The sequence below is a fragment of the Juglans microcarpa x Juglans regia genome, chromosome 4D (genome assembly GCF_004785595.1).
Source record: "Juglans microcarpa x Juglans regia isolate MS1-56 chromosome 4D, Jm3101_v1.0, whole genome shotgun sequence".
In the NCBI taxonomy this organism is placed as follows: Eukaryota; Viridiplantae; Streptophyta; class Magnoliopsida; order Fagales; family Juglandaceae; genus Juglans; species Juglans microcarpa x Juglans regia.
In genome coordinates, this window is record NC_054600.1 from 6215130 (window position 1) to 6287218 (window position 72089).

At 39.1% G+C, this 72089-nt stretch overlaps 3 protein-coding genes across 10 annotated transcripts; 2 read left to right on the forward strand and 1 right to left on the reverse strand.

The window, feature by feature from the left end:
• Positions 1 to 586: 586 nt before the first annotated feature.
• Positions 587 to 25523, forward strand: LOC121259112 (kinesin-like protein KIN-14B). Its single transcript, XM_041160603.1, is given in 24 exon segments — positions 587 to 915; positions 1878 to 2001; positions 2121 to 2207; positions 2372 to 2542; positions 2681 to 2787; positions 3414 to 3545; positions 3650 to 3662; positions 3665 to 3827; positions 4863 to 5024; positions 5399 to 5490; positions 6157 to 6308; positions 7430 to 7603; positions 8915 to 9061; positions 9966 to 10154; positions 10735 to 10806; positions 11632 to 11687; positions 11781 to 12006; positions 13181 to 13372; positions 13473 to 13664; positions 13846 to 14196; positions 15295 to 15393; positions 23776 to 23916; positions 24010 to 24168; positions 24891 to 25523. Coding segments are annotated over 24 exon segments (3873 nt in total). The 5' UTR covers positions 587 to 699; the 3' UTR covers positions 25347 to 25523.
• Positions 25524 to 38698: 13175 nt separating this feature from the next.
• LOC121259685 (GPI ethanolamine phosphate transferase 2) lies at positions 38699 to 57648 on the forward strand. Of its 8 annotated transcripts, XM_041161374.1 has the most exons (17): positions 38699 to 38932; positions 39092 to 39185; positions 39925 to 39966; positions 40093 to 40260; positions 40343 to 40427; positions 40511 to 40617; positions 48549 to 48629; positions 49594 to 49646; positions 49728 to 49830; positions 51731 to 51874; positions 52006 to 52102; positions 52977 to 53202; positions 53299 to 53392; positions 53576 to 54580; positions 56414 to 56506; positions 56646 to 56929; positions 57306 to 57648. In XM_041161374.1, the coding sequence occupies exons 1-17, from the start codon at positions 38808 to 38810 to the stop codon at positions 57439 to 57441; spliced, it is 2937 nt and encodes a 978-aa protein (XP_041017308.1). In that variant the 5' UTR covers positions 38699 to 38807; the 3' UTR covers positions 57442 to 57648. The 8 variants fall into 8 exon arrangements, with proteins under 8 accessions (XP_041017308.1, XP_041017312.1, XP_041017313.1 ...); XM_041161378.1 differs by lacking the exon at positions 57306 to 57648 and having other exon boundaries at positions 56414 to 56552; positions 56646 to 56785; XM_041161379.1 differs by lacking the exon at positions 38699 to 38932 and having other exon boundaries at positions 39087 to 39185; positions 40088 to 40264.
• A 601-nt stretch (positions 57649 to 58249) lies between these two features.
• On the reverse strand, positions 58250 to 59848 carry LOC121259687 (probable methyltransferase TCM_000336). Its single transcript, XM_041161382.1, has 4 exons — positions 59688 to 59848; positions 59187 to 59591; positions 58783 to 59055; positions 58250 to 58680 (listed from the first exon to the last, which is right to left on the reverse strand). The coding sequence occupies exons 1-4, from the start codon at positions 59760 to 59762 to the stop codon at positions 58345 to 58347; spliced, it is 1089 nt and encodes a 362-aa protein (XP_041017316.1). The 5' UTR covers positions 59763 to 59848; the 3' UTR covers positions 58250 to 58344.
• Between the last annotated feature and the right edge of the window lie 12241 nt (positions 59849 to 72089).

A 72089-nucleotide genomic window follows, 5' to 3' on the forward strand; every position in this document is an offset into this window, starting at 1 on the left:
AGTCTAGCATCATTATATATTGGACTTTCCGTTGCAACTCCACAATTTCTTAGGGAAATTGCATCTAGAAACTGCTGTTATGACACTTTTTTTTCTCTTTGCCGAGGAATACGGGCTCGAACCATATTATTTATATCATAGTCCATTTTTATTATTATGCACTGTATTTATTGTAAGAAGATTTTTATTTGAACGTTCTACACCTTCTTTTATATTTATCTCTTTTAATTTAATGAAATATTTGCCAATAATTAAAAAAAACTCAAAAAGCATTCCCCGGTACAGATTTGCAGAAAAGCCAGCCTATCGGGACAGTACACGTTGGAGGCTCAAATATCACGAGCGCGGTCACGTGCTAGCCCTTATCTAAACGACATGGACAAATACCGACAAATACTGAGAGCGAGGCGTGAACGAATACGAAGCGCAAGAATACATGTGTCCCTAAAGGCCGAAGAGTGTTCATTCTTATGAAACGATGCCGTATTACCCAATCCTCCCATTCCCCAAAAACCCAAGCCCCCCCTTCCCCCTCCCTCCATTTAATTTAATTTATATAAATATAAATTAAAACAACAAAAAATAAAAGCAAAAAACACTTTACAAATTTACAACCAGTGATGAAAAGCTGGCTCTGCCTCTGGGATTGAGAGAGAGAGAGAGAGAGACAGAGAGATAGAGAGAGAGAGGGGGTCTCAAATGGGGGAGCAGAGGAACCGGTGGAACTGGGAGGTGAGCGGCTTCGAGCCGAGGAAGACGACCCCTACGTCGCCGTTCGAGCACGACGATCACAACAGGCTCGCGGCACCACTGGTCCGGAGGTACTCCATCTCCACTTCATCGGTCTTGCCCCATTCGGATTTTCCCAAGCCCTCGCTCGCCTCCAAGGTCCAGCGCTTGAAGGACAAAGTTCAGGTTAGCATCTATCTACCTTCTACTTTATTTTGTAGCTATTTTTTCCCTTTCCCTTTTTATTTATTTATTTGTTGAAATTTCACTGTTTGAATTTTGGTTCTAAATTAGTGGTAAGTCACTGCTTTAATGGGGTTTTAAGGTTCGCGTATTCGGCAACGTTTGTCTCTACTGCCATTACAGGCAAGCTGGAATCAAGTTCTCTCTTCGTATGAAGGAGTGTGGGGGTGTTCCGTAAATAAAGCGTCTGTAATTGGGTTGCATCGTTGGGATTTGAAACAGTGTAGTGGACTGGTGAATCTTAATTTATACTGGAAGTTCACATATTGTTAGTTGGGACAATGAGTCGTGGAGTCCAGGCCTTAAAAATGTAACTCTATTACATAGTTAAAAAAAAGTCATAAAAAAGATTTATTGTATCGTATATACTACTGGCAAGGTTAAATACTATCGGGGTTTTTGTTACATTGGTGGGCTTAATTTGCTTGGAGATTTGCGTGTCAATGCACTTCCTTTCTACGGGTTAATCACAATTTAAGCAACAAGCCTGGTTTTATGAAAACAAAAATTGGTTGGAAGAATAGCCTTTTCTCATGGATTTATATGTAGGGTCACAACAAAATGATGGTATTAATAATTTTAAATGATGACACATACAGATAAGAGGTGCATGAACTCTGCTTTACCATTTGAGCTTCTTTCAACAATCTGGGTTAGTGGCTAGAGAAGTTAAGAGCTTATAAATCTAAAAGTAACAGGAAATTTATCAGGGTTTCTCTTCATTTGTTGTCAAGATAATCAACATCGCTAGATCTCTTCTAGAATTTGAAATCATGACATTGCTCCAGCTGCCAATTATTGAGTTTAGGTGGTGGTTTTCACACAGTAATTTAGCAGGTGTGTATGTGGAGCATGTGATAGTGTTAGATATTTTTGTTGACAAGTGTATCCCATATTTTGGGCAGCTTGCAAGAGAAGATTACTTGGAGTTGAGGCAAGAAGCAAATGAGCTGCAGGAATACTCTAATGCAAAACTAGATCGAGTTACACGTTATTTAGGTGTTCTTGCTGAGAAAACCCGTAAACTAGGTATGGGTTTATATTCTGCCATTTGGTTGTATGTGAAGCATGTGAAGTTTTGATGTCTCACGCAATCTTGTGCTTCGCAAGGTTTTCAGTGTTGACTTTTTTAATGGTATAAATGTCAGATCAAGTTGCTCTTGAAACTGAGGCCAGAATTTCCCCTCTGATCAGTGAGAAGAGAAGGTTGTTTAATGACTTGTTGACAGCCAAAGGTACTCTTCTGTGAGTTCCCATTTTGAAAGTCTCTCTCCCCCTGCCCCCATCCCAACACATAGATTCACACCCACACACTGACACACTCACGTGCATGCATGCACATATGTCAAAAGGTTTTTTCATTGTCCTTTTAATTTAAAACTTGAAATGATTTTTCCAGGAAATATAAAAGTATTTTGTCGTACAAGACCATTATTTGAAGATGAAGGACCCTCTGTTGTTGAATTTCCTGATGAGTGCACTATCCGTATTAATACTGGTGATGATACCAATTTAATTCCCAAGAAAGACTTTGAATTTGACAGAGTTTATGGACCCCATGTTGGACAAGGTGATCATAGCATTCATTCTCTAATTTTCTGTCTCAATCATCACATCCTGGTTTTATTGTGTGGAGTTATTATATAATTATTCATACTATGGTTGTGTTTGCCTACGTTGATTAGTGTCTTTGATATTTTTTGTCCAGCTGAACTGTTCAGGGATGTTCAGCCACTGGTGCAGTCGGCTTTGGATGGATATAATGTTTCTATCTTTGCTTATGGACAAACCCACTCTGGAAAAACACACACAATGGTTGCTCTCTCTCTCTCTCTCTCTCTCTCTCTCTCTCTCTCTCTCTACCTAATACTTATAAATGTACTTGTTTGTACTTATAAAAAAAATATATGTACTTGTTTGTGTGATCCCACATTTTCCATTGTGTTTTGACACTTCTAAGGTGCGGTTATTTGGGTCTTCGTGTTGATATTTCTTGGTCCAATATAAGGGGTTAATTGGGTGGAGGTTAATGGGGACATGGCCCTAGACAAGACCAAGTGGAACAAAAGTGTAATACTTCAGATTTGATTGAGCATAGGAAGGTGGTGAATGAGATCCCATGTTGTTGAGCGGGAGAAGTTCTTGCCCTTCATAATAATTTCAAGCTCTAAGTGTAATCTTGGCTTGTCCTTTTGGAGTATAGGCCTAGATTTGACTTTTAGAAAAATGGTCCATGTAGCTTACTCCAACTAGTCAGGATTTAGTTAAGGTGTTAATTATGAAAAGTATAATTGATCAGTACTTTTGCATTTGACCTTGAATCCTCTCCTTTTGTAGTTTATTCTTTGCTCTCTTCCTATTCCCCCTTCCTTCCCTTTAAAATTGATATGGAGATATTCTTATACGAAATGAACTGGATCTCTGCTTTTGCATTTTTTTAGGAAGGATCTAGTCATGATCGCGGTTTATATGCCCGCTGTTTTGAGGAGTTGTTTGATCTAGCCAACTCAGATTCAACTTCCACATCTCAATTCAAATTCTCTGTCACAGTTTTTGAGCTCTACAATGAACAGGTTCTTTACATTCATCTCTTATTTGCCAGAAAAACTTTGTAAGATGACAGTTTTAACATAGCTTCATCCATGTTCTAATCTAGATCCATTCCATGCTCTTTTAGGCTCGAGATTTGCTTTTGAAACCAGGGGCAGTTTACAAAAGGTTCTTATGGGACCACCAGAATCTTCTATAGAACTCATACGGGAAAGAGTTGATAACCCATTGGAATTCTCTAGAATCTTGAAGGCTGCTTTTCAGAGCCGGGGAGATGACATGTCGAAGTTCAATGTTTCTCACCTGTATGATCTTATCTCTGTGCGCTGAAAAAGCACAACTTTAGTTTAATTTGTTCTTGTTGCAACTCACTTGTAAAAAAAAAAAATTGTTCTTGATGCAACTCTTTTAAATTATATAATGGTTTCTTATTAAATTGCGGTTATGCTTTGAGCTAACATAATTTTGGCTAAGATTATAAGCCATCTGTCCTTTAAAGTGGAATCAGTCACATCTCTGTTGTAAGAGTATCAAGTTTTCAAGTGAGATGCTTATCCAGTTAGTTCAGAGTTATTGTTGTCATTCCTGAACTGCCTCTCCTGTAGGGTGTGCCCTCGATTGCAATGAATTCCTATTGTCTAGTAAACTCTAGAAGCCTTTTGCATCTTTGCCGAATCAGTTTAAAAAAAATCCACAACCTACTCTTTACTATCTCATTAAATGCTTAGGACATGATTCTTTTTTTTGATAAGTAAGAAGAAACTTTATTAGAAATGAATGTATAGGCGAAGCCCAAAACTTGGGACATGATTCTTGAAAGTCTTTATGTTGTAGAGTTGCACTTTGCATTTTTTTGATATCAAAAGAAGAAAAAGAAGAAAGTATGTAAGTGTTTTAAATATGCGAGTTATTTTCCATATTTGATTAGAGTGAAATGGAGAGAGCGATCAAATCAGAATGATTGTATACACTATTGATGTTTATATAATTGTCAGATGGTAGATCCTTTTTTTCTTGTTGGTTGGGTAATGCAAAGGTGAGGATTGAAGTTGTAGGAGGTAGCCCACTGGTTTAATGTTGGTCCTGTTCTTGAAAGAGGAGATATTTTCATCTTTCAGTTTAAAAAGAATTTAATCTGCATTTGTACTTCCTTAGAAGTTCAACTAGATGTTTGCTTTAAGTAATGACATAACTTGTCAATTGCATACAGGGAGAAATGTGATATAGCCCAAGGTTCCAGTTATTCGTGTTTTTAGATGCATGTCAATTGGGCATGTCTATAGCGCCGCATAATTCTCCTCTTACTCATCTGTGCTTATTTCTTGCCTCATTGTTGTCAGGATCATCACAATACATATATATTATACCAATTTGATTACTGGGGAGAACTCGTGCAGCAAGCTATCTCTTATAGATTTGGCTGGAAGTGAAGGTTCAATTGGTGAAGAAGATAGTGGGGAGCATGTGACGGACCTGCTACATGTTATGAAATCACTTTCAGCGTATGCAACAAATCTCATTTTTTACTATGTAGCAATCTTTGAACTTGGACTGGCTGCTTGCTTATTGGCATAATATGAATGTCTTTCCATTGGACTACCGGCAATTGCACTTCCCATTGGTTTTGGTCACAATTTTTCCTCTCCCAAGCACAACGATTGGTAGTCCCATGTAGTATATACTTGGGCGGTTAACCAACATACCATGTTCATCTAATGATCATCAATTGTTCTAGGTGTCGTGGGTGAGGCTGCAGACGGCAATTTTTTGTTCAATTCTTTTGTATAAGTTGTAGCAGCCATAATATCGGCATGCAGGATTGTCATTATTTGCTGTGGTCATTCTCTTCTTACTGTGTTTTCTGTTGCATATGCAGGTTGGGGGATGTTTTGTCATCTTTGACCTCAAAGAAGGACGTTGTTCCTTATGAAAATTCAACATTAACACAAATACTTGGAGATTCACTAGGTATTCAGTTCCCCATCTTGTATGCGAAGTTATGGTGGTGTTTATTATGATAATAGAGTTGTAAGAGTAACACAAGTGAATCTTGTGGGTAATGATAGCAACGGTAATTTTTACTGGGCCTGCTTGTGGTGCTTTATACCTGTTTGCTTAGTAAACTAGTAAATTTATTATCTGATCATAGATTTTTTAAAGGAATGCCTAGTTGCCATTGTTGCCTGTTTGATTTTAAAATGATCTATGGCCCATTTTTGATTTGGATATTTATGTGAGTTCTGCTCCAAGCTAATTTTCTGCTTCTGTAACCCTTGTGGCTATATAAAATCTTTGGTCTGTCCCCTTTGTTTGAGTTTTAAAATCAAGGCTTATAGTTATCTTGAAAGTAACTTTTAACTACAGTTTTGACTTAAAGTTCACGTTCCTCTTTAATTCTGCTCATATTAATAAAATATTCCATTACTTATTAAAAAGAATATATTTTCCATTCCTTTTTATTAGCATGATTGAATCTTGCTAAAGCTAGGTGTACGGAAGAATTTCATTGGCACATATAATTATATTTATTCCTTTTTGTTGTGCATAATTCAATGCTTTTAATTTCTTTCTATAAATGATAATTAGTTGGTAAAGCATCTCTTGTTGCTTCTTATAATATTATTCTTTCTGTAGGTGGGAGTTCGAAAACTTTGATGATTGTTAACCTGTGTCCCAATGTAAAGAATTTGTCTGAGACATTATCATCTCTGAATTTCTCTGCCAGAGCCCGAAATGCTGTGCTAAGCCTTGGAAATCGAGATACAATAAAAAAATGGAGAGATGTTGTAAGTTCCTTTTGTGACAAGCTTATAGTTTGCTCTTGACAACTTTGTGCCCTGTATGGAGCAACTTCATTGCAGTACTTTTGATTAATGAATATAATCTGCCTTTTGGCGATAACAACTGGTGTGTTGACAGTTGGGGTGGCATAACTCCAATATGTTAAGAGTTCTGCTGAGCTACAAGGACTTTATTCCTTAGAGAAAAATATCCCATAGAGAAAAAAAAAAATTGGAAAAAGAATGGAGAAGCTTCTCATTTACAATTGTAAGGGAGGTCCAAATAAACATGCTGGGAGTCCAACAAAATTAATTTTTTGGGATACAGAACTCTATATCTAAGAGAAAAAAAGGTGCCATCAAAAGATTTAGGTAAAGATCATGTTGAAAACGAAGCTCTTCTTCAGTTTAAGACAGCAGCTGATATGAGATTTTTTTTTCTCCCCAAAATAATGTTGCTGACTTGACAAAACATAGTCCTGTATTTTGGCACACTGTACTTGGGCAAGTACCGTCTGAGTAGAATTCATGTAAGAAAACCCAAAATTCCTTTTTTATCATTAATTAGATCTGCCCATTAACTATTCCATTTAATTGCCACACAGAAAATTCAATTCTTAAAAAAATGAATTTAAAAAAAAGTAAAGAATATAATTTCTTACAAGAAGATAATAGTTTTAAAAACAGATTTAAACAAAGGAAGGCGTGGGAAAGGGAGGCTGTTGGACTCTTGTGGCGCTGAGATCTTGGCTGCCCCACCATCTAGTAGTTTGCCCCTGCACCCTCCTTGTTTTTTGTAATCTATATTCTAAAGTTATTTTTTAATGTAAAAAAATTTGTATGTTTTATATTTTTATATCAATGATATTTTTTAAAAGAGTTGAGTTTTTGTGTGGTAGTTAGTAAGACTACCATGTATTTGTCATTAATTAGGGTGGATGGAATTTGTAATGGCGGGACCTGATTGGCAATTATCCTTGGCACAGGGGCTATTTCTTGAAAAAAGTACAGGAAGTGAATCTTGATTTGGACACAACACAGAGGGCGTTAGACCAAAAATTCCAATAGAGAAAACCATGATTGTGACACATTTTATTCTCTGAAATAGTTTGTGATGGTTATTGTAGGCAAACGATGCCCGTAAAGAGTTGTATGAAAAGGAAAAGGAGATCCAAGATTTGGAACAAGAGGTTTTGGGACTAAAACAAGCTATAAAAGATGCAAATGATCAGTCTGTCCTGCTCTTCAATGAAGTTCAGAAGGCGTGGAAAGTTTCTTTTACACTGCAGTCGGATTTAAAGGTTTTGTAACTTCCATGGGTTTGCCATAGTTCTTAAATTCTATAATGATTTATTTGTTTGTATGGGTTTTTGACATTTTTCACCCATGTTAACTTATTGTATCTTGTAAATATTAGCTTTATCATATCTTCCCTCTCATTCTATTTCGATGAAAGTAATAGTTATTTGGATGGAAGGCCTGTGTGCTAATTGGTTCAGTTTTTTTGGGAATTGATGGTATGTAGAGCAACAAGAAGTGGGAATGCTCTATTTTCATTTGAGTTGTATATTTGCTTAAATAGATCCAAAGTAGATAGTGTTCCATTTCGTTACACAAATACATTATTTTAAAGCAGGTATACAGATATGTAAAAGACTAAAGCTAATGCAACTTATGTATATGGGGGGAGCATACAAACACCTAAACTGTAACACTAGAAAGATGACTTAATAGGATGTGTTGGCCCTGCTCTACTCTCAGAAGCTTTGATTATTTTGTTCCAGCCCAGTACTCCAAGTAAAACCCTTTTCAGGATGACCTTCTTTCAGCAAACTTTGCATGCTAACTGTCAGCAGCTCTGAAGACCCAAAGCAATGCTGCAAGGGATGATCTACATACTCATTCCTTCTGCACATGCATCAATCAATCCCAAATTGTGCTCATTTAATCAAATTATCTTCATCGGGATTGTCTGGAGAGCTGCTGGAGAAACAAACAAAGCCACGTTGGTAGAACCATGAGGTCACCAAATCTTGTAATATTAACATTTTGCCTGTCTTGGGGCACTCAAGTGAAAAATTCTGACACTAACATGTTAGAAATGAACCCTGTTGCTATTCCCCTCCAGAATCACAAAAACCTATGAGACACCCATTCACCAATCAGCATCAAGACTCTTGCTAGGAAATACATATATATATATATATATCAATCTTTATGCAAATAGAAGATGGTTAAGATACTATATACTCTTGATTTTATATTTTAATGCGTGTCTTGTAAATACGAGTGATTTTGTTTTTTTGCTTGAGTTGTACTTGCATGGTATTTAAATTTTTGGTAACTTACACCTTTAAGTAGCTCTTAAGTGAAGTTTCTATACTATGTATTTGTCTCATAGTTTGCAGTTCAGTTTTATTTCTCCACGGTTTCACATTATTTGGCAAATATTTAATTTATTTACTTATTTATCATGCTTTTTCATTGAAGGTTACATAAGCGATAGATTTGGTTAGCTAAGCAACATATTTTGTGTTTTGAATTGGTAGTTTACTGTCAAGGTAGATCATTTTGCCTGTTTTAGGTGAGCATGTTTTATTATCTTGATGCAGTCAGAAAATATTATGCTGTTGGATAAGCATAAGATTGAGAAGGAGCAAAATGCTCAGCTTAGAAATCAAGTTGCTCAGCTATTACAGTTGGAGCAAGATAAAAAAATGCAGATACAACAACAAGAGTTGACAATTCAGACTTTGCAGGTTGGTCCTTTATCTTTTTTTTTTTCAAAAAATGTAAATACACAACTCACGTACATGCACGGGATTTAGTCCGTGACTTCACCCTCAATCCCTTATTTATGTGGGTAGGAGATGCCAATTGGTCGGAGGGCCATTGGGAAATTGTCAATGTTATGTTGATAATTGCATATCGATATTTTGGTTCCTCTCATGTATGGTAGACATAATAGTTTCTCCTTCTCGATAGATGTCTCTTTTGACATCATGAGTACTTGGGCTGCACTTTTGTGCTTCTAAATGAAGATTTATATACGTATATAACAAAAGTTTCTATTGCAAGTTTCCATGCCCTGCATTGGAATATCTTTTCAAAATGTTATTCTTATATTGATAAATGCTCAGCTGTTTGTTCTTTATCAAGTGTATGAGTTATGGCACTTGAAAATTCCTTGCACACCATACCTTCAGTTCATACCTTTGGGCTGTTCATGTTGATAGAGATTCATTAGTGCTGAAAATCATTCTATCAATTAGATTGGGTAACTTGGGAACATGTAAATTACAGTTGTAGTAATTACTCAATAGTAGTTATTTACAACACAGATTTATTCATATATCTATTTATTTGTATTTTTGCCTTTCTCTGCTGGAATCTGGGTGACATATGCAACTGTAAGAAAAATGGAAAACATGTAATAAATTATCCTTCGAGACTGCAATATCTTCCTTGTGAAGGAACTTGGATTAAGGACCCGAGTTATCAATGTATGATCAATTAGCAAGTTCCTTGTGAAGGAACTTGGCTGTATGCTATTTTGACTCAAATTTCATTTACTATAGAAAGGTACACTTTTCTAATCAAGAAATTTCTTCTTGACATGTTGCATCTCTTCAGTATTTTCTTGTTATCACCTTTCTGATGTAGGCCAAAATTAGAAGCATTGAATCACAACTCAATGAAGCTCTTCATCCTACTGAAGCCAGATCAAAATCTGGCTCAGAAGGGCCTGGAGTGTTATCTTCCAATGCAACTGTGGATGGCATAGATTCTTCAGCAGTGACTGTGACCAAGAAGCTTGAAGAGGAACTCAAAAAACGTGATGCACTGATCGAGGTCTGTTATACTCAACAATCTGACGAGTGCGATCTTTCTAATGACGGCTAACTAGCTAGCTTCTTATCTTTGTGGGTCTGAGTCATAAGTGTGAGGTGTCTCAAAATTTCATTGATGAGTTGTCCCTTCGCTCTTCCAACTCTCCCACCATAATCATGACAACAAAATTGCCTGCTCCCACCTCTCTGCCCATCCCCCTGATGGAAATACGCATCTATATATATGTATAATTCTCAAGATTGTGGAAATGCTTGTTTCCATGTGTTGACTTTTGTTCGATACTTGGGATACTTATCATAGCCAAATGGTAAACCCACGGCTGCCCATGGCTCTCTAAAATTTTTTTGCGAAAAATATTGGATGCCATTTATGTGTTTCTAGGATCAGGTAGGATGGGAGTCTGTCTTTAGCCAGAGCCAGTATTGAAATATGCTCTCAATATTTGTCTTTTTGCTTTTGTATTTGTGGGAGGACGTATGTTTAGATCCACTTTTTAAGTCCCTGAAAATGAAAAACTTGAGCCATTGTGCACCCTTCAGCAGTATGTTGTATTAGAATGATTTGTATGCTGTTGTTGCAGAGGTTGCATGAAGAAAATGAGAAATTGTTTGATAGATTAACAGAGAAAGCAGCTTCACTCGGTTCGGCCCAGGTAGATTTTCTGTCATCTAAGATTGGAATAGTCCTTTCTTCTAATGGTGTGAATATCTATATTGCAAAATTATCATTTTTAACATTCCCGTATGCATATTTCAACAGTATCCAATCTTAACATTTAAAGTTGTGTATATGCTGCATACTTTCCATTGGAATTTGATCCAGACAACTTTAATGGTGACATACAGTGCACATTTGATGTAAAACATGAGGCAGACCTATTGAAAGTAGGCATAGAATGGTCAAGTGGTAGTTATTAGTAGAAACTGTTCATTTCAGCCAATATAAATTAACCACTGTGCCACCTCAGAATATTTTTAAACTCATTGGTGATTGATTCTTCAATGAAGCTTGAGTGACCCAATTGAAACTTGGGTTAAGCTGGTGAGTTACTAGATTTTTTTTTCAAGTAATAGAGCTCATTCCTATATTTCAAGGTCTTTAGACATGTAAGATAAGAATAGGATGATGCCTTCTCAATGACGTGGTTACCACAAATGGGACAACTGACCCACACCTTGCTTCTATATATTTCCAAATTAACAACATTCTGTTCCTTGTTTGCTACTCTTGAGATATCTTTATGTAGGAAAGAACAATTTTTGTACCTTGAAAACTGTTGATTATTGTATATGATCATAAATATATATGTATCTGATGCTTTGCCAAGTTTTTTAGCTATGGGACTTTTCGTAACTATATTTCTCTGTTTTGAAGGTTTGCATGCATTAAAGTGAGTATGGATTTATTTTGGTGGTTATGCCACATGAGTCCATCTAAATGGTGCTTCTGCCTTTTTATTTCTTTGATTTTCTTTTAGGCATCAAGTCCATTACCCAAAGGATCGGTGAACGTTCAGCCTCGGGACCAAGGGAGGTATACTTTCAATTCTACATTGGGATTGCTTTGTGAATTTTACATTTTACCATAATATCTGCTTATGGAATTTCTGTCATTTCTTAAAAGCAGGATTGATAATAATAACTATAATAAAGGCCGCTCTATGGATGCTGTTCCTTTGCCATTGGTAGCGGATAAGACAGATGGCACTCTTGCTTTAGTGAAATCTGGCTTTGAGAAAGTGAAAACAACGCCAGCAGGAGAGTATCTTACTTCTGCCTTGAATGACTTTGATCCTGAGCAACATGACAGCCTTGCTGCCATTTCGGATGGAGCAAACAAACTTTTGATGCTGGTATGCTTTGTAATTCTTACGCTATACAATCTGGAGTTTACTGTTACCTTATGATTAAATCTAAAAATGGATGAGAAGGTTTCCATCATTTTACCTTCTGTATCTGTCTTTGAAGGGAAAGTTGACAATTGTCTGTCATGACAAGCCTTGCACATATAATTTGTCATTCCTCTATTTTGAACCCTTAGGGTTTGGCACTAGTGGTAAGAGCCTTGGTCTTAGTAGTTTGCTCCTTCCAGGTCTAAGGGTAGAAACCTTTGGGTGCAAACAATTTCTTGGAGCCATTGGATTGGGAGTAATGCTAGATAGTCCTAGGGTGTGTAAGGCTTGCACAATTCTTTTGAAAAAAAGTGAGGCCCACCGTGAAAAAGTTGGTTTTTTCATGCGGGTCCAATGTGTGGCCAGCTTTTTTTCAAAGGGGCTGCATGGAGCTTGCACACTCTAGGACTGTACAAATAATTTTCCTTGGACTGGGGGAGTTTCCCCTTGAACTACATAAGGTACGCTTGTGGGAAACTCTTTGCCGAGAGCTTGTGCACCCTTGAGATTAGTTGGGATTTGGTTCCCGGACACTGGGTTGTGTCAACTCTGGTTTGAAAGAAAAGCTCTAATAGGTTGTCACATCGGCGATCTGCTTATTGTAATTTGGCAACACATCATCATTCTTTCTGGTTATCAAATATGCACACCATCAACAATAATATCTCTCTTTGGTCGTGATGTATTTCTGTTGTGAATATCCTTTTCTTTATTATGTTCTGTCAGTGAGTCCTTACACCCAGAGAAAAGAATGAAATGAATTAGGGCATGTTTTGGAAACTAATCTCATCTCATCTAAAAATTTATCATAATTTTCTTCCCAAACATCACTTTAACACAAACACTTTTTAGTTTAAAATCTTCAACTTTTTCATCTAATCATTACAACTTTCCCAAACTTCCAAACAAAACACAAAAATAATACAAAATTTTCAAATTTCAAACAAAAATAATATTAAAAAATAATATTCTAACAATATTTTAACTTTATAATATTTTTTATTCAACTTTTTCTCTCTCAATTCCCAAAACCCAATAAAACGTCTTAACTCAAACCATTTCACTACTATTCACAAAATTCTCATCTCATCTTATTCCCCAATCATCCCCTAACTGTCCAGTTTCCGCTTTGCAGGTTTTGGCTGCAGTAATTAAGGCAGGTGCCTCTAGAGAGCATGAAATACTTGCTGAAATTAGAGATTCGGTGTTCTCTTTTATACGTAAAATGGAACCAAAGAGGGTAATGGATACCATGCTTGTTTCCCGAGTTAGAATTTTGTATATTAGATCTCTGCTTGCTAGATCGCCAGAACTCCAGTCCATCAAGGTAATTAAATTTCAGTTTTTACCTCTCATTTGAAGTATGTTCTTCCAATACTTTTTTGGCTTTCATTGAATGCAGTGTGTACCATTATTTGGGTTTGCAGGTTTCTCCTGTTGAGTGCTTTCTAGAAAAGGGTAACAGCGGACGCAGTAGGAGCTCCAGCCGGAGTAACAGTCCAGGGAGATCTCCTGTGCGCTATGTTGATGAGCATATCCAAGGCTTTAAAGTTAATCTAAAACCAGAAAAGAAATCCAAGTTCTCATCAGTTGTTTTAAAAATACGAGGAATTGATCAGGTTGCTGCTATTCAAGTCTTGTACCTTTTTATCCATGTGTTTATTTACTCTGACTTTGAAGCCAATCTTGCCCTCTCCCCTCTCAACTCACACACATATGCATGCACGTACTTGTTCTATTATTTACTAAAAGCTTTCATACTGAGATACTTCTGCATGTTGCAAATGGTCCATTGTACAGGATAGTTGGAGGCAGCAGGTAACTGGTGGAAAGCTTAGGGAAATACAAGATGAAGCCAAAAGTTTTGCAATTGGAAACAAAGCACTTGCTGCTCTTTTTGTCCATACTCCAGCAGGCGAGCTGCAACGCCAAATTAGATCCTGGCTGGCAGAGAACTTTGAGTTTCTGTCTGTTACTGGAGACGATGCATCAGGGGGGACAACTGGTCAGTTGGAGCTTCTTTCAACAGCAATTATGGATGGTTGGATGGCTGGACTTGGTGCTGCGCTGCCCCCTAGTACAGACGCTCTAGGGCAACTTTTATTTGAGTATGCAAAGCGGGTCTACACTTCTCAGTTGCAGCACTTGAGGGTATGTCTTCGGTGGGAGCTAGTTTAAAATAGCACCTGTAAATTTGCAAATGTGCACATGGGCTTGATAAAATCTTTTAGGCATCTATTCTGCATCATCACTTGCTTACATCTTTTTCCTCAACCCTTCATTCCCTTCCCACTTTCCCTGGTGAAAGAGGGATCGACCGCTAGGTGTCTGCCACCATGTCTTAGTGTAGCTTTATGGTGCACAACCTCTGCTGCTGCACAACCACTGCTGCTGCAGTGAGGATCCTTGCATAGGTGCTTGGTTCTTTATATTACTGCATCTCAATTTTAAATTGTCTTTCAAGCGTACTCTACTTGTATGAGGGGAGGAGTTGAAGATAAGATTTCTTTTCGAAGAAAGGGAAGTTCACTGTCTGCTCTTTCTACCAAGTCATGAATATGCATAATGCAAATCCATTCTCATGGAAGAGTAAATATGGAAGACAAAGGCACCCCTAAAGAAAATTTTCATTGAATGGACAGGTTCCTTAGGGAAGATCCTCACACTAGACAACTTCAGGAAATGCCGAGTTATTGTCATGGATTGGTGTTATATGTGCAAAAAGAGTGGGGGAGTCCATTGATAATTTACTACTTCATTGTGAGATTGCCATTACCTTGTGGAATGAATTTTTTGCTTGGGTGGGATTAGCTTGGGTGATGCCAAGAAGGGTGATCGATGTTCTAACTTCTTGGAGAGGCCTTAGGGCAAGTCTCAAATTGCAACAATATGGAAGATGTTCTAACTTCGTTGGTTGGCATGACTTTCTTGTATCACTAAACTAGCACGCATAGGTGTTGCTCTTGTATATGTCCTATATACTTGAGCTCGTTTATTATTATGATCACTCAAATTTTGTTTACCGATAAAAATTTAATTTGTCTTTTAACATTTTCGTAATGTACATGAAATGGCATATTCTTTTTTTTTAATCAGTAAATAAGAATTTTATTAAATTAGGCGAAGCCAAGTACAAATGGCATATACTTGTTTATTCTTCCTGTTCTTTGTTTATGATGGTGTCCTATTTAGAAGATGTTTTGACTAGATCTCATTGGACTCATGCCTATTATTTCATTCTTGTATCAGGATATTTCTGGTACCTTGGCAACAGAAGAGGCAGAAGATGCGGCACAAGTCGCTAAGCTGCGTTCAGCTCTGGAATCTGTTGATCACAAAAGAAGAAAGGTAATCATATTTGTTAAACCATCATTGTGTTGCATGTCTCGATAAATATGTTATAATTGACTTTTTTTTTTTCTGAAATTTAGAGCATGCCCTCAAATTACATACACACATGCACACACACGTGTGTATATATATATATATTTAATTTAATTTTACTTAAAAAAAAAAAAAGGCCTCACTCAGAATTTTAGCCTTAGGCCCCGGAACTTATTGAGCCGGCCCTGTCACCAGATATAGTTCTTGAATCAGTACAAACCACCTCATAGTCTCAGAACCCAACAAAATTCACCCACCTTTAATGCCGAGAACCAATTTCCTGAGTATTCTCCCATGTCAAGAGCTACCTCAACCTCCCAAACCCCATTACCATCTGTGATTCTGTAGTGAGGTCTCGGACTCAAGGCCAAGTGCCAAGCTCCAGAGTTCCTGTAAAGTCAATACAAAATGTGGGGAGGTTTAAACCTTTACATGGTGATGTTCATTTACTTATCAAAAAAATGTAGGTAGGCCGAAGATGCCATCACTTGTGCCTAGGGACCACAGCCTGATGCGCAGAACCTTCAGTTGATCTCATCATCATTTTTTGTTCCACCTTGGAGCCACCACCTTTACAGATAGTTGTTTATTCACTGTCCACCTGAGCTGCGAGGGACATGCAGAGAACAATCCCTTTTAAGAGGAGTAGTCATGGCACCATGCCAGTGAGAGACAAAGCCTTTGAAGGAAGGTGATAGAGATAAACTATGGTAGTTCATGGGGGGTGGATTCGTGGCCTAACAAGGTTAATGGGATTTTATGGGTAGGATTAAGGAAGAACATCTGAAGGGGTTGGCGGCAGTTCTCTAGATTCATAAGATACGAGGTTGGAAATGGCTCAAAAATAAATTTTTAGTATGATGTGTGGTGCGGTCCTCTTCACTATTGTATTGGTTAAGGATTATTTGGTGGCAGATAATTCACAGATTTTGGAAGGCTCCAAACAATGAGAAGTGAATTTAATATTGTAGCCTAGGATTGGGATTTTTTTTTTGATAGGTAATCAAGAAAATTTATTTATTTATTTATTTTTGATAAGTAATAAATTTCATTGATCGAACACGGAGTATTGGGAAATGGATTTGCTTGTTTCATCAATGCTCGGTTGTACTAAGTTAGGTTAAAGCCAGGAAGAGAAGACCGTGAGGAATGCCTTCCAAGAAAGGGGCCTTTGAAGTGTAATCGCTTTACCGAGTGTTCTCCCATGGAAGTTCTCATTTCCGATGGAAGAATATTTGGAGTAAAGCTCCCTTGAGAGTGACGTTCTTTGTTTGGGAAGTGGGCTAGCAGCATTAGGGGAAATCCTGATGTTGGATAATCCAAGGAGGTGGTGGGTTATAGTGATAAACCAGTTCTGTATGTGTAGAAGGATTAGGGAAACCAGGTCATTTATTAGTCCATTGTGATGTTGTTGGTGCTTTATGGCAACCTGTCTCTAAGGTCTTTAACTTGAACTTGGTAATGTCAGAATGGATGATGGACCTTTTCTGTTGCTCGAATGTTTGGCTTGACAGTCAACAGAAGTGAAGGCTTGTGGAAAAATGATCTTGATTTGTCTAATGCGGTGCATGTGGAGGGAGGATAATGATTGAAGCTTTGAGGATTGGGAGAAACTAAAACTTTTCCTTGAACACTATACATTGGATGTCAGCATACACGTTTTCCTTCAGCTATAGCTTTGAAGAACTTATTAGTCTTTGTCTCTTTCTAACTAGGTGTAACTATTGTATACGCTTTGTATAATTTAATGGTGCCATTTTTGTTAATTAATAAACTTATCTTATTTATCCAAAATTTTGTACATTGAAAAGGAAAGAGAAATACCATACAGAAAGTATGGATTAAATTTTACTAGAGTACTTGAATTATACAAAGTGCCTTTTTTATGTAGTGGTTAAGTTCTTAGCACGTCTGGTGCTTCCTAGTCTCTACTTTTCAGATTTATGTGTTTTTTAATGCATATGTATATTTATTTGTGTCAAGATAAGTCAAAATATTGTGTCTGGCCGAATCAATGGCAGATGAGTGATCTGTATATTATATATGAACTTTACAAGATAGCTATACATGGAAAGAAACTAATTGCCGAGTGATTCTAGCCCTATATGGAAACTATATTCTGTCAATATGCTAAATGTACAAGCCTAAGTAAATTAAGGAAAGAAAAATATATGGAAAGAAGAATAGAAGGAAAGAAGAATAATTATGGACAGCTTTGCTGTCCACTGACAGCCCCCCTCAAATTGATGGGGGTTGATCAATAAGCATCAATTTGCTACTTAAGAAGCAATGTCGATGGCGAGTGAGAGCTTTGGTGAAGATATCGGCAATTTGTAGTTCAATGGAAACATGTGGAAGAGTGATAACACGAGCTTCAAATGCTTCATGGATAGAGTGACAGTCGACTTCAATATCCTTTGTGCAGTCATGATAGACAGGATTGGCCGTAATTTGAATAGCACTCATATTATCAGCATGTAGATGTGTAGGATCAGTCTCAGAGAAATCTAGCTCAACAAGCAAACCTTGAAGCCAAATAATTTTGGAACAAGCAAGAGACATTGCCTGGTATTCAGATTCTGTAGATGACTTAGAGACTCTATCTTGCTTTTTACTCTTCCAGGAGATCAATGCATCACCTAAGAACACACACCAACCAGTGATGGAACTACGTGTATCTGCACAACCAGCCCAATCAACGTCGCTATAAGCAGCAAGAGGAGGAGAAGTGCCTGAAGGAAAGAAAAAACCACGGGCAGAAGTGCCCTGAACATAGCGTATGATCCTACGGACAACAACCAAATGAAGATGACGAGGAGTCTGAGGAAACTGACTGACTTGCTGTACTGCAAAGGAAATGTCTGGTCTAGTAATGGTGAGATAGACAAGACTACCCACCAACTTCTGGTATAAACTGGGATCAGCAAGTAAGTCACCCTCTTCTTTGCGAAGCTTGACATTCAATTCCATGGGAGTATCAACAGAGGTGGCCTCCTGCAGGCTGGCTGTAGCCACCAAGTCACTAGCATACTTCTGTTGGTTGAGAGAAATACCAGATGGACTACAATGCACCTCAAGACCAAGAAAATATGTGAGACCCAAGATCTTTCATATGAAATGACTCGGAGAGATGAGTCTTAAGTTGGCCAAGTAAAGCAGAATCAGAACCAATGATCATAATATCAACATAAACCAAAAGAACAACAATACCCAGGTTTGATTTCCGAAGAAACAAGGAAGTGTCATACTTGCTCCGCTTGGATGAAAATTGTAATAAAGTGGTTCGAAATTTATCAAACCAGGCCCTCGGAGCTTGTTTGAGATCATAAAGAGAGTGACGAAGTTTACACACATGTGAAGTCGGAGAGGGAAACAATCTCGGGGGTGGCTTCATATAAATGCACTTTTTAAGATCCCCATGAAGAAAAACATTCTTGACATCCATCTGATGTAGTGGCCAATCATTAGAAGCAGCAAGAGCTAGAATTGTACGAACAATAGTCATCTTAGCCACAGGAGCAAAGGTCTCTTCATAATTGACACCATATTCTTGATTATTCCCTAGTGCAACAAGCTGAGTTTTGTAACGATCCAAACTTACATTTGATCGAACTTTGACTGAGTAAACCCATTTGCAACCCAGAGGAACAATGGTGGGAGGACAACGCTCAATGTCCTAGGTGTGATTGGCCTCTAGAGCGGCAATTTCTTCCTGCATAGCTTGTGGCCAACAGTCATGCTTGACAGAGTGTGAGTAGCATGTGGGAATATCAAAATTGGACAATGCAGTAGTAAGAATTGAAATAGAATAGCCAGAACTGGAAGAAGGAAACCCATACCTATCCGGAGGTACAAACACTCGAGGAGAGCGACGTACTGAAGGCTCTGGAGGTGTTGCAACTGACTGATTCTGGAGCGTGAAGAGATGGTGGGCGGGAACGTCTCGTATACAATACCTGGTTTAAAGCGAGAGCTGACTTAATGAAGATTTGAGAACTGCTGCTCAAAGGAGGGGAGGACCACAATAGAAGAGGAGGGCACAAGAAAGAAATGTTGATTTTCGAAGAAAATAATATTCTTAGAAATGCGTGTACGATGTAATGTAGGATTATAGCAAACAAATCCATTTTGACACATTATATCCCAAGAATGCACATCTAACAGATTGAGCAAATTATTTATGTCGCTCATGAGGTGGTAAATGAACAAAACATTCACAACCAAAGATACGGAGATTATCGTAACTAGGTTGCTTAGCAAACAAGCTGAAATAGGGAGACTCAATGTGTAAGACTTGGGAAGGTAAACGATTAATCAAGTGAGTAGCAGTTTTCAGAGCCTCAACCCAGAACATGGATGGAACAGAGGATTTTAACAAGAGAGTACGTACCACATCTAGGAGATGACGATTTTTGCGTTCGGCTACTCCATTCTGTTGTGGAGTAGCTGGACATGAACGTTGATGAATAATACCTTTAGAAGCCAAGAATGCCTGAAACTCAGTAGACAAATATTCACCACCAGAATCTGTGCGTAATGTCTTAATAGAAGCAGAAAATTGATTGTCAACATACGCTAAAAACTCGGTGAAAGTTCGAAAAACCTCAGATTTAGAGCGAAGAAAATAGACCCAAGTAAATCTGCTATGATCATCAATGCAAGTCACATCATATTTAAATGCAATGAGAAGCTCTACTAGTATGCAAAGGAAAGGGAAGAGTTTTGCTTTTACCAAGTTTGCAAGAATCACACTTAAGAGATAAAGAAGAACGTTCTTTATTACCAAGAAAACCCGAGTGCAATACATGAGATAAGATATGAGTATTGGGATGGCCTAAAGGACGATGGCACACCATACTAAGATCTGGAACATTATTACAAGCAAAAGACTTAATAGAAGAAACTGGAGAAAGTGCTGGAATAGGCAAAAATAGTGGAAACAAGCGCCCCACTTTAGGTCCCTTCGTGATCGGCTTCCTCGTTACCTGGTCTTGCACAACACAACCATCACCAAAAAAATTAACAGCACAATTGTTATCAACTAATTGATTAACAGAAATAAGTTTCGTGGAAAGCTGATGAGCAAGAAATACATCAATGAACTTAGAAGAGGCATCTTCGATAGCAGCTATTGGCAAAGAATTGCCAATGGCAGTCTGAATAGCAGATTGACCAGCGTAGGGCCGAACATGACATAGAGCAGTGTGAGTATTCGTCATGTGATTAGAGGCCCCTGAGTCTATGTACCAGAGTTTAGTAGAATTGTTATCTTGAAACCCCATTGTTGATAATGCCGAAATTAGCATCTGTTGCACCATTTCTGGTGTGCAGTAATTCGTTGCAGGAGGTACAGGAACAAAGGAAGCACCTGAAGAAGAGCCATGTGCTACAAAAGTCGCTGTTGGAGGGGCAATAACAGAAGTCTGAAATGCTTGGGCCCGCGGATACAACATTCTTTGATAATGTGACCCTTCTTCTTGCAACAAGAGCATTATTTCTTAGGACAATTGGCAACAATATGCCCATATTCCTTACAGCAGAAACACGTTTTTAGAATTCATAGGTGGTCCTTGTCCTTGGGCAACATAAGCCACAATTGTCGTCCCTGAACTGCCATGAGATTGCTCCAGAATAGCTTGAGTACTAAGACGTTCTATCGCGAAGTAACTCACCAAAACAAATATCAAGAGAGGGAACAAGAGATCTGTTCAGTAGAGAGGAGCGAACATATTCATATTCCGGGCGTAGTTTCATAAGAAACTGATCACGCCGGCTAGTCTCGTGAAGATTTTGAATAGTCGAAAGAGCGGCAACAGGAACATCTACGGTAACCAAATCAGAATATTCATGCCAAAGAGTCAGAAATGCTGAGTAGTAGTCTTGGATGGAAAGACTACCACGTTGAAACATGTCAATCGCATGTTCTAATTGAAAGCGACGAGCATAATTATCTTGATGATAAACCTTCTTCAAGTAATTCCACATGGATTGAGCGGAGCGATGAGCCCGCCAGTTGGTGACAATATGTGGCTCCACCAAACCAAGAAGCCAAGACATGATCCGAGCATCAAGTGCAACCCATGAAGGAGAAGCCCCGAAATCTTTGGATTTTTCAGTATTGGATGTTTGTGCAACATCCGTGCCATCAATATGACCCCAAAGATATTATCCCTTGAGGAAAAGTTCAAACTGAAATGCCCAAGTAGAGTAATTTGTGCTTGTAAACTTGACACACACAGATGCAGAGTCCATCACAAATAAATGAATCCCAAGACAAAGCAAAAAAGAAACAACAACAGAAATCAATAGAGACCAAAAATTAAAATGAAAGTTTCGGAAGTCACGAACCACAGTTCAACATAGAACCCGAGAACCATACAATACACTGACCAAGCCGAAAATCCCACATGAGGGTTGTTGCGACAACAGAGCACCCAGACCAAGTCGAGAAACCCACGAGAAGCTGCTGTGACAACAGAAAAAAAAAACTTGAGAAAACCAGACGTGCCGAAAGTCACCAGAGGGCTGCGACAACAACTACGAACACACAGAGACGCCAGAAGCACCACCAGAGGGTTGCTCTGACAGTCACCCAACCACAGAAATTTCCGAAAGACCTAGAGAAGGCTGCGCTGACAGCCACCCAACTACAGAAATTGCCGAAAGCACCAGACCCAAAACGGGATTGCCGAAAGTCTCAAAAAAATTGAAGGCGGCAAGAAAACTAGAAGACTGCTCTTGATACCTTGTCAAGATAAGTCAAAATATTGTGTCTGGCCGAATCAATGGCTGAATGAGTGATCTCTATATTATATATGAACTTTACAAGATAGCTATACATGGAAAGAAACTAATTGCCGATTGATTCTAGCCCTATATGGAAACTATATTCTGTCAATATGCTAACTGTACAGGCCGAAGTAAATTATGGACAGAAGAATAGAAGGAAAGAAGAATGATGAATGGACAGAAAGCTGTCCATTGACAATTTGGAGTAGAGTCAACCAAGGTTACTGAGTTCTTACAGGGTGATTTTTTATATGCCACAGGAAAATTGGAATTCAGATCGTTGATCATATATTCATTTCACATATTCTAGTGCATTTTCCTTTAGTTCTTCAATGGATTTCTGATGACTTCTTATCCCTGGTCATTGTGCCTGTTAAATCAAGAGATTCTGATCTCATTTGCAAATGTTGCTATACTATATCTTTATTTTTCTCCATGTAGGCCTGAGCAAGTTGACTATGCTCGACTTTTTATCTAGTCTAAGAGCACTGGCATTGGCTTAGCCATATGCCAATATTAGGTAAAATTTAGCTAATCAGACGTAAAAACCTCTGGCATTGGATTAGGTATAGTAATTTAACTTTGGTTATGAGCTACAGTACTTCAGCAAATTTGTCTGTGCACAATAACTTTTTTTTTATAAGTAAGAAGTAATTTTATTAGAAACGGATTTATAGGCAAAGCCCTTGTATACAAAAGGAAACACCTAGATACATTGTAAGAAACAGAAAGCGACAACAGAAAATTGTGAACAGAAGCTCCGTTAATCACTATAGCAGAAAACCTAAGCAATAAAGAGTGCACAAAAAAGTTCTGGATTTGCTCCAAAGTATGCTCCTTGTCGTTAAAACACCGCTCATTCCTTTCCATCGAAATGCACCACATAAGACAAAGGGAACCATCTTCCAAGCCTCATCCACTTGAGCACAACCATGAAGCCCGGTTCAACACGCAATAAGATCAACCACTCTCAAAGGCATCACCCAAGCCAAACTGATTCTACAAAAGATGCCATCCCACAAATTATGACAAAAATACTAGTAGATATGCAAAATACGATGAAAAGAAATTAGATAAAAATAATAATAAAGTCAAAAATAAATAAATATTTTATTATTAGATAGAGTTTAGATGAATAATCCAATGTGGAAATAGTTTTTGAATGAGATAGGCAAAATGCAAAAAATGTGATTATAGGCAAGTTTTGTCTAATGGGATAGCCAAACTGATGCCAGTGCTCTAAAGAGGTTGCTTGTGGTATGTTTGGCACAAGGTTTAGTAAGCCTGATATGGGACATGTCTACGAATTCTATTTTAATGTGTCTATCCCTCTCTGTTGATCGTTGTTACTGAATACAGTTTTACCTGAGCCTATATGCATTTCCTACCATGGAAAATATGTTAATATCAACTATATGTTTTTTACTAAATTAATATCTGAACTATACATGGAAGCAAAAAATACTACCTCTACTATTACCATGTCTACTATATTTTGTTCCGAGTGTAAGTTTGAATGGGTATATTCTGATGCCATTTTGCGGGGTTTATAATCAGCTTTTGCAACAAATGAGAGGTGATGTAGCCTTACTGACATTGGAAGATGGTGGTTCGCCTATCCAAAATCCTTCTACTGCAGCTGAAGATGCACGATTAGCATCTCTTATTTCCCTTGATGGCATAGTGAAGCAAATCAAGGTTTTTTACCTTTCTTGAAACTAGTTTGTTGCTTTATTGATGATTGGTTATGTGCTATGGAAATAAGCAAGTTCGTAAATGTATACTGACCAGGATATATTGAGGCAATCCTCTGTAAGCACCCTCAGCAAAAGTAAGAAGAAAGTATTGCTTGCATCTTTAGATGAACTTATGGAACGGATGCCTTCCCTTCTTGATATTGATCATCCATTTGCCCAGAGGCAAATTGCTGATGCTCGTCGTGTGGTTGAGGTATGTAAAACTTCTACATTTTCAAGAGAAAATTTGTATTCAATTCTTGTTTCCAGTTTGTTGGAAGAGAATAGCTTGATTGTTTATATTTTTCTATTAGTGTATGCTTTACTGGCAGGGCAGCCTTGGCTACAATAGGGTATAAGAAGTTTACAGAGAGTATGAAAAATATATCAGGGTTGTCGTGATTGAGAAACCAGGCATATTTCCAATACTCAATGTTCATATCTTTTTCCTTTTCATGCATCTCCGAGAAGATAAAGGGATTTGCCAGGTACAAGCGGTTTGGTGCACCAAATTGCGTACCAACACTCATATAACTTTTTTTATTATAAAAATAAATAAAAGAATCCCTTACATTTAATATTGGTAAACGGCTTGATACACAAAATTGCTAGCAAGAAGATTTTTCCATGTAATGGAAGAATGAGCTCATGTAGTTACATTTGCAATGATCTGAGTTGTATAGGTCCGAAACATAAATTCAATTGGTGGAAGAGAGAAAACGGACATGTCATAAATGCATCTGGAACAGTGATGCTCTTGACATATTTTTTTTTCTTTTTTGGTCAAATACTACGTGATAATAAGAGGATATGGATGTGTGGAACCCTTGTATACCCTTTCTACGTCCATTGCTTGTGACTTTTGGCCAAGACTGTACTTGATATATTTTCCTCTCTGGCTGGTCGATAATTTCAATTTTCCCTACACTGCTGCAGTCAATTCCTGAAGAAGATGACCACCTTCCAGAGTTATCAGACGCTCGTAAAGCATCTGCCGATTTGGCTTCTGGTACTGAAATTGATGTGGCGCAGTGGAACGTCTTGCAGTTTAACACTGGCTCAACAACCCCATTTATAATTAAGTGTGGGGCAAACTCAAATTCAGAACTTGTTATTAAAGCAGATGCCCGGGTTCAGGAACCTAAAGGTGATGAGATAGTGAGGGTCGTTCCGAGACCATCGGTTTTGGAAAATATGACCTTGGAAGAGATTAAACAAGTGTTCTCTCAACTCCCCGAGGCTCTGAGCCTGCTTTCCCTAGCAAGGACTGCCGATGGTACTCGAGCTCGTTATTCTAGACTTTACAGAACTTTGGCCATGAAAGTTCCCTCATTGAGGGATCTAGTTGGCGAGCTTGAAAAGGGGGGAGTACTGAAAGATGTGAGGTCATGAGTGCAAGATTGTGTTGTGAAGTTGTGTTAGATTCCACTTATGCGAGCTCTGTGTTTATATAATTTTGGGGGGTTTGTTGAAACAGTTTGTTATTGTGTAATTCATGGCATGCTCTGCCTGGCCAACATTATCTTTGTATTTGCAACTGCTCTTTCCAGAATGAACATGCATTGTCTACACCTTTTTTTAGGCAATTAGTATTTTTATTATATAGATATTTAAGGTCCAAAAGGAGCGGACTCAGATCACTATATTGCCAAAGAACTTCTAGAACAAAGCGTTGAAAGTTCAAAGAAACATAAAAACTCAAACAAACATGGAAGTTAGGACTTAGGAGTAATGGAGTGGTTTTGATCTCATGATCTCGTGCCAATAGACTCTTGTAGTACAATAAATAGGGTTGAACCTTTTTTTTATTTTTTTATTTTATCAGTAAGAGCTTTATTAGAAAATAGGCATAGCCAAATATGTAGGACATATACTAGTGCAGCACCTATGCATGAATTTCTAAAAATGTAAGGAAATCATGAATGTTCATACTATTAAAATCTATTACAATCGATCATGAAATCAGGTATTAAGAAAAAAATGTTCTAAGCACGTTCATTGTCTATGTACAATCCTTGAAATTTTGGCCATTCCTTTCCATCTATATATACCACCATAAACAGGTCGAGACCATTTTCCACATGGCTGCTATTTGAGTGTTACATTTGATATCTCTCCAGCCGGCAACTATCCTTTGTGGCGTCACTGAATGGAGCCCCACTCTAGCAAAGATATCATTGCACAAGCTCATGGCTACATCACAATGTAATAAAAGGTGGTCTACAAACTCCACTTTTCTTACACATAACATCAATCCAACATGATTCGGCATTTCTCTAGTTTATCTAAGGTGAGAATCTTTCATAATGAAATTGTCCATACAAACAAAGAAGCTTTTAAGGGGGTTTACCTCGTTAGGAGAATGAGATGAGAAGAGAAATTTGTGAATAGTTGTGAAATTATTTGAGTTAAGATGTTTTATTAGATTTTGAGAAATGCGAGAAAAAAAGGTTAAATAAAAATATTATAAAGTTCAAATATTGTTAGAATATAATTTTTTAGTATAATTTTATTTTGGAATTTGAAAAAATTGAATTATTTTTTGTGTTTTGTTTAGAAGTTTAAAAAAATTGTAATGATTAGATGAAAAAATTGAAGATTTGAAATTAGGGGTGTAAAAAAAAACTGATGAACTGGTAAACCGGACTGGACCGGATGGACCGAACCGGTGGGTTTGGTTTAGTACTGAGCATGGTTCGGTCTGGTATCGGTTTTATTTTTCTTAAAACTGGTCAAAATCAGTCCAATTCTGATTTTTTTTTTCTAAAATCGGACCGAACCAGATTGGTTCATATATATATTATGATTTTTTTTATATTGTATATAATTTTTATATATAATATATAATTATTTATAAAATAGTTTTGTATTATATGATAAATTACTAATTAATATAATATTAAATTTTAAAATCTTATATCACTATAATCTTTAATACAATTATAATATATATTATAATATACTACAATATATTATCACTATATTATTATATACTATAATATACTATTATATATATATATTATATAATATAGTATATAGTATATTAAAACTAGAAAACCGGACCGGATCTGGTAAAATCGGAAGTATTGGTTTAGGGGATAATTGATTTAGAATCGGTTCTTGAAAATGCAAAACCGGTGCATACCGGTTCAATCCCAAATTTGGTCCAAAACCGAACTGGTTATATCTCTATTTGAAATTGAAAAATGTTTGTATTTGAGTAATATTTAGGAAGGAGATGAGTTGAGATGAGATACGATGAAATGGGTTCTCAAACGAGGCCTTAGTCTTCTATATGTTCTTCCATTGGAATGGATTTGTATTTTGTGTCATAAGAGACTTGTAGAACAATTGTATTGTAAATCTCCCCTTCTCGGATGGAGACCACAAGATCTATTCACTCTACAAGTACACACAAGATTGAAGAAATATATAAATATTGTTGAGGCCTGTTTTGTAGCCGCCAGGCAACGACAACTCCCTGTACTTGCTAGAGCAGAAAAAAAGGGTGACTAAGGGTAGTAGTGTCACATCCGATGCCAAAGTCAGATACTTTCTCCAAGTTTAGGGCTAGTAGAAAGTTATAAGAGTTTAGAGAAATGTACCGAGTGTGTAATCCCCTTTCCGTTGTCACCCTTCCTCTATTTATAGTCGATTTCTTGTGAGATTCTTCTGTTGCGGTAATAATTGCCTTTGTCTCGAATGGCATGATATCGCATTTAATGCGGCCGCTCTTATCGGCTACAGGGGTTTGGCCTTGGGGGCTGTCCACTCCAATCGTATTTAATACAGCCGATCCTGCAGGGGATTGGATCCCGACCTGTCTGTTTCCCATTAATGTGTGGTGACTGGAGAAGTCACCGGCTGCCTTACCCCTTCATGGGCCCCTGGGTTCGCTTGGGCTTCCCCCTATTGCGGGTTGTGGGCCTTGGCACAAGGGGTCTGGGTCCAGCCCGATCGAGTACCAAAAATCCATTTTCCAATTACTCCATAAATTTTTGTCATGTAGGCGTGGCAGAAATTTAATTCTCTAGCACGCTCCCTCTTCCTCTTGAATTTGCTGCGCATTTCCTTGCCTCGCGCTCCCACATCCCATCACTCTTTCTGTTGGGGCTCCTGAATCGTTGCTCCCTCCCTATTTATTCCCCCTTCCCTGCTCTTGAGTACCCTCTGTTACTCTCCTCGCTCTTGCTTCCTTGGTCTTCTCATTCTGCCACTGCTCTCGCGTTTCTGCTTCTGACTCATTTCTAGATTTGACTACAATGGCTTTCAAGAGTACCTCCTGCTATGATTCTACCTCATACGATGGACAATGATGGTCCATGGTCATTGAATCTGCGACCCTCGATGTGCTTCAATGTATGTATGGGATTTCGGATTCGGTAGTCTTGGAGGTCCTGGGGCTAGGTAATGGGGCCGTCTTTCTGGGGCTACGCCGAGAGGGTGGCTTTGTACTGTAGGATGTTCAGGCAGGGTGTGAGGCTCCCCTTCTACAACACGATTTGCGACGTCCTGGACTTCTTGGGCATGGCCCCAGCCCAAGTGCACCCTAACGCTTGAAGGATCCCGACGCCATGCTTCGTGATGTGGCGTATGGTTCTGGAATCCATTGGAAAGGAGTACCCAGACCTGACTGCTTAGGAGTTCCTATTCACCCATGCGGTCTACGAGTTGGGGGGCAACATCTGCAGCTTTTGGTCCCCCCTAAATTTCAGCTTGAGACTCGCCACTCTAATGCCAAGCGGTGGTAGAACAAGTTCTTTTTCGTGGTGGGCGAAGGATGGGAGTTCCCGTCATGGGAAGCTGCTGCTTAGGAGTTCCCCATTCGATCCGATTGGGGGATCTTTCTAGATAACAAAAAGATCACATTCAACTTGTTTGATCGTGAGCGGGCCCGAATCCAATTGGTGTACTCATGGGTCCTATTGACTGAAGAGAACATCTCCGGTTCCTCGTCGTGCTCAACGAATCTCATGTGGCAGGCCATGGTTTCCTAGGGAGGCCTTTGACGTCGCGAGGGTTAAGCAGCCACATGAGGGCTCTTCAGGCAGCGCGACGAAGAGATTTCTTTCGGAGGGTGATATGGTCCATGCAGAATCGGAGGGAACCATAGGCAGCTCAGGGTGGTTCGGATCCCCTCCTCCTGAAATAACTCCTAGCTCGCCATTCTCCCAGGACGCTTCCACTACCTTGCTAGGGGACCAAGGTAGGGAGCCAGGTTGCGATCAGGAAGATGAAGAGTTGGAGGCTGCGTTCCTAGAGGCTCTACATCAGTCTAGCTTAGGTGCCTTTCGGGCGTTTGTCGTCGTTGAGTGTCCGAAGGCATTTGGACACAATTGTGCCTTTTCTGGGGTTGGTGATCAGGAGGCTATGTTGGTCCTAACGGATACTGCGTTGGCCTCGGCCAGAGGGGACCGCCTAGGATGATGGTGACGACATCTCGCATTTCTCCAATGCCAGCTTGGGTGTGGCTCCCATCGACATGACGCCACCTGAGCGGCCCGCTCCTGAGGGTCTCTCTCATGAGAACTCGATGTAGCTGAGCAAAGACGGGTCCTCGTCTTCGTTGTCCTTGATTGACGCTTTGGTCAAACATGACTTTTCCTCAGCTACCAACTTTGGCGGCGTCTTATGGTCAATTACCTCCTTGGGTGGTGACTCCTGACCCCGAGACAAAAGAACATGTTGCGGAGCGTGCTCTGGGCATTTTCAGTGCCTCCGCCCTTGGGCACTCGGGTGGGACGGGACGCAGAGTGAGGATGGTGCCTAGTCATCCCGCCCTGTTGATGAGGGGAGTGATAGGGCCAGGGTAAGAGGCGATACGGGGAATGACCGATCAACTCAACAACCTCCTTTCCCTGGTAAGAATCTCTTCCATCGGTTCAGTGTGTAATTTTGTTTTTGGATTCTGACAATCTAACTGTTTCTGCCTTGATTGATAGGGGTTTGAGTTCTTGGTGACCTGGATCGTGGATGGACGGGCCGAGATAGAAAGGGAGGCCGAGGTCCTGCGTAGTTGGGTGGGCGGGCCTACCGTGAGATGTTCAAGATCTGGGCTGCCCTAGAGTGAGCCAAGATGGCACATGAGGAGACTGAAGTCGAGAACGAGCATCTTCGGTAGATGATCAAGGACCTATGCAAAGAAGGTTCCGATCTTGGAGCGAGCACAAAGGTGCTGGGGCAAGAGGTGTCCCACCTCGAGATTGCTGCCAGCGATCTTGGAGCGAGCACAGAGGTGCTGGGGCAAGAGGTGTCCCACCTCGAGATTGCTGCCAGGGTCTTTGAGGAAAGAGCGAAGTCTGGAGGAGGTGTGGGTTCTCTAAATGGAGAAGGAGGTGAGGGAGGTCATACAACGTTGTCAGGATTACATCGTCACCCTTGTTGAAGTTGCGGCCATCCATCGCGACCTTAATGAGCGCCTCAGCAACCTCCAATCCGGGAGGGATGCATTTGCGGTGTGGAGTGCAACGCTTTAGAGGGACAAGGAAAAAGTCGAGGGCCTATACTTGAAGCTATCGAAGTGCCACTAGCAACTAAAAGAGGAGTCGAGGTCCTGCGAGGAGAAGGTGAGGAGATTGGAGGGTAAGGTTGCTGTAGCGACCGTGAAGCTTGCCCAAATTTCTCCCTAACTTGAGGCAGCTAAATGTCTCCGTAACAGGCCTAGAGCTGTGTATACTCCCTGGGGTTAGAGAGGATGAGATAACATTTGGTGGTGAACCCTCACGACGCCCTTGAGACTCTAGACTTGGCCCACTTCGCTCCTTCTCGAGAAGATCGTAGATCCTTTGACTCCCTGGGGCGTGACTGATGCTCGATGCCTTTCGCAATCCCGCTTCCCACCCATGACAATTTGGGATGAATTTCTTCTTGTTTTTATTTTTTTTCCTTTGTCTAGTCCAATGCTGGGGGGATACCTTGTATCGGTTCAAGTTCTTGTAGCTACATGAATACTTAATGAATATAACTTTTGGCATTCCTTTTATCCTGTGATTGTGAGTCTGTGTCTTCTTGGTTTGTTGTTGTCTTTCGATTTATTGGGGTCTGCCCTGCCATGACACACTAGCCCAAGGAACGGGTCTGGGTTAGAGGCCATGACTAGGCAGGATTTAAAATTGACCGCACTGGGTGGTGAGGGGGAACTGGGACACTTGGGCGAAGTGTTTCCCCTGCACCTATTGAGGTGCGAGTGCGTAACATCAACCTAAGTAACTAGGAATGATCTGAAATTGACCACATTGGGTGGCATTTTGACGTCGAGATGCGAGCGTGGAGCATCGACCAAAGCAACTAGATGAGATCTAAAATTGACGGCGATGGGTGGTGAAAGAGGACTGGGGCACTTGGGAGAGGTGTTCCCCCTTGCGCCCATCGAGGTTTAAGTGCGGAGTATCAACTTAAATAACCAGGTGGGATTTGAAATCGGTCGTGCTGGGTGGTGAGGGAGGATTGGGACACTTGTGATAGGTGTTCCCCTTGTGCCCGTCGAGATTCGAGTGCAAAGCATCGATCCGAGTGACCAAGTGAGATCTGAAATCAACCGCACTGGGTGGCGTTTGGACTCTGATGGAGGTCATCGAGCTATTCAATCCACATGAGGAGTCATCAGATGCAAAAGAAAGGAGGAAAAAATGGGGTTTTAGCTTGCATTGGAATGCCTCGGACCACTGGTTGGCGAGCAATGGCTCGGTCGACCTTGGGCGGTGTCAGGGAGCAAGAGGCTAGTTTCCGTCCATGCTATGTGGACTTGAGCCCGCTGGGTTCCTTACCCCACAGTTCTTGAATGTAGCACTCCCTAGTAACTACTTGCTCGTCGTGCACCACTCCCACACTGTTCTTTCCTGGAAACTTGATCTTCAGGTAGTAGGTCAGCATAACCAGATCCAAGTCATTTAACATTGATCGCCTGATGACAGTGTTGTATGAGGAGTGGGCCTTGACTACATGTTCTTGTCGTGCACCTTCCTGTCCCAATGGTGATGGAGAACTTAATAGACTCCAAACCGCCTCGCTGGAGAACCCCTTTCAGAGGCTTGGGGGATGGCCGCAGCCTGTCTTGCCCGAGTATCCTTCTAGGCGTCATCATGTGGATAGATGACTCCTTCACAGTCCTCGTTGTCAAAGGAGATAACGGGGGTCTTTTGAGTTTGGGCTTGTTTGAGCGGTCTCCCGACGCTGAAGACTTCTTCGTACCTCGACCTCCAAGCATAGACTAGGGGTGCTACCCGCACCATACGGTGTGGGGAACCCCTTCCCCTTCCCTTTCCTCACCACACCCCCCCGGCACGCCCTGACACCAGGGGCGAGGGCGGACTCCCAATCCGCCCCGCCCCCGTCCACTTTAATAATGAACTACAGTCCACTAGAAAAAATTATTTCTGGGTCTAAAAGTTATCAAAAATACATTTTTAGACTCAAATTGTAAATTTAAATTTGTAAATATGACTATAATTTAAAAACTATGTGCATATTTTGATAGTGCATATTTTGTGTAAGTTGTAATGTAATATAAGAGTCCCACGTTGTTTAAGTGTGAGACTTGTATTGTCAAGGCAATCTATAACAGGGTCACTCTATTAGAGCACCAGTTATGGGCTCAACAAAGCTAAATTATAGGCAAAGAATAACTAAAGTGCAAGATAATGTGCTACAATTGGCTCAACAAATCAGCAGTGATTTTAACTTCAAGTTAAATCACTAGCCAAATTTGTTTAGCCAAATGAGCTAGCCAAATAATTTTTTTAGACTAAAATATTCACTTGAGTTGAAGTGAATAAAATATTTGAGAAAATGTTATGTTTTATAGTGAAATAATATAGTCGTTGGAGAAATATAGTTATTGGAGAAATATATCTGTTGAAGAAATATAAGTTAAAAAAATATATCCGTTGAAGAAATATAGCCATTGGAATAATATGAACGTTAGAAAATTAATAGGTAGTTTTTTAATAATGAATAAATATTCAAATTACAATTATAACTAAAATAAATGAAAAGTTCAAAATCAATATTTTATTAGAATAGTGAAAGATTTGTTGAGCCTGTTATTTGATGATGTTGAAAAGTGGCTAGCTAAATTTGTAAAAGTGAATTTCTTAGTCAAATTTTAGCTAAAGTTTGATGAGTCCATAACTAGTGCTCTTACACTACAACTTATATAAAGTATTAAGTAAAAGGTCTATTTAATATATATTAATATATTTATATATGTTAAAAATAATAAATATTTATATATAAATATATATTTATGTAAAAAAAAATTTGGGTGAGGGGTGGGGCCTCGCTGGGGCCATACTGCCCCCGCCCCCGCTAGTGTCTTGCCCGTAGCGGGGTGTGGGGCCTCGCTGCCTACCCCTAGCGTAGACCTTCCTGCCTGATGCAAAGGCACCTCCACTGGTGGGTCCCTTAACGATGGTGTGGATTTCACCTAACGGGACGTTGTTCGGGTCCCACTCTAGTGGGCTTTGCCTCTCTTTTCCTCAGACTTTTGCTTCGCCGACCTTCCTGTCTCAGCTCTTGCCTGTATCTCCTTGCTCGCTCACCCAGGGGGTGACAGGCGGCTGGCGCCCACTCTTCTGCGCATCTCTCCCTGGACTTCCTCCCGGATCTCCTTCATGACCTTCATTCTTAAGAGCTGGCAGTCTTCGGTCCTATGGCCTTCCTCCTCATGGTAGGCGCAATATGAGTGGACCTTTCGGTCGTGGTCTCCGTCCTCTTGCAGACGTCCTTCCTCTAGTGTTTGCATGTGCATGCTCGTGTGTACCTCCCTCGAGGAGGTGCCACTATTGCTTTTCTTCTCGCCTAATCCCTTCCTTGCCCGCTTTGCGCCCGCGTACCTTGGGGCGGTTAGAGCTAGGAGGGTGTGCTTAGCATTGACGAAGTCGTCAGTTCAGGGTTTTTTGCTCAATTTCCGCCATGAAGGGGCTCAAGGGCAAAATGTAGTCTAGGAGTGCTGCCAAGGTGATCTTCTCATCCTGATCATCCGTAGTCATCCGCTCCTTGTTGAAGTAGTACAAGTACACCATTAATCTATCTTCCTCCATTTGCTTCCCAGTGAGGAGGTAAGCTGCTGTTCATCTTCTTTTCTTGTTGGCCATGAATCGTGTCAAGAATTGGCTGCCCAGCTCCTCAAAGCTACAAATGATGCCTGGTTGAAGGGTGTCGAACCATGGCCAGGTAGAACCTTTCAATGTCAGGAGGAAAGCCCAACACTCTATCTCCCTATGGAAGTCATGGAGCATCATGTGAGTCTTGAATATTTCTAGGTGCTTGGTCGGATCCTTCGACTCATCATACATCTCTATTTGTGGAGTCCTGAAGTTTGGGGGAAGTGGGACTGCCATCACCTCAACATTGTAGGATAAGTCTGCGCTGCTGAGTAGCTGGCCCACAGTGGATAACCCTCCTATCTTCTTTGCCATCTCCTCATACTTGCTCATGAGACTGCGCAATTTGTCGCCCATTCGCTTATGCTTTTCGTCTTCAGGCGATGTCCCGTCAGTGTTTTGCGACTCTCCTTCCATTTGCTTAGTCTTGCTTGGTCTGGCATCTCTCTCAAACTTGGCATTCCTTTGCTTTAACATTGCATTATCTCTTCAGAGGGCTTACGCATATGAGGTTAATCATTTCAAAAGTTCATCAATTTTTGTGACCCTTCCTTCCATGCTTGCCGATGTAGACTATTGCTCTAGGGTCGTACAGGAATGCATTGTGGCCGGCATACAAAAGGCATGCTAACACTGATTGGTTGAAATAATATCAAATCCCACAGACGGCGCCAATTGTTGACGCGTGTTGTGTAGCTGCTAGGCAACGACAACTCCCTGTACTTGGGAGGGAGGAAAAAAGGGGTGGCGAGAGTGGTGGTGTCACCTCCGATGTCAAAATTAGATCATTTCTCCAAGTTCCAGACTAGCAGAAAGGTATAAGATTTCTTGTGGGATCCTTATGTCGCGGTAATGATCGCCTTTGTCTCGAATGACATGATATCGCATTTAATGTGGCCGCTCATGTCAGCTATAGGGGTTTGGCCTTGGGCCTGTCCACTTCAAGCCACATTTAATACGGCCAATCCTGCAGGGAACACGATCCTGGCTTGTCTGTTCCCCATTAATGCGTGGTGACTGTAAGACCTATCGGCTGCCTTACACCTTCATGGGCCTTTGGGTTCGCCTGGGCTTCTCCTAATTAGGGGCTGTGAGCCTTGGCATGAGAGGTTTGGGCCTAGCCTGACTGGGTACCAAAAATCCCCTTTCCAGTATCAATTTCCTAACCTTTGGCAGTTCTGAGGAAGATGACATTCCATTGAGAACTACTAGATAGATCCATAAGGTTTGCAATTGAATTATCCTGTCTCCATGCAATATCGTAGATTGCTGGGTATGCTTCCTTTAGGATTCGATCACCATAACCTAAATCATTCTAGGATTTAATTTTGGAACCACCTTCAATTGCAAAACATATGTATCGACAGAAGATTGTCAATCCTTGTCTTATGTGTTTCCAAAGCTCTACTCCATGTGATCCGTTCACCTCATTCGGGCACTATCATTCTCACAATCCACCATATTTAGATCTATTATAACCCTCCACAAAGCACCCATCTCTTTATGGTATCTTTACAACTAGTTACCCAATAAGACCCTTATTGAAAGCTAACAAGTTTCGACTTTCCAACCCTCAATGTATCGGAGTGCAAACCGTAGCCTAATTTACCAAATGGAACTTGAATTCTTCATCCATTCCTCCCATAGGAAATCTTGTTAAAGTTTCTCTAACCGGTGAGCCATCTTTGAGTAGCTTCTCTAGCCAATTTGCTTCTTCATGGTTGAGCAATTGAAAATCCAATCTCGATCTCCCAGAAAATTGTTTTGAGTGTAGTTGTTTATAGTAGTTGGTGATGTGATCCGTGATCTCAAAAAGATTTGATGTAATCCTCCCATCTACTAACAATGACTCAATTACATTATGCCTTCTATACGAATTAGCCAAGTGATGGAAGGACTTGGTGCATTTGTCCCTTTCTTTTAACCATAAAGTCTTTGATTTTTGTCTCTAGGAAATCTCTTCTATTAAGGTCATCCTTTCAATATCTGAGGTCACAAGCTTTTTGTAAACTTTTTCTTTTCTTGAAAGACCCTTCTCTTCCTCCACACCCACCAAACCCTATAATTTGCTGAAGATGGACTTTTTTCGACGTTCCACATTTCCAAATATCTACTAATTCCACTTATGCGGATCTTTCTTTAAAGCCTTTAGCTTACAAGCTATCACGTAACTAAAATTGCCTTGTATGAGATAGGATGATTACCATTGTCGAACTCTCTCAATGAAATCTTCTGATTTTAGCTACATGATCTCAAGCTTGAAATATCTTTTACCTCATTGGATACCTACACAATCAATGCTATTAGGGGACTGATCTGAGCACAACCTTGGAAGTCATTTATGGATTAGATCCGGAAAATGTGCTTCCCATGGACTAGAGGGATGTCCAAAAGACCTTGCTCATATATGATGTTAGAAAAATCCATCATTGCAGAACTAGAGCTAGGACCTCCTAATCGTTTGCTTAGGAAGTAAGTGACATTAAAATTACACCCAATGCACCAAGAAATGTTCCATATGCTACACAGAGCAGCCAATTCATCCCACAAGCCTTTTCTTGTAATATGAATTAGGGCCATAAACACAGACAAAGGACCATTGATAACCATCTTCAACACTTGAAAGATATGGCCACCATAAATTCTCCTACGAACTCATCCATCTTTTCCACCACCCTGTTATACCATATTATCAAGATACCTCCTGATACAACCATCCCACTTAACAACAACTCTACAAACTCCATATGATGCCAAGGGAGATGAACTCCAATTTTGTCTTTTGTAAACATACAACATTTACTTTCCAACAACAAAGTTGATTTCTTACTTTGATGCGCTTCTATAACTCGTTCAAACCCCTTACATTCCTAGAGACAATTTTGAACTTCATAAAACCACTGATTTTGCCAAACCTTTCGTCCAATCACAACTCGCACCCCTTCATAATTCACTGACCCAGTAAGTCTCTTTAATTCCCTTTCCATTTTCTTGACTAAATGACACTCCATGACTGAATGAGAATGTCCAGTTTCAATGGTTACGAGTAAGGCCAAGAATTGATGTTCAAAATTAAAGTAGAGGAGTCATACACAGTTGAATCTCCTTGGCTTTAAGTGGTACCCAATCTAATGCTTGTATACAATCATTCAACGGATATTGTGAATTCAAAGGGGTAGGCTCATCCCGAGGATCGTCAACACAGTCCATACCATCTGCTACCTCTAGAACCTCGTCCACCGCTGATTTGAGCTCCTCCTCCTTTTTAATGTGTTTAGAGGCTTTGGGCATAAAGACTACTAAAGTACAAGCATCTGTTTTGACATCTCCTACACTCAACGTTTCAATATTATCCACCATCGGCATCTCAGTGCCAATTTATGGTACATCCCGTTCAAACATAGCAGCTGTAGGATTTCCAAATGTCTTAGAGGAGCTCACCAGCTCATTGTGGCCCTCTTTTGTTGCCTAAGAACCTATCTCACGATCCAACCTGCCATTCTCGACTTCTAACTTTGTCGACAACCTCAACTTCGATAACCCATTGACTGGGATCCCACCCTCCAGGTCACCTGCTTCAGGCAATGGGTTCTATGTGGTCACTGGGCTATGGTTAGATGACATCGGCATTTCTTCCACCCTTTCCCACCATTTCTTTAGGTATGGAAACAAAATTTCGTTTGCCACAACCTCTGTATTCCACGAATGTATCGACCTTGAGCATTGGAACATCTCAACGTGATACAACTTCTATTACCATCCCGTGAGGTTGCAAAGAACTCATTTTTCTTGCCAATCGAACATTCCTCAAGTGCTCTAATGAACCAGTTTACCATGAACATCTCTAGGATCATCTTTTTCATAACCTTCTAACTTCTCTCTACTATATGGATCCATCGAGTACCTTTCTATGATAATGAGAATACTTTAGACTAAATAAGAATCTATTTCGAGAATTCCATGATTAAAATATGAATTAAACTCAAAATTTCGTCGTTAAGCACCGACAACTATCACCATTGAAAAAAATGTACGAAGATCAAATCTTAAAGAGAGAGAAAAAAGCACATTGCACCATTTCCAAATGAGTTTTGTATAATAATGTACTAACAAATACTAATAAGAGTCAAATTTTGTTGATATGGTATATTAAAAAGTGATGATAGTTTACAAGAGTAATATTACTTTTTTTTGCCGATTTATCACATATAATCACAATAGTTGATGTGATATATTTTTGTAAAGCCTAATTGATGTGAAGTATATAACATCAATAAACATGTTTAAGAATTGAGGAGTGGAAATCAATGAATGAGAACCCGTTTGTAGTTATGAAAGAGGTAATGCATTGGGATTTGACTGAATATAGCTTGTTGAAGAGCATTAAAATTTTACAAGAAAAATTATTAAGAAAAGAGGGGAGAAATGTACTTCTAATAAATAAAAATATGTACACTTCAATAAATAAATAAAAATATGTACACTTCAATAAATAAATAAAAATATGTAATCGTGCCATATGGTTGGTTAGAGTATAACGTCGGTTTAGATAGTGAAATTGTTTTATTTTTTTATTATTATTTTTTTTTCTCCACACAAAACGTATACCGTGCGAATTCGGAAGAAAAAAAACAGAGAGAGAAGAAAAAAGAGTTGGGGCTTGAAGAAGTGAGAACAAGAAGGGAGTTCTACAGAGGAGACGGTGTCGTAGCTTAGGGTTTTCATTTTGATCCTTGTTTGCAGCCTGCAAATGTCTTCTTTAACGTGCGCGAAACTTACACTATTCTCCATAGCTGGAGTTGTTATCCAAATCATTGGCCTCTCGCTCTTCGTTTATGGCTTCTTTCCCGTCAAACCAGCCCTCTCTGGCATCAGGTCTAAATTCTGTATACCCCCCTCTCGCAAATAACTCGTCACATTTATATACAAACTCATTTTCTCATCACTGAAAGAATTGGTTTATCTTCTTTCTGTTTTTGAGACTTATATGCTTGTATACTTTTGGCTTTCCTTTTCTTTCTTTTGTGATTTCAGCGGTACCGAGAGTTTCCGTGTGCCTCGGTGTAACTCGGTTCACAATGAGAGCGAGGGAGATCTGCCTCCGGACCAGCTAAAAGCGCTCTATGAGGTACTTCATATTTGTTTAGGAGCCCTGCTCATTGATTTGTGCTCTATGGAACCTGTATTTAGTTCTGAATCACTTAACATATGCAGCAAACAATCTGTGGATTTGGAGTTGGGCCTGTTTTCAGTTCCAAGGCTGTAATTTCTTTTAGTGTACAGAGCTTATCCGTAATTGATTATTTCAGTTATGAATAAATGGGTTGTTTGATATCGAGTAATATATCATGAGCATTTTCTTTTCATGAGTGTTTTGACTGATGGTTTTAAATGGGCTCAACATTGTTGAAAATGTTGTTATGCAAGCCTACCAAGAAAATAATGGTTTCCTATTTTCAAATTCTGCCTGAAAATTGGGATAGTAGCAGATGCAGCTTCTGGCTGGAAATGATGGTAATACAAGAGTTCTACAATGTCAAATATTTTATAAAAGCTCTGTATACCTCACAGGAGTATGCTGGTTTCTGTTGACGTTGTTGCTGACTTAGTGCTGTATTAATTCAACTGAGGGTCTCAACTTGACAATTCTCATACTTCATAATGATCTCTTAGTTCCCTATGGTTGAATCACATGGTTCTTAATGGAGCATGCAAGAAAATTCAAATGATATCTTCTGTATAGCTTAAGTATTTCTTTTTATTTTTTAAAATTCCTTTTAATGCAATATTAGGGGGCAAAAAATGAGTGGAATTGCTACTTATCGTTTTGTTACTAACTAGGAAATTGGTTACACGTCTCAATGTAGGAACTATCAGGAATCCACCCGTTTGACCGACTAATTTTAATGGTACGTAAAGTTTGTTCTGTGAGCCAAATCTGTCAAAATGGCTGCTTTGGAAATGAATGCATGTTGGCTGTTAATATGATAAAATGAATAAGAATCAGTTTGTCATTTACAACCATGTTAGTTTAGGTTATTGATGGTCTTCCAGCAGAATTCGTCCTTGGCAAGGACCATCAGCCTCCACCCAAGGCTTTGATGGAAGCTATGCCGTATACTCAGTCATTGTTAGCAAATGGAGTGGCAATTGGGTACCATGCGAAGGCTGCACCTCCAACTGTAACAATGCCTCGTCTGAAAGTGGGTGTGTTTGCAACATTTTAAATATGAATAAACTGTTAAAACAAATTTTAATCCACCCTATTTTGGTGTAAAATTGCAGGCTATGGTTTCTGGGGCAATTGGGGGATTCTTGGACTTGGCTTTCAATTTTAATACACAGGCTCTGCTAGATGACAATCTTCTTGGTTAGTTGATACAATCATGTTATAATAGTTTTCACAAACCCGTCTAAGAATCCAATTGACATGTTCACTATCCTAATGTGAAGGCCAGTTTTTTAGTGTTGGTTGGAAGATGGTGATGCTTGGTGATGAAACGTGGCTTAAGTTGTTTCCAAGATTATTTATGAGGCATGATGGAGTTAGCAGTTTCTTTGTAAGTCCTGCATTTTTTGCATTCAGAGTACATCCTTTTGTTCGTGTGTGTGCTAAATACCTTTTTAGGTATTCATAAGTCCATTCCATGGGTTGCACCCATTGAAGTCATAAATTCATTGTGTGAATACTTTCAATGTCATTTTTTATAGCAAATTATATTAATAAGAATAGACATAGCCCAAGTACATGAGAGGTATACAAGAGTTTACACCTAGTTAAGATAAAGAAATAGAAACAAGAAAATTATGAAAATCTAGGCCATTACAATATACAACATTTGCCCATAGGAGCAAAGTTTTAACAAAGAACAATCTAATCTCTTCCAATGTTCGCTCCTTATCTTCAAAAGTCTGATCATTTCTTTCCTTCCATAGGCACCAAAGAATACATATAGGAACTATCTTCCACACAACTGGATTTGTGGAATTCCGCCCAAATTCTTCCAATTGGCCAGGAGCTCAACCACCGTTGCAGGCTTAACCTAGACTAACTCCAATCTTCTAAAGACATCAACCCATAGCGATCTAGTGACCTCACAATGCAGTAGGAGATGATCCACAATCTCACAATTCTTTTTGCACATACATAAAGACATCACCTAGCCTTTATGTAAGTTATCCATAGTCAAAATCTTACTCAGAGAAGTCGTCCAAGTGTAAAAGTTGCCTTATTTCTCCTATACTTTTCCCTAGAAAGCTATCGTGCTGCGGATTGATGAGGGTCTTGTAAAAGGAGTGGATAGAAAAAACACCTTTTCTAGCGGGTGTTTGACACAACTAATCAGTTCCCTGAGTGCTCAATTTCATGTGTACAAGGTTTTGAAAAATCGGCAAAGCTGCCAACTTCCCAATCATGGGCTGCCCTTAAGTTCACATTCCATTGGGTTGAGCCACCGGACATCTCCATGAGATCCGCCACTGATGCTTCTTGCTTACATGCAATCCTGAAAATTGTAGGGAATGTGTCCTTAAGGTCTTGATTTCCACACCATAAATCATTCCAGAATTTTATTCTTGATCCATCACCCATCACGATTCTAGTGTGTCGAGCAAACACCCCCCAACCACTTTGTATGTGCTTCCAAACTCCCACTCCATACACCCCTTGTACCTCCCTAGTACTCCACCCCTCTACATACACCCATACTTAAAATCAATCACCAACTTCCATAAAGCTTCCCTCTCCATGTTATGCCGCCACAACTATTTCCCAAGAAAAGCTCGATTGGATACCCTCAAGTTTCTAATTCCCAACCTACTTGTATAAATTGGAGAGCAAACCTTATCCCACTTGACCAGGTGGAACTTAAACTCGTTCCCCAACCCACTCCAAAGAAAATCACGCTGGAGTTTCTCAACTCGGATTGCCACACTTGCTGGAATTGGGAAAAAAGATAAGAAATGAGTTGGTAAATTGGACAACGTGCTCTTGATTAGGGTGGTCCTACCACCTTTTGACAAATACAATTTTTTTCAACCTGCCAATCCGCATTCAATCTTCTCTATTACTTCATCCTATATAGATTTAGCCCTGAAAGAGGCCCCAAAGGAAGGCTGAGGTATTTTATGGGAAATGAGGAGACCTTGCATCCAAGAATGTTGGCCAACCTCTGGTGATCATGAACATTTCCAACTGGAACCAACTCCGACTTGGATAGATTCACCTTTAATCTGGACACCGCTTCGAAGCAAAGTAAGAGTGCCCTTAATGAATGGATAAGCCTTACAAAATATCAAAGTGCCATATGCAAACCACAAATGAGAAATGTTTTTTTTTTTTTGATAAGTAAACAACAAGTGAGAAATGTTAAGAGTACCCCAATTGGTGTCACCAATCAAAAATCCAGACATAAAGCCATTGTAACCATAGCAGACATCATTCTACTAAGCGTCTCCATAACAATGACAAAGAGAAGTGGGGACAATGGATCACCTATTGTAGACTGCATGAACTGGTAAAGAAACCAACTGGCCTGCCATTCACTAAAACCCAGGACCTCGTAATCAAGAAGCAATATCTAATCCATTAGCACCATCTCTCCTCAAATCCATACCTCCCTAGCAAGTATAGTAGGAAGTCCCAAATAACATGATCATAAGCCTTCTCTATAACCACATCTGTAGCTGTTACCAGCTCTGTCGGCAATTCCTCATCTATTATTTTTTTCCATTTGATTCACCGACAACATTACATTGGCCTGTCGCGAATTAGTCTGAAGCTTTTTCGGCATGGGTGGCTAGTTCTCGGCGGCTGACGGTTCGCATTCTCCTTGGAACCACCACATTTTTTTTTTTTGATTGGTAATCAAAGTAGTTTATTCATAAAAGTAGGCAAAGTCCAAGTACACAGAGAGTATACATGAGAAATACCTAACTAGAGTTTACAATTGATAGTAAAAAGTCATGGACACTTAGACCTCGTTTGTTTTCGCAAATGAGATGAGTTGAGATTAAAGTTAAAAGTTGAATAAAATATTATTAGAATATATTTTTTTAATATTATTTTTGTTTTGAGATTTGAAAAAATTGAATTGTTTATTTTATTTTGTGTGGGAATTTGAAAAGGTTGTAATGATTAGATGAGATGAAATGAGATGAGTTGAGAAAAGTTGTGAAAACAAACGAGGCTTTAGTCCGTTACAAACAATGGCCCCCACCCAGGAGAACAAAATTTTAAAGAAAAAGACTTTCAGCTTCTCCATTATCTTCTCGTAGTTTTCGAAGCTTCTATCATTTCGTTCCCACCGTATACACCAACACATGCAAATAGGGACCATTTTCCATATTGTTGCGACTTGTGAATTCCCTCGGAGACCTCTCCAGCTAGCTAGAAAATCCACCAATCTAAAATGCATGACCCACGATATGCCAAGTCCTGTAAAAAATAATCCCACAAGGTCCTCGCCACCTCGCAGTGTAGAAACAGATGGTTTGCTGATTCACTCTCTTTCCTACACATGTAACACCAGTCCAACCCCATTATCCGATGTTTCCTTAAGTTATCTATGGTGAGAATTTTCCTCAGTGCTACTGTCCAAACGAAAAAGGTAGCTTTGGAAGGAGCTTTCGTCTGCCAAATGCTCTTCCATGGAAATGTGTGCATGCATGGACTCGTTAAAACTCTATGGAGTGATCTAATAGTGATAGTGAATTTACCTTTCGTGGAAGGGCTCCAAATCATTGGATCCATGGTACCCTTGGTCATACGTACGGAATACAATGCCGCATAGAACTCTGTGATCTCCTCCAACTCCCAATCTTGAGCTACCCTAATGAAATCAACATTCCATTGAGGGGAGCCACTAGAAAAAAGCAAGTGGTCTGCTATCGCTGCATCCTTCACTCGTGCAAGCCCAAATATGGCAGGGAAAGTGTCTTAGAGACTTTGTTCACCACACCAGTTGTCATACCAAAATCTGACACGAGAGCCGTCACCCACTACAACGTGTGTATGTCTCCGAAAGAACTCCCAACCCTTCCTTATGTATTTCCATAGACCCACCTCATATAGGCCACGTACCTCATTCGAACACCAACCACCCCATGCCTCCCCAACCTATGCATCTATAACAGTCTTCCACAAGGCCTCGCTTTCTTGTTGATACTGCCACAACCATTTATCCAATAGAGCTTGGTTGAACTTCATCAAGTTACGAACCCGCAGTCCACCTCTAGAAATTGGACTACAAACCATTGATTAGTTAACCAAATGGAACTTGAACTCATCTCCCAAACCACTCCACAAAAAGTCGTGTTGTAGCTTCTCAATACGATTGGCCACCTTTGCTATAGCGGGAGCAAGGACAAAAAATAGGTGGGTAAGTTGGAAATAGTACTTTTAATCAAGGTGAGCCTACCACCTTTAGACAAATACAACCTTTTCCAAGATGCCAGTCTGTGTTCCACTTTCTCAATCACTAGATTCCAAATCTGCTTTGATTTAAAGGGAGCACCCAAAGGTAAGCCAAAATACTTCAGGAGTAGGGAAGATACCTTACATCCCAAGAGGGAGGCTAGAGTTGCTGCTTCGGCAACAGTCCCCACTGGTACCAGTTTGGACTTTGAGAGGTTAACTTTCAAACCTGAGACAGCTTCGAAGCAGAGAAGTAGAGCCCTCATAGATTGGATATGCCCAAGATTTGCTCCGCAGAAAATGAGAGTATCATCCGCAAACAAGAGATGAGAAACATCAATAGAGCCATAATTACCATTCCCCACCGAAAAACCATAGAGAAACCCACCTTCCACAAGGCCCACAATCATCTTACTGAGAGCTTCCATGACAAATAAAAAGAGTAAGGGAGAGAGTGGATCCCCTTGTCACAAGCCACGCTAGGAGTCAAAAGAGCCCACTGGCGAACCATTCACCAATATAGAAAAGCAAATTGTTGAGATGCAAAATTCTATCCAATTCAGCCATTTCTCACCAAAAGCACATATTGTAAGTAGATAAAGTAAGAACTTCCAATTTACATGATCGTGGACTTTTTCCATATCTAGTTTGCAAAGTAACCTTGGATCTCGAGATTTGAGTCGTCCATCCAACACTTCATTAGTAATTAAGACTAAATCCAAAATTTTTGTGCCTTTGACAAATGCATTTTGCGGCTTCGAGATTAACTTTTCCATCACTGTGCTCAATCGGTTCGCTAGCACCTTGGATAGAATCTTGTATACCTCATTCATGAACATCCACTGATCCTGCCTTTTTGGGAATAAGTGCTAAAAATGTAGCATTCATACTTTTTTCAAAACTAGCCTTACTATGGAATTCTTGAAATACCTGCATAAGGTCGCCCTTTAACACTTCCCAATAGGTTTGGAAAAAGCCCATTGTGAAACCATTAGGGCCTGCGGCTTTGTCACTAGGCATACCTCGAACGATTTTGCATACTACTTCTTTTTCAAAGGGCCTCTCAAGCCACCCTGCACATTGTGGATCTAGTACAGAAAAAATCAAACCACCTACTGCCGGTCTTCATGGTTGTTGTTCTGCTAGTAGATGTTCATAATATTGTGCAATGTGGTTCTTGATGATTGATTGATCCAAAGATATTGCTCCATCTATCGTCAACATATTAATAGCGTTGTTCCTCCAGTGCGAATTAGCCATCCTATGGAAGAACTTTGTGCATTTGTCTCCCTCCTTGAGCCATAGTACCCTTGATTTCTGTCTCCAAGAGATCTCTTCCATCAATATGACTCTTTCATGTTTTGTAACTATCTGACTTTTGCGAGTTGTTTCGGATTCAGAAAGAGTTCTAGCCTCCTCCTCACCCTCCAAACCCTGTAGCTCCTCTAGAAGGGAATGTTGCTGCAGAAATACAATGCCAAAGACTTGTTCATTCCATTGCTTCAAATATTGTTTTAGCGCTTTTAGCTTTTCTGCCATTATGAGGCTTGGAGAGCCTTGGAAATCATAAGAAGACCACCATTGTTGTACTCTCATCTCTCATCTCTCACTCAAGAAACGAGAGACATTGAAGTCACCCCTATGCAACTTGGTAACTCTCACCAACTAAGAAGTCCCGCTAGTTCTTTCCACAAAGGCCTTCTTTCCGCATTAGTATTAGGGCTGTAGACTCCTGCGAAAGCCTACTGGAAACCATCCTATACATCCTCAAAGGAGCATGCCACAGCGAATTCTCCCACACAGTCCTCTAACCTTTCCACCACCCTTTTATCGAACATAATAAGAACACCCCCGGATGCTTCTTTAGAAGGCAGATACGACCGTCCAACATGATGTCCCCTCCACAAACTTTGAACTATTTTCCTTGTAATAAATTCTCCTGTAAGCAAATGATATCACCTTGCCATTGACGAAGTAAATTTTAGACTTAGAGCCATTTGTTTTGCTCATTCAGCCCCCTTACGTTCCGAGATATTATTTTTGGCTTCATATAGGATTCGTAGTTACCAGTCCTTTGAGATGCCCCCGACTAGAGCTCCTTTCCCCTCCATCATCATTCATAGCCCACGTTAGCCTTTTGAGTTATCTTTCTCTTTTTTTGTCCAAATTAAGAGAAGAATCCGCTGTAGATTGCGCACCTCCAGCTTCAATAACTGTAAGTAACGCCAAAAATTCTTCTTCAAAACCCTCACTTGTTATCCCCACACAATGCTTGATCTCTTTGACTTTCAAAATTACCCAATTTGACACCCTCGGATGAAACAAATTCAATGGAGTAGGTTCCGCCCCCTCAACAAAGGACCTGCCCCTTCCAGCATCCACCCACCTTTCAACCATCATTATTACCTCTCCCCTTGTAGCCTAAAAAACAACCAGAGCCTCGTCTAGTGCACCCTCCTCTGAGTTACCCAGGCCTCCCCACACTGTGTGAGTCGACATAATGGGATTTCTCGGCAACCAGACCACTTTCCGACGCCGATATGCCTTCTTGCACGGCGTGAAGGTCAGACGATTGCCCAAAGGTCGCCGAGTGGAGTTTCTCTGGCTTCCTGCCGTGCTCCAGCCCTACCAGCAAATCTCCTGTCGTCTCCTCTATAGGGATTTGAGATATCTCCTCCATCGGCACCAAGGACGGCACTGGAACTACCACATAGATCAGGCTATATCAAGGCCCATTTCCATTTTGTTTTTCCCTTTGTCTCGGCCCCTTGCTTGAGGCCCATTGGAGTGGCTCACTATATTAACCCTGGGCTTCATGGTTTGTTTCCCCTTCGCCCTATCAAAGCTTGAGATTCCATCCACTGGATTGTAGCGCTAGGCCATTGGGTGGACTAGGCCCTTTGGATGGTTTCATCATTTGTTTCCCCTGAGCCACTGTTTGAGGAGCCCAAGCCAAACCCGTTTTCGTTCCTTTCTCTGCACTTCGAATTAAACTATTCACTCTCTTTCAAATCCGTCAACTGCATCTTCATCTCCTGTAGCGTAGGACAGACACCCCCCTCTGCCAAATTTCCATCATGCCTGACACCACCACTTCCTTTCAACTGATCATCGGGTGGGCCTGCAGTACGTTATGCCTAACACTCCATTGGCCGGCAAATCCCTATAACCTTTCTCCTTCTCCCCTGGGCCCAATACTATCGGTTGCTTCAACGCCTCCTTGCAGGATTCCCGTGATGAGCCTCCATCGTTGGCACCAGAGCCAACTTCCTTCCTTCATTAATTTCCTCCATTCGACCAGAGCCCAACCTTCCTTTGCTGTGCCCCACGTTACCTCCAACCTCCAAATTGTCTCAAATTTCTCGCAGAGTAACAACTAGTTTCTTCCATCCCCTACCGTCCATTTCTTCTAGTATGGATAAAAAGCTTCGTCTGCCATCACCTCCATACTCCACTAGTGCCATGAAACGCTTGCGGACATTAGAACATCTTTGAGCTGTAAAGCTTCTATTGCTGTCCGTCCCTTAAAGAAGCATACAATTCCTTTTTATTGCCTGGCGCACAGTCCTCCAACATGTTGATGAACCATTTCACCGTATGTTGGAGTAACAGCTCCTTCATGACTTTCCAACTCTCCTCAATGATATGAATGGAGTTGCCTTCCGCCGTGATTGTAAAACCTTTAGACTCTAATGAAAGCTGTTTCGAGGCACCCATACTATCAACATCATGATTGACAGTATCTTGATATTTATCCCTCACAAGAATGTTGCATGCTTGCTTGTAATTATTTGAATTGCTTCTATTCAGTTTTTAGAAAATGTTTCATACCTGAATAAAGTGGAGATATTGTCTTATGTTGTGCACACGTGTGGGCTTGGTTATATTACCATGATATCCAGTTAGGTCAGTATTCTTCCCTGGCAGGTCATTTCTGGTAGGCTGCCTTTTGTCCAGAAGTTATTGAGCAACCTGTTTTTTGCGGTTTACTTATGATGTTTTTTGAACGCTTGGTTCAGATATGAAAGTCTTAGCATAAGCTAATTGCAATAGTACTCAAGTTTCTTCTTGCTGCAGGTAAAAGATACTGTACAGGTAGATCATAATGTTTCTCGACATTTGGGTGATGAGTTAAGCAGAGATGACTGGCATCTTCTGGTTAGTACTTGTTACTTACCAATAAGTAGTAAATGGTCAATAGTTTTGTCTAGAACAATAATATCTTTTTCGTACTTCCCTGGGGATGATCGTATGATGTCTTTAAATTAGCATGTCTGCTGACAACATGGGTTGCCTCTGTGCTTTTAGTATGATTAGCTTACATATATAAAAAAAAAGGCATTTCTACTGACTGCTGCATGAACCATAATATATATTTTCCTGTCTTTAATTTAGTCATCTGCTTATTTTCTTCGGTTTAGTGCTTATTATTTTTCTCCATTTTTACTTTTTTGCTGTCTTAATGGAGTGGTCTGTATCATCTAGATCTATTATTTGGCTTACTTCTGTGAGTTCAGGACTTGAATGTCATCTTCTATGTTGTCAAGCAATTTTGGTAGCTTGTGGCATATAATGATTCCATGCTGATACTTGAGAATTTCTCAACTCTTCCCTAATTTGCTCATATGGTACGATTGGAGTATGTAAATATATCTTTTGAGCCAAGCGTCAGGAAGATGAGACTATTATAACAAAGAAGCCAATGAAAAAAATCATAATTTGTAGTAAATGGAAGGTCCGTTCTTGTGTTGTTAGGACTGTGATGTTTCCAGGCGATATGCAGCGTTCACTGGGCAGAATCATGAAAAGATTTGTGTTGGCATTCAAATTTTGTTCAGATGAGGCTTTTTTGTGTTTAGTTTGGCCTTCTTTTTAGGTTTGACTGTCTTGTTCCCCCTACCCTTACTAGTTACCAAGCATATTTATAATATCCAAAATCTCCAGACTCTCCTATACTTGCACTTTCTGTGTTGCAAAAGCATCCAATGTACTGTATTCAGGTTGATGTTTGTGTTTCATAATTCTTCATATTTAGATAAAATTGAAAATTTGGATGAGGAATTTAATTTCCATTTGGAGTCATACTTCATTTTCTTGAATTTAACTGAAGCCGTTGTTTCAGATTCTACATTATCTAGGCTTGGATCATGTTGGACATATTGGTGGGCGTAACAGGTATTGCGCTATGAATCTTATCCAAATGTTTTTGTGATATCATTTTTTGAGCTCATTTTGAATTTTGTGAAACCATTTCAGCATCTTAATGGCCCCAAAACTTTTAGAGATGGACGAAGTGGTGAAGATGATTCATACAAGTATTATTGCAAATCAAGATAATGGCCAAAGACGGACACTTTTGGTTTGTGATACCTCTTTCCTTTTTTGAGTTTGCTTGGTTGATATGTAATCCAGATTGCTTTGATGTATATCACTTAATGAATTTGCAAATTCTTTATTACTAATGTCAGCGTAGTTTGTGAGCTTGATAAATATTCTTTGGTCACATTTTAAGAGCTTAGGCTTTTGGGATTACATATCTCTAATCTTTTTATTTAAAAATTGTTGTCTTTTTGAGTGTCGGCCACAATTTTCTAAGAGTGCCCCTTTAGTATATTGAAGGTGATGAATTAAAGGCCCTATGGGGAGTGTTTTCTAGCCATACTAGACTTCGGTGATAGCTTTAGGACTAGATTCTGGCATGACTGTGGTGGCAGGGCCCTCATGAAAGCTGTTCCAGAGCTGTATACTACAACGCGTGCACATGAGGCTTTAGGGGCTGATCTATTTGAGTTCTCCAGTGGCTCCCCTCTGTGGAATGTTAGTTTTTCCCGAGCACTGAGCTGCCCATAATTGAGAGTTCAAGGAGTCGTTCAATCTCATCTATTCTATAGATTGTCCTCGAGGTACAGATAAGATTCTTTGGGCCCTACCAAAAAAGAGTTCACTGTCCCATATTTATAAAGGTCCTTGTACATCTGGATAATAACCCTTTTCTTTGGAGGAATATTGGTGGATTACGATGCATTTGGGAGAATTTTTTTCTTTTTTCCTAGACAACCTTGGTAGGGAAGATCCTCACTATAGACAACCTAAGGAAATATCATACATTTACAAAAAGAGTGGTGCATTTGTAGATCACCTTCTACTCCATTGTGATATTACCAGTACTTTGTGGAATGATCTTTTCAGTCCAGTTGGGTTGGCTTGGGTTATGTCTAAAGATTTGTAAATCTCTTCGCCAAATTGGAGAGGATGATGTAGTATCCCACAAATTATAACCAAGACTCAAAAAAACAATTGGATTCAAGATGATTCAAATTGAATCGGTTGTAAACCAAACCGATTTTAGTGAGTTTTTTGAATCGTTCACTGAATTGCTTCAATAGGTGGATATAGACCGATTCTAGCCAATTTCAGACCGATTTGAGCAGATTCCAACCGATTTAAAACAGTATTAATTTTTTAAGTGTCTGATAACTGATTTTTTTTTTTTAAAAAAATTCTTGTACAAAAATATGATAGAACTAAACCTAGATTAATTTTTTCATCATTGTGTTCAATAAGAATGGTAGAAAAATTGAAATATAAAACATGTAGTTCTTTATTTTCTTTAGTTGAACAGAAACAATTGGGAGATAAATGAGTATTTTGTATTAAATTTGTGGTTGTGCATAAAATACTTATAACTTAATGTTCTCCATCTTTTTCGTATATGAGGCAAAAAAGAAAGTGGACTGAAACTAGTCAATTAATTTATATTATATGCTCTTTTATATATGAGATTAAATGCTTGAATTGCATTATATGTGATTTTTACTGATCTTATCACACTGAAATAACTGATTCAAAATTGTCATGAATCGCCCAATTTAGTTTGTTGAATCGCTCAATTCATTGAATCAGTTCTTACCTGATTCTGATTTTTTGAGCCTTGATTGTAACAATGTAAAAGATGATCCTTATATGTCTAGTGTGGTGTATTTGGACGGAAAGGAATGATACAAATTTTGAGGATTGAGAGTGGAATATGAAGGAGCTTAGAACTTTCTTTTTCAATACTTTGTTCCTATGGGTAGCTTCTCTAGATTTTACATGAGCAGAGCTTCTATGATTTTCTTATTTCTTGTCCTAATTCTATTTTGGTATTCCTCTTGTAAACTTCCCGTGGACTGTTCTTTAATAAAATCTTCAGTTGCTTATACATAAAGAAGACGTTAAATTTCTTATACACCTGCCTCTTTATTGAATTTTGCATATAGGTGGTAGTAAGTGACCATGGCATGACAGACAACGGTAATCATGGTGGTTCTTCATATGATGAGACCGACTCCCTTGCTCTTTTTATTGGCCTAAAAAATCACGACTCTGAGCATGCTTCATACGCCGTCAACACTGTTTACCAGGTAGCTCACATTTCATGTTTCTTTTAAGCTGTTTTCTTTCTTTATTTCAATGGAGCAGATGTTCAGTTGTAATAGATAACTGCAATTCAAGACATTAATATCATTACTTGCCTCTAATTCTTGTGATCCAGGTTGACATCGCACCCACATTAGCTCTTATATTTGGTGTGCCAATTCCTAAAAACAATGTAGGTGTCCTTATCTCGGGAACTTTCGATTCGTTTACAGGTCATCTCTCCCTCTTTCTTAGGGTTGCTTGCAAGAAGAAAAGAAAGTTTGACAAAAAGAGTATAAAGAAAGAATATAGATGAAATGAATATGAAAGGAAAAAGCTACTTGAATTCTTTTTTTTTTTGATAAGTGTACCGAAAAAAGCTACTTGAATTATGAAAAATTCATTACTCATCATCCTTGGGAAAATTAGATTTCGTGCTCTACTTTCATAAATGCTGTCTAATGTAACTCTTTGTTTCCTTCTAATATGTGATTAAATGTTTATATCAGGAGGCATTTTATGTTGCATGGATAATGTGACACCATTCATCATTCTTGGGAATGGATCAATGTCTAAATTGTTTATGAACATCTGAAACTTTTCCTGGAGATCATTGACAGATCAATGTTTTTAGGAGCTTGGCTTGATGCTTTTTATGCCTTTTGTGGTTTCTTGTGCGTTCTTATAAAGTGTAGTTATTTTTGGTTTTTTTAATTAATTGAAGTCCATGCTGATTTGTTTTCAATTGATTTGTCATTCTAATGAATCAAATGTTTATTAAATGTAAACTCAGTTCCTTAATAATCATATGCACATCTGAAAATGATAGATTTTTTTTTTTTTTTTTTAAGAGCATCTGAAAATGATAGATAATGCTTGCATGTTTAGTGTACCAGAATGAAGAATGGACTCTTAATAATTTCTGTAGTATCAAATCTTGTCTTAGATTAGTCAGATTAAAGGCCAATGTGGAAAATTACTACATTTTATGTTCATATAATTGTGAACTTGTGGATGCAAATTTAATGGGATTATGGCTTGGTTGATGTGTTCATAAATATATGAACTTTTTTCTTAACATTGTTTCCTTGTTTGTGATGAATACAGATGAACAAAATCTGAAAGCATTGGAGTTGAATTCCTGGCAGTTATTCAGATTACTCCAAGCACAGTTACCTGGTTTATCATGTGAAAATTCCCCATGCGAGAGCTTTATTCATGATCAAGGGCCTAGGAAAAGTAAGTGCAATGGGAATCTGGAGAATATGATTTGTTGTTTATACTTGAATGCCACAGTTCTTCACAGTTCATGGAAGTCTAAGAATGTCTCCAGGTGGGTTCATACAGTATATTTCATATTATCCATGAAAACAAAATTCATTGCAAACATGGCTGATGCCCAGTGCTGCTTCATCTGTTATGATTGTAGGTCTTATAGTAGGGCAGATTACAGTAGCATAGTTGCAGCATATTATGAGTTTCTGAAAACTGCAAGTGAATGGTTATCACGCAGAGTCACTGATGTATGTTTTTTCCTTTTTAAGAGTTTCTGAGTTGATTGAAAGCCTTTTTCCAATGTGAAGATAATTTGTTTTTTTTTTTCCCTTCCCGTGTGAGGGGATGCATGCAAATTGCTGACTTTTTCATCCTGATTGTATTGCTTTCCTATTTTATCCCGTATACTGAAAAGTTCAACTGTTTTGCAGAAACCTGTTAACCTACTTGCTTTTGGAGTTACAGCAATGCTACTATCATGTCTGATACTGTTGTGCCTTATATTTCATGTCTGCAAAGAATTTTGCATTAGACAGAAGAAAAACTTTGACTTAGTTGATGGTATGTGCAATTGGAATTTAGATGAGGCTTTTATTTTGGGTGTCATCTTGATTGTTATTATAAGTATGGGTTCAAGTTCTATGGTAGAGGAAGAGCAATATATTTGGCATTTTTTGACTTCCACATTGGACCTGTTATTACTCCGTAAAACGATGCAGTCACTCCCAGTGAAAAAATTGGTCAGATTGTATGAGGGAACGAAGAAAATTGGTTTCCAAGTGTTTTCCATCTTTGTGCTTATTATTTCTGGAAGAACTTTGAGAGGCTGGCATCAAGGAGGTGTGAATTGGACCCATCTTCCCGATATTTCTAAGTGGCTCGAGCAGGCTGGGAGCAATAATGTAAAACTCGTTCAGCTAGTCTCCTGCCTCCTGATCATCGGCTTGTGTTTTTTCACTCTATCTGTACTGGGATCAAGGAGGAAATTTGTTTTGGTGGTTGGGTTTAGCTTTTTGGTGTTTGGGCTGTTGGTGTTGCAACATATCATGATATATCAGGAGAACACTATTGTGCAATCAAGTTCTACTACTACCTTAATGGTACAAATCATCTTTGCAGTTCTGGGCATTACTGCAATTGGAACTTTCATCGCCTTGCCATTGGTTATGCCTATTAGCATATCTAAGACGCACTCAAGTCATGATAGCTACACGTCAACTTCTGATCCTATTAAAATTCAAAACAAGTATCCACTAGTGGAATTAAAAGCTTCTTTATATGTGATTGGATGGACATACATTTGCTACTGGTGTCTTCTGCAGCTACTGCTCCAACAACCAGTTAATGCAGTGCCTATATTATTAATTCTAGTGCAAATTCTGGCAAGCATGACTTATTCTTCTTATAGTGGTCTACATCAGAAGCAATGGGTTGAGGTCAGTTATGTTATCATCTGGTTAATGAGTACATATTGGTTTCCTCTCTTGTATATGTTGAAATCAAATTTTTATTGTTGGTGCTGATAGACCGTTCAATCAATAAAGGTATTAAGGGGAGAATATGAAGGAGCAGGCTTAAGGATGACATATTCAAATTTTGAGTTTCTTAAGGTTTAATTCAGAGAATTTAGAGTTGTATGGTATTCAAAACAGCTATGTTGATGGGTCTTATCTCAGAACAAGGACTAAGAATCCTGGCTCAGATGTTGATGGGGTTTATCAGTATGAAATACGTTATTACTAGCATTTATATTGATTCAATTCATACCGCCAAGTGAATGCCTGCATCTTTGACTAGTAGTGACACCATAAAATGCAAGTAATTTTAGTATTCAATCAGAGTGTTGAAACTCAAACCTAGCGATCAAGATGAGTTCAATGTGTTAAAGCATTTTCACCAAAAATTCAATTTCTTGAGAGCTGATAATCTTGCTTTATTTGGGATGGGGGCCCCTGCCAGTTTAATGGAATTGATAGGCAGGGATGATGGTGCTAATTGTGAGGATTTTTGTTTTTGTTTTTGTTTTTTTCCTGATCAAGAAGGCTTTCAACTTGATAAATTGGCCCTCTTTCCTTGAAAGCACTTTGTAGGTTACATATATGATATCATTTCTTTAATGTGAATTCTAGTTTCCAGAAAAGTTGGAATTATAAAGAGAGATTAGGGCCAATTTAGAGAAGTTTTATATGTCATCATGTTTCTCCTAATATCAATATATGATTGAATGTTAAATTTGCATTCTAGGGTGTACAATTTAGCTTGTATATAGGTTTCATAATGTATACACACAAAAAATATAGGTTTCATATGTGTCCTTCTTTTTAGATGAATTGGGTAAATATATTTGAAATTCAGAAGTTGGGAGGGGCATGAATATAAATTAAGGTGACAAAAGTTGGAATATTTGGTATGCGTAAGTATTATTATCTGAAGTTGTGTGCTTGTGTTGATACCTTGCTCTTGCTAGGTTTCAATGGAGGAATTGTAGCATTGTCACTTTCTTGTATCTCATATTTTTATTATATACGAGGGTTGGCTTTGAGATTGATGCCATAATTGAACTTGTACCAATCTTGCAAAATAGCTTAGATGCAGTATTGCATTGTATCTAGTTGCAAACTTGCGTGATGTGCAAGAATCACTAAATTTATTAAATTTAGAATGCTATATGTTACCAAACTTGTGTGATGTGCAAGGATAGCTGAATTTATCAAATTAGAATACTATATGTTACCAAGTTAGCATAGCTTGGAGCACCATAAATAGGTATAATTTTTGAAAGAGCTTCAATGCTAGTGATTTTCAAAATTTGGTTGAGCACCTTGATCTTCTCTCCCATTTGTATCACAAACTTTGCATGAGTGGAGACACTAGAGAGAGAAAAGATCTATTTACCTGACTATCAAGAGTCATAACTCACTGTCTCCATAGAAGTTTAACCTTTATGAATCTCTTGCTTAAAAAACTTAGAAGACATGAGGTTTGAGACCAAAAAGACATGGATAAGGAAAACTAAATGACTATTAACATGGCATGAAGATTAGTAACTTGATATATTATTTTACATTTAAGAACTTTAATTTAATTACATGTTTTATTTAATTTTCATTTAATCACATAATGGGGTAATTGATTATGAACCTGAAAAAAAAGCAATGCGTCTGGTTTCCAAAAGTATATATCATGGTAAAATGTATACACCATCTTGTTTATGTTAAATAAATACAATTCAAGTACTAATGCTGTGCTATTTTACTTTCTCCTTCTAGATTGCTGCATTGTACTATTTGGGAATGGCGGGCCATTTTGCCTTAGGGAACAGCAATACTTTGGCTACTATTGATGTTGCTGGAGCTTTCATTGTACGCCACCTTCTTGTCTAATGCAGTTTACTGAAAGGAGAAACTAGTACTTTGTAGTGTACAAACATTATTGTCTGCACTGTGTTTGTGATCCAAGAAGCAATGAACATTTAATTTTAATTGAATTTTCCATTGCCAGGGCATGTCAAGTCATTCGACACTACTATCTGGCATTTTGATGTTCATCATAACCTATGCGTCCCCCATCTTGTTTCTTATTAGCATGGTGATGTACATCTCAGTGAAGGACACAACCTATCTCCTAATTTCCCAGAGTGCAGATTCAGGATATCTTCTCAAGATCATGCTTGCATTGCCTTGTCTGGTTCCACTGGGCGTGAATTCCATTCTCTTGACTGCATACACCATCGTACTGCTGTTGATGAGGAATCACCTATTTGTTTGGAGCGTCTTTTCTCCAAAGTAAGTTTTCATTGGATCCGACCTGATCGTGAATAAATAATTGAAATGTGAATATGAACTTTGGCATGTAGTAGTAAGCATATGGGCCAAGGGATTGGTTTTATTCAATTATCCTAACTGAAATTCATCATTCCTTTTTTGCCTTCTGGTTTTTTTCACTTTGAAAGGATGAAATTTTAGCATATTATCCCTCACTTAAGTTTACATCAATATTAGTCTGTTATGTTCTACTACCTCTGCGCCTCCTGTCCTTTTTATTTGGCATAAAAGTTAAGATACTGATTTGCTTGTTTAATGTTCTACATTTAGCTGTTTCCATTCTATTTTGTTTTTTAAAGTGCCTTGATGAAACTTATTGCGTGCATCTTTCCTGCAGGTATCTCTATGTCTGCGCTACAACTGTATGCGTCTATATAGGTGTATCTTCTGTGGCTCTAACTGTGATCTATTCATATTTGGTGCTGGCCTTCCGGAAACGCATGCTGTGCTCATCTAATACTGACGCAAGATAGCACTTGGCCCCCAAGAAACCCAGTTTTGATGCTTAAAAAACCAATTTACAATTTGTTCCCATTGCTTTCATTACACTTCAAAACTATGGAATCAACATTGAAGTCAAGGAATTAGTTTTGAGGTTTTTTGAGAAATATAAGTTTTAGGGCAAGGACAGTGTCTATATCTCTTTGAATTATATAAATACTAGTGTCACAGAGATCCTACAAAAGTAAATTCATATATTAATATAGATCTACTTTATAATAAAAATAATTTTATAATTTAATATAGTATATCAAAACACATCAGTTTGTAATTTATTTTTGTGAATCTAAAACATTTTTCACATTTTTCAAAGAGTTTGGGTTAGAAAACTTTAAAGAATTGTATCCGTTCTTATTTGTGGCCAGAGACTGCCTATCTTTTTTTTTCCTACTCACCAGCTGCTTGGTTATTTGAGCCAGAGAAACACCAAGACACGATGGTCGTTCGAATCTTTAAATTTAGACTAATCTTGATTTTTATGATTAATTCCCACTGTGCACAAGAGTCGTTAAACAAGTTGTAGCTTTACTACGAAATACAACTTCAAGTTTTGGTGGGAAACCTCTGGCCAGCTTCTTCTATATTCTTTTTTATAAATGATGCAATTGGACTGATAACTGGTGATTAAAAAAGACAAAAAAAGCGATTCGGTTTCACTTGGGTTGAAGTTGAATTTAGTCAAACCAACGCCCACGTATCAAGGTTTTATTATAATAACTGAATTAGCCCAATAATAAAAGATCCATCGACGGAAAATGAGCACACCACTAAATTAGCATATGATAAATTAACTACCCATTGAATATGCAGGAGGCAATTGGCTACATTAGTGCTGTAATATCAACATAAATTCATTACATTACCTTACATTTATATCATAATTTTCTTAGAACAACAGCAAAAGTGATGGGTCTGATTTCTTCTACAGCCATTTCTTCATCCACCATTCTTCCGTAAATCTCAAACAGATTGTCCAAAATCCCTTCTCCGAAATGGTGGCAAATCATTGATTCTTGGATGGCTCTTACTGTCATGGCGATTGCTGTTCCATAGCTCCGACCATCCTTGTCATGATCCCTCTCTATTTCAAACATTTCAATTCGGTCTACTTTAAAAGAACCTTCCTTTCTGACTTCATCTTCTATTTCATTCTTTGATGGTGCATAGAAATGCACCTCATAAGAATCGAGCTTCTCTTTGTCAACTTCTCCCTTAAAAAATTAGCCCAAAAAAGGAAACATTATTGTCACAACGTCCTTTAATACTCCGAATGATAACATTTATAAATTTGGAATTTAATGGAGCTAGCGTACCTTTGAGACCAATTCAGCTAAGGACCTTGAGAGAAGTTCCCAGAAGAAAGAGTTGCCTCTGTCCACATGATCCTGACTTTCCCTACCCAGCAGGATTAGCACCATTCGTCCTCCAACAACTAGCTCCTGAGACCGTGAGCAAAGGAAATCATTGAAGTCATCCTGAAATTGCTTAAAATATGCCTCGGAAACCAGTGGAGGGCTGGATTCAGATATGTAAATGTTGCCTTTGTTTATGGACCTGTTTTGTTCATCGTAAAGGGCTGGGGGAACCTGCATGAAATAGTAGTTAGTTTTCTAGCTCATGAATCATGATGAGCATGCCCACATTAGTGAAGTACTAGTAGAGATATATATGACAGGAAAAAGAAAAAGGGAAAGGAAAAAATAAAACAAAATCCCACCCTTGAGAGCCAGTGCAAACTGTATGATGAATAGACAAAGTGCAAGCAATTGTTGGGGAAAAGTCTTCTATAAAAAGAGCCAGCGTAGCCACCTATGAAAATAGAAGGACCCCCACCATTTTTTTCTCCTTCAAACCCCTTATAGAATTCCGGCAAGGCCTTAAATATTGAGTTGAAGTCATTTGTTGGAAGATCATTAAGGTAAACTCGAAACTCTGGCGTTGGGTGCAACATGTTGCTGCTTGTCCCTTGAACAGCTTCCACGATGTCTTTGATAATGGTCAAGGAATTGTGTCCAGAAGAGCAACCCAAATCAGCTATCCCCAAGCTCTTTGGAGTGGTGGAAAGAAAAATTTCTAGTACTGTTCCTGTGGTTAGGTGCTTCACCATATCAGATCCTCTCTTCTGTCAACAAAGAAAGGAAACGAAGATAAGGAAATAATGGTACAAATCAAAGGAATAACCATGACAGAAAAAACGAAATGAAAAAGAAAGGTAGACCTGGAGGGAGGAATTTTCTGCATAGCTAGTGACACCAATTCCTCCATTCATGTGGAAGACTTTCTCCACATTCATGTGTACTATCAAAGGTTTGGCTCTCCGTGTCTTGGAATTGGTGCGAATTGGCGTCCTTTTAAAACAAACTCCATTGATGTTGGGACGTTGGAAAATAAAGATAAACTCATTTAAATATAATTTTAAATTAAATTTAACCTTCAAATATTCAATTTTTAAATTATTAAACATCATTCAACTCAAAATTTATTTATAAATAAAATTTATAAACTTTTTAACTTAAACATCTCTTTACCAGCGACATCCATAATCTTTTTTATTTTTTCATAAATACATTTAGATTACAATTAGATATTGAGCTGAACTCAATTTTTTATGAATATTAATGAATTGAGTAGTTGAGAGAGTTATGTGGAGCCATCTAAACCGAGTTTAAAGTGTGTTTGAATGTTAAAATGAGTTTAATACTTTTTATGAAAAGTTGGAAAAAGTTGTGGGTCTCACAAGATGTGTTAAGTTGAAAAAAAGTTATGTATTCCATGTGTAAGAAAGTTTTGAGTTGAGATAAGTTTGGTAATTTGAGAGTTAGGTATTTGAATATTAGACTCATGAACTTAAAATTAAACTGAACTCAACTGAGCTCAGTTGAATCTTGCAACCAAACACAACTTTAAACTCATCTTAATATCTAAACATATCTAAACTCATTTTAGATATGTCTTATAAAATTCACTTTATCATATTAATTTACTACTATTCATAAAAAATTTAACACATCTCAATTCAATTCAATATCCGGTACGTTAATTTGAGTGTCATAATATTTACTGTACTGTCGTGGCCGGGTATGAGCCATATAAATATTGAATTTGGATTGCTAATTTGGATATCCACTGCCTGGTTGACGTTAAGTGCAAAGCTCACACCCTAGCTAGTTTGAGTTTTGGCTTGTCTAAAGCGTGGCCATCGATGCAAACTAGCTAGCATGGAAGCTGAACTTCTTGTGTACGTTCTTATTTGTATTCCAGGCACAAACAATATATTTTCTTTTCTTTTGCTCATATTTATTTACTTATTGTGCTCGCTCTGAGGTATTCCAAACCATCTGAGTTAAGATTAATCCCTCATGAATTGGCATAAAATTTTCCACTCAAAGCGTTTCACCCCTGCAAATTGTGTCACACGCTGAAGTTCTAAAGTCATGAAGTTTGTTGTCGGCCATTTTTGGGGTCTGACTCGAACTCATTGGTGGAGAAAGCTTGCGTTGGGCTTAGGGTCTCATAATGTGGCCTCTTGGGTGCTCTCTGACGAGTTGAATAGATTGATCACTCTCACGAGTTTCATTATTTAATAGAACCGATTATGGTGGTGTGCAAAGAGACGTATAAAAATGAACAAAACTCCAGTAGAAACTGTAGTGAATGGGGGGTGCCCACTGCCCACAGGGTTATAACCCGCCTTGTATATTTTGGCCAGACGATACACCTTACATTGAAGTACTATCCAATATTGCAAATTAAAGACAATGGCTGGTCATAAGGTTAGCCATGGTTTGGGTCACTTTTGAGTATAACATTTTAGATGTCGAGTACTTGGGCGTTGCTCAATCTGACTTTTATATGGTACTAGTAGATTCCGCTGGTGTGGAAAACAAAACTACATGAAAAAAAGGTTATTATAGATGTAGCTAGTCTGCATACAATCTTTAAATGAGGACTATTTATATAATTATATTTAAAAAAATTTAAAATTACAATATTATTATTTTTATTTTATTTTCTTTTCATCTCATTCATCAATACGACTATATAAACAATCTTCTATTCAGGACTGTATCATATTAGGTGTTTATCTTTTCAATTAAGACCTTTTAACTTTGTACGTACTGCCTAAAGAGATAATCCAAGCTAGCTTATCCTTTTGAAATGGTCATTTCTTATCCGAACGGACCTTTCTTTGAAAAAAACAAAAATCTAGAAAACATTTTCACACCCAAACAGTACTGCTTTTGTCTCGATTTCCCTGCTAGCTAGTGATATAGTAAAGCATTCAACTTTGAGTTGATCAAATCAAGTCTAGCTTGTGTTGGAAAAATGAGATTCTTGTAATCTATCAGCTTTTGTCTCCATTTCTCCCCAGCTTTTGAAAGCAACTTTGAGTATATCATATCAGTCTGGTTTGGGTCGGATAAAAGAAAAAAAAAAAGATTCTTCTTGTCTATTGTCTTGCATTAGCATAGAAGAGGTGCAGTGCCCATCCACGTACCTACATGTCAAATTAGGGAATATGAGTCTGAAGGACCACTTAGTGGATTTGTGGGCACCATAATTTGGACATTTCCACTTTCTACATGCATGAACTTATCTCATATTCCTAGATAGAAAATAATTTTTACAGTTTTATGTACTTATTTTAAATAAAAATATCTAAAATCTACATAAAAACTTATTTTTATTAAATTAAGACAGTGTTTGGATATTGAGTTGAGTTAAATTTTTTATGAATAATAGTAAGTTGAAATGATAGAGTAAGTTTTGTGAAAGTCACGTAAGATAAGTTTAAATGTATTTAGATGTTAAGATGATTTTATATGTATTTATGATAAGTTAAAAAAGCTGATGAATTTTACGTATAAAGAAGTATTAAATTGAAAAAAATTATTAATTTCACGTATAAAGAAATTTGAAATTGAGATGGATTTAATAATTTAAAAATTAAATATTTAAATATTAACTTAAATTAAGTTAGAATTCAGATAAATTTAAGAACTAAACGGTACCTCAGTGAGAATTGTATACCCAACTCAGATTGAACTGGATCAAATTTGGTCTTTTTTTATTGAAGATATTCACAGCACTACACAAGTCAAGCAATCAAACACTGTAGATGCTAAAAAAATAATAATCAAACACTGTAGATGAACACGTGTCAAAGTTGTTAGCTAAAAGTTGGACTAGCAGCCGGGGTCCGAGCTGAAGTACAAATGCATCATTTCACTTTCTCTGCCACAAGTGACCTGATAAATGTCCCTATATAGCAGCTACTTACCCTGCCTACGTATTTCCATCAAGTACTATAGTTTTTCGAATTTCCATGTTCGTTTTTCTATTAGAAAATATTACTTTGCCTCTCAAAGTTACTCTTTATTTTTTATTTTTAACTTATTGATTAAAGAAAAAATTTTAGATATATTAATGTATTTTTTTATTTTTTTAAAAATATTTAAAAATATTAAAATAATATTAAAAAAAAAAAAAAAAAACCTTTACGGTAAACCCAACTATAAAAGTGGAGTTTTGTATAGGATAAAAGAGTGAGTTTGTGGACGAGAACGTAGGAACTCAAGTGATGATCTGGATCAAAATACTCCTCCACATATTCATATTGGATTGAAATATCCTCTTATATATATTAACCACTATGCCCTTGTTATAATACTCGAATTAGACTAAAATCTCTATGCTACATATTTGAACGGATTAAATTATCTCTACAACAGATCAAATTAGACAAAACACCCTTAGTGATATTGTCCGTATTAGAACCATAAGACCAAACACAAAGTGGTGTTGTTGGTACGAGAACAAGTGATCAGTGCATTGTGTCAGCTCAATCAAACCAGACCAACGACAGCATTATGGTCATTGGTGCGGAATAATGGTAGAGCTCCCGCTGCGAGTTTCCGTTAGGTTCTGATATGTATTTTTATGTATTTTTTAATTCTTTTTTTATTAAATTTTTTAAATAATTTTTAATTATTTTAAAAAAATAAAAAAAACTTATAATATTATTAAAAAATACTTTCTTAATCACCAAGTAAAATAAAAAATATTTTTTATGATTTTTTATTTTACTTCATGATTAATGAAGTATTTTTTAATATTTTTTTTACTTTTTAATTAAGGAAATGTTTTTAATAATGTTCTAAATTTATTTTATTTTTTAAAAATATTTAAAGTGTTAAAAAAATCTACATAAAAATTAACTTAAAAATAAAATACATGAAAATACATGTTAGAGCTCCAGCAGAAGCTCCCAGCGGGAGCTGTAGCATTGTCCCTTTGGTGCGTGGTCCCTTGTAGCACCTTGGTCTCTGGTGCGGAGTCCCATGACAACACAGCGCCATGTGTCCACATCGACCTACGGATAGGCCCACGACACCTCTATAGGTCTAGATAGACCATGGTGTGAGCCATGACAAAGATGGGCGACAGTGCCAACGTGGCCGGATTTGGACTAGATTGAATACTAGGACGCCCATGTAATCTGAGCAATTGATCGGGCACGATTCTCGAGCTAGGTTCCATATAATTTGAGCAAGTGATCGAGCAATTGATCAGGCCTGAGCTCCCATATAATTCGAGCAATTTGGTTGGGCACGACTCTCGAGCAAGTAATGTGAGCAAAGTGTTGTTGGATGGGTACGAGATGTTGTTGCTTGCCTTGGTCGCTTGGACAAGCACTACCATCTTCATGGTGTTGTCCAAGCACTACTATCTTCATGGTGTTGCTATAACAGGAGTTCAAGCACTCCATGCTCACATGAAGTGCTATCTCCCCAAGGTGGGTATGTTGTTGCTCGCCCTGGGTTCGTGCTTGCCTTTGCGTGAGTAGTGTTGCTCGCCCCTTTGTGGGGGCACTCTATCCTCGCTCGTGGTGTGAGTTGTTATTGCTTGCTTGGATTTTGAGCACTGCTTCCCTGGGGTGCGATCGGATACTGTTACGCCCATGTAATCCGAGCAATTTGATTGGGTACGATTTTCGAGAGCTGAGCTTCCATGTAAAAATGCTCGGGAGCCGAGCTCCTATATAACTCGAGCAATTTGATTGGGCATGATTCCTAAACAAATAATGCAAGTAAAGTGCTTGCCCCAAGGGTTCGAGATGCTGTTGCTCAATCTTGTCGATTAGGCGAGCATTGTTATCTTCATAGTGTTGCTATAACTGGAGTCTGAGCACCCCATGCTTGCATGGGGTGCGAGCTATCTCCCCTAGGTGGGTATGTTGTTGCTCACCTATTTGGTGTGAGCTGTTATTACTCGCCCGGGGTCTGAGCACTGCTTCCTCGAGGTGCGAGCACTTGCCTCCCTGGGGTATGAGCAAAGCCTTCGGTTGAGAACTCTATTGCTTGCCCTGGGCTAAGAACATTCATTGCTTGACCCTAGAACGAAGAGCGCGCTTGCTTCCTTGGGGTACGAGCTTGCTCGCCAAGGGGCATGTGGTTGAAACTCGCCCCAAGGTTAGAGCACATTGATGAGTGTGAGATTTTGTTGGTTGCCTTTCAGGGTTTGCAATCTTTCCTCGCTCCATTTCGCGCACCCATTGAGGTACAAGCACTATTGTTTGCTTCCGTGGCCTCGAATGAGAGCATTATGCTCAGTTTGACCGAGAAATCTTTGCTCGCCATCTCAAGCAACAAAGGAGGGTCGTGGGTGCTTCTGATCAACATTGCCTTTGTTTGACCCTAACACTCAGCCCCTGGTCAATCAGGCGAGCACTATTTTCTTCATGGCAAGCATTGTTTTCTTTTTTCATCTGAGCTTCATTTTTCTATCCTACCTTTATTTTCTGTTCTCCCATCATTTTTTTGTGCAAGCATTGTTTGCTCGCCCTCGGGTTCGAGCACTGTCCCTTACTATATCTTTATTAAATTTGTGCAGAGATTTGATAACCTTTGTTTTCTGGTAAAAGGGAGCAAAGAGAAATAAAATCAAAAGACTAGAAGATATTATTAAGGACGTATTTCACACGCCAGAAATTGCGTCTGCGTCGATTGGAATTATTCACTTATTCCTGTAATAAAAAAGGTGAACTTGGCCTTCTTGGTTAGGGGATGCCTAAGTTAACTGCCGCCAAAGGTATTTTTTGTTGATTACTCGAAAGGAGATAGCATAGGAGATTATGAGCGTACCTTTAGGTTTCTCTATTTTTTTTATTTGTACCCTTCTTTCGGTGGGAACTTCACATGCTGCTTCCAACATTTTGGTCGTTTTACTTCCTAGAGAGAGCATACCATCACATATATTGTGGTTACCCTTTTGGGCCTCAAGGCTATGCCTGCCTATCCTAGACTTGCCCTCTCGAGGGGGTGTATTAGTGGATTTAATGCGGCGTGCTTTCTGAGGATGTTGGCGAGTCCTTCCTGACAGGTGCAGGTTCATTTTGCATGCCAGCCAATGTGTTCCTCATGACTGGTTTCTGTGAGGAGGTGAGCTATCTCTTTTCCTTGGTAATCTTGCCCTCTTCTCTAAGTGACAGACCCTTAGGCTGCTCGCCCAACCTTTCCACCATTCATGTAGAGTTTAGTTCGATGTGCTCGTTTAATGGGCCTGCTTAGGCTCTTATCTTTTGTAGACCATGGCAAATGGGGTTTCCCCCTATTGGGGTTTTTGAATTTGTCTTGTATGCCCACAAGACTCCTGGGAGTTCCCCGGCCCGTGCTACTCTTTTAATTTTTAGCCTTTTCCTTAGAATACTAAGCACAATCTTGTTAGTGGCCTTGACTTACCCATTAGCTTGGGGGATGACCCAAAGAGGAGTACCGACCTTGATTTTGAGTTCTACGTACCAGTCATGATAATGGTTGGAATCAAACTCCCGTCTGTTGTTGGAGATTATGTTTCGAGATATTCCAAATTGGTACACAATAGCTTTCCAGAGGGATCAATTGATGTTGTTTGATGTGATTGTAGACAAAGCTTCCCATCCACTTCGTGAAATAGTCTATGACAATGATAGCGAACATTACTCCTCCTTTTCTTGGGACATGGGTCCCACGATACCGATCCCCCACTGTGCAAAAGGCTAGAGTGCGGTAATCGACGTCAACTCTTTCGGTGGGCAATAGGGTACATGTGTGTGCAGCTGACACTTTGCGCATTTCCTAACAACTTCTTTTGCATTCTTAAGGGTGTGTGGCCAATAATAGCCTAACCTTAGGACCTTTCCCGCCATATCCTTTCTGCTAGGGTGGTTTGTGCATACCCCTTTGTATATCTTTGCTATCACCTACTGTGATTCTTCTAATGAGATGCACCTTAAAAGAGGTAGCTTCATTGGTATAATATCCCATCCACGAGAGTGAATTGAGCTACTTTGTTATTTGTTTTTCTCAACTCCCACTTCTCGTCAGGGAGGTTGTTGCTATTCAGATACTTCATGAGACTGAGGGCCCATTCGAGGGTTCCCAAACTTATTCCTGACCTTGCGCCCAACTTAAGGGGTTTCCAGCATTTGGGTTGTCACTTCCCACAGTAAGGTTGACTCATCCATGCCTGAGACCACTCGCGCAAATTTATCTGCCTTCCAGTTATCTTCTCACGTTATTTGCTTCATGTCGAAATACTGGAAGTGGTCGCGCCTTGCCTATACTCGTTGCAAGTACATCTTTAGCTTTTCTCTTTTTACCAGATATTGTTCTGTTACCTAGTTGACTACAACTTGGGAATCTGCCCCCACGTCGACTTCTTTTGCCCTTAATGCTTTCGAGCAACACCTCATACTTTGCCTCATTGTTGTTAACCTTAAATACGAGCATCACATAATGGATTTCCTTTCAAACATCGATTATGATATGTACGCCTACGCTCCCTTCCCCTTGGTCGGTGTGGCAGGAGGAGCCATTGACGGAAACTTGCCAAGGCTTACTTGTAGGCGATGCTCATATTTTCCTCGTGAAAGTTAGTAATTCCTGCCATGAAATCCCCACTTATCCTTTCTTGGCATTTGGGAGAAGATACTCGATAAATAATTCGCTCAACTCAATCAACCAGTTCATGAGGTGCCTAGATGTATCGGACCTCTGCAACACCTTCCTCAAGGGTGCTTATGCTAGTACCTTGATCGGGTGGACCTGAAAGTAAGGCCTCAATTGGCAGGTTATCGTTTTTAATGCAAATGCAACATATTCATGTGCGAGTAGTGGGCTTCGAGTCCCTTCAAGGCTCGGCTAGTGTAGTACATCAATTTTTGGGCTATTTCTTCTTCTTTTATTAAGGTCTCGTTTGTTTTTAGAAAACATCTAATCTCATCTCACCTAATCATTACAATTTTCCCAACTTCCAATACAAAATAAAATAAACAATTCAACTTTTTAAAATTCCAAAACATAAATAATATTAAAACATATATTCCAACAATATTTTATTCAATTTTTAACTTTAATCTCAACTCAACTCATCTCATCTCATCTCCGAAAACAAACGAGCCCTAAAATGGTCAAGACTGCGTATGGGGAGACCGACATATACAAGTATAAGGCTTCCCCTTTCCTTGCTTGACTTAGTAGGGGCATATTGGACATGTACTCTTTCTATCACAAGAACGCTTTGTCGCATTCGCTATTCTAGGAGTGGGCCTCTCGCAACACTTCATAGAAGCGAAATCATCTATTTGTTGACCTAGATACAAACCTATTGAGAGGTGCTATCATGCCGGTTAGTTTTTGTACTTCGTCGAGATTTCTAGGCATCTTCATGTCGATTATTGCCTTTATTTTTTTGGGTTTGGCTTCAACCCCTCTTTTCTAGACCATGAAACCTAAGAATCTGCTCGAATCCACACCGAAGGCGCATTTGGCTAGATTTAGCTTCATCTTGTATTGTCTCAGAATGACGAAAGCTTCGCACATGTTTGCTATGTAGTGTTTGGGTTCTTTGTTTTTGACAAGCAGATCGTCTACGTAGACTTCCATATTATGCCCAATTTGATATTTGAACATGCTATTTACCAGCCCTTGGTACGTGGCTCTGATGTTCTTCTACTCAAAAGGCATTACATGGTAGTAGTATAGTCCCCTATCCGTGATGAATGAGGTATTTCTCTGATCTTCCTGGTTTATTCGGATTTGGTTATAGCTGGAATAGGCGTCCATAAAGCTTAACATCCGTTAGCCTGCCATGGAGTCATCTATCAGGTTGATGTAAGGCAGAGGGAAGCTATCATTTGGGCACGCTTTGTTCAACTCATGAATTCGATGCACATCCTCCTTTTGCTATTCGACTTTTTCACTAGGACCATATTGGAGAACCATTCTGGATAATGAGCTTCCTTGATGAACCCCACAACCAGGAAGCGGTCAACTTCCTCCTCTATGGTTGCGTACTTCTCTGTGCTAAAACTCCTTCGCTTCTGGTGGATTTTCTTGGCTTTTGGTTCAACACAGAGACGATGCTAGATGACCTTAATGTTGATTCCCATCATATCCTCATGGTTCCAGGTGTCTAGGTGAACACATAAATGTGTTCGATTAAGAGTCGCTTTAGTTGGCACCTGACTAAGGCCTTCATTCTGATTCCAATCCTCTCTGCTGCTTTCAAGAGGTCTAAATCCAAGCTTAAGGCTCTAAGAGTTTGTTGGATTTTCCTTACTTCAACTCTTTCTAGTCTTGCATCTCAATCTCGTGCTCGATGAGTTCGATGGGGTGGCGGCGGCAATGCTTCTTCAACGCTTGCCCTCTTCGCCGCCTTCGTTACACACACATCTCTTCCTCTGTTCCTAAGTTTTTGTACATAGATTCACGTACCAGTACTTGCTCGCCATGGACCTTGACCGCTTTCAAACTATTTAGAATTGGGTGCCGATGATCGCATTGTAGTAGGAATGAGCCTTAAATACTAAGAAGTTTGCCATGGTGGTAGTTGTGTACAACCTTGCTCCTATAGAGATTGGTAGTGTGATGGCGCCTATGGGTTGAACCATATCTCTTGAGAAACCTTTTAACGGCGTTGGCAGTGGCTGCAAACGGTTCGGGTTGATTCCCATTTTTGTGAAAGTATCCTGGAAGAAGACGTCAGCTGAACTCCCATTATTAATCAGGATTCTACGGGTGTTTTAGTTGGCAGCTAATATTGTCACCACTAAAGCATTGTTGTGTGGATATTGTATTCCCTCACACTCTTCGTCATTGAAGGAGTTGGTGATGGGTTTTTGGGCCTTTATATTTTTCAGTGGTTTTTCCATAGTGAAAATTTTTCCGTATCTCGCCTTTCGCACATACGCTTTCCTACTAGAAGAGGTTGACCCTAGTGAATCCTCCAGCTATTGTTCAGATATTGCAGTAGGGGGGTCGTTTAGGATAGGGCTTTGGTGAGAATTCCCTTTGGCGCTCCCCCACATCATCTTCCTTTACTTTGGACTCTCACTTCTTTGGGATTCCTGGGTCGTCTTGGCCACCTAACCACCGGTTGCCCTTGGGGTGACACATGCCTGGCGACCAACCACTCTAAGTCCCCACTCTTTCGCATTGCCTCTATCCTCCGCTTGTGGCAGATGCAATCTTCTATCCTGTGCCCTTCGCGGGTGCTCCCCACTTCCCGCTTGTACATTCAGGTTTGCATGTGTTGTCCTAGAGTTTCGTCCACTGGAGGGTGCTTTGCCATCTCTCTTGCTTTCGTATGAATACTTCCTCACCTTTTGCTCATTCTTGTGACCTTTGTTGCCATTGGCTTCTTTCGATATTTTTTCTGCTTGCTCCAGCTCAAATTTCCTTGGCACCGTCAAGGCTCTTAGGGTATCCTCTGCGTTGACAAAGTTGTTTGCTCTGTCCATGAACTCCCGCAATATCGTAGGAGTTCTTCTTGCTAACTTCGCCATGAATAGGCTTCTGGGCCAGATGCCGCCTAGGAATGCTGCTAGTGTAATTTTCTCTTCCTGATCATCCATTGTCATGCACTCCTTATTAAACCTTGTAAGGTATGTTTTTAGATTTTTGTCTTCCAGCCGCTTCATTGTGAGGAGGTACGTGGCCGGTTATCTCCTATGCTTGCTTACCATGAATTGAGTTAAGAATTACCTATCCAGCTCTTTAAAGCTATCAATGGAACCCGATAGTAAAGCTCCAAACCATGCCCTTTGGCCTTTCCACCCCCTTGGGTGTTAAGGGAAAAGTCCAATAAGTAACTTCTCCACGGAAGTCATGAAGTGTCATGTGGGTCTTAAACATCTCCAGGTGCTCAACTGGGTCCCTGGATCCGTAATATGGCTCAATCTGGGAGACATTGAACTTAGGTGGGAGTGGTACCATCATGATCTCTACGTTGTAGGGTAGATCCATGGTCGATCGAAGAGGATGAGCCTATCTTTATGGCCATTTGCTTGTATTTATCCATGAGGTTACGTAAGTCATGCATCTTCCTCTTTTCTTAGTCATCCAAAGTCGACCTCCCCTACCTTGGGACTCGACTTCGTTTTGCTTATTGTGGCTCGGCGCAACATCTTCCTTGGACCCTTCATCTCTTCGTTTCAAAGCTTGGTTCTCCTTCCGGAGGTTCTTCATCTCTAAGGCCATTTTTTTAGTCTCTCCTTCATTTATGCAAATCTCCTATCCATGATGTCGTTTGTTTGCTCGCTTGTAGCAATAGCTTCTTGATCGCGGGTTGTTTGAGAACGCGTTGCTGCAGGCATGCGAAAAGCATGTTGAATTCGTCAATTTTATAGACGACGCCAATTATTAAAGACGTGTTTCGCACACCAATAACTACGTTTTGCGTCGATTGGAACAATCCAATTGTACCTGAACTTAAAAAAACAAAGGTGAACTTGGCCTCTTTGGCCTAGGGATGCCTAAGTTAGATGCCATCAAAAGTATTTTTCTTGATTACTCAAAAGGAGAGAACATGGAAGATTATGAGGGTAGCTTTAGGTTTCTCTCTTTTAATTTCTTATTTGTACCCTTCAGTCAATCATTCGGTGGGAACTTCACTTGCTGCTTCAACAGTTTGGTAATTGTATTTTTAAGGGAGAGCATGCCGCGTATTACAATAAAATAATATTTTTTTAATTTAAACATACCAAAATAAAAGAAATAATTAACAAAATTTTAAAGAAACTAATATTTATTATGTGATTGTGCCAAAGTCGTGTACGTTCCAGTAGTGTCCTTACCATTTTTATTTTTATTTTTTGTAAATCTTTTGAAGAGTTAGTATGGAGGGCACATAACAAAAGGAAAAAATTTAATTATAAGCAATTCTACGTACTAATACGTGTATCTATTTAATATGATTGATCAAAAAATAAATTTTATTGAAAATAGTATTAATTTAAATTTAAAATATAAAAAAATAATATTAATACATAGATTAATACATAAATTTACTTATACATAATAAAATTCAAATAAAAAAGTGAGCTGTTTCCTTTTAGGTTTCTCAATTCCAATATTATAAAACCAGTACGCGGGCATATGCACCGCACAAAGAGGAGCACCAAAGATGAAGAGAAAGCCACATCTTTTGGAAGAGACAGATGTTATGGCTGACAAATAAGGCCCTACCAATTTTCTTTTGCTTGCTTTTTTAGCCTTTTGCTTATAAGAAACGATTGGGATCCGAGCATTTTTATCAGAGACTTTTTATTTAGTAATTAAGTAAGTTTAATGATATTGTG

Coding starts and splice junctions, on each gene's coding strand:
- LOC121259685 (XM_041161374.1), top strand. CDS start 38,808: ATGTCTTCTTTAACGTGCGCGAAACTTACACTATTCTCCATAGCTGGA. Junction 51,875..52,005: donor CCGTCAACACTGTTTACCAG/GTAGCTCACATT, acceptor CTTGTGATCCAG/GTTGACATCGCACCCACATT. Junction 52,103..52,976: donor AACTTTCGATTCGTTTACAG/GTCATCTCTCCC, acceptor TGATGAATACAG/ATGAACAAAATCTGAAAGCA.
- LOC121259687 (XM_041161382.1), bottom strand. CDS start 59,762: ATGAATGTGGAGAAAGTCTTCCACATGAATGGAGGAATTGGTGTCACT. Junction 59,056..59,186: donor GTTTGCACTGGCTCTCAAGG/GTGGGATTTTGT, acceptor TATTTCATGCAG/GTTCCCCCAGCCCTTTACGA. Junction 58,681..58,782: donor TAGCTGAATTGGTCTCAAAG/GTACGCTAGCTC, acceptor TAATTTTTTAAG/GGAGAAGTTGACAAAGAGAA.